Raw genomic sequence first — 72089 nt, forward strand, 5'->3', positions numbered from 1 at the left:
ATGACATATATGGTGAATGATATAGTGATGAAGTTTTGCCACCTTAGGGAAGAAAACCACATGATAAGTCAGAATAGAAAGAAGAGATGAAGAACAGAGACAGAAGAAATAAGAGAATGAAATTTATAGAAAATTGGTGTTTGTGAATCGGGCAGAGTAGAATTGAAAATAGAAATATGATGGCTGCATCTGTATGTTTGTGCAGATGCATGAACACATGTGCACAATATATGCATTTAATCAATCAAAACATGGCTGTACTCTTATATCTGTATGTACAGACAATTTGTTTAAATCTTTCTGAAGCATTAGCTGAACCTATATTAAAACTTAGTGGTTCAGTTCATGCATCAGAGATAAAATGATCATAGTTTATTTCTGTATCAATAGTAAATTGATACAAATGGTAGCTTGCTCTTCCTTACATGCCACGTGTACAGGTAGTCCCCGACTTATGACAATTGCAACTGGGATTGCTATTGTAAATTGATGCAGTTGTAAAGCAAGATGTCATGTGATTACAATTATTTGTAATGGCAATCTCAGGACTCCCCAGTGCAGTTGTTAACCAAGAAATGTGGGTCATCAGCCGAGTAGCTAGCTCAATCCAAGCCATTCTGGGCTTGGTCCATACCAGCCCTAACTCTCAGTAAGTCAAGAGACTGCCTTTAACTACCCCTATATGTCCATAACTCCCCCATCTATAACCTTTTGGCCAGCTTGCATCCTGCCTTGTTTAGCAATAAGCAACCCAACATCTAAGTGGTTCTAGGGCTGCTTGCCATTACCAAAGAAACCTCTGCTGCCTCAGCCCACCCAAGCTGGCATTCATTCACCCAGCTACCTTCTCTCTCTAGGCCCATATACTCCGTAATCTGGCCAGGAAGCACCAGCAGCATTTGTTCACTCCCAATCCACCCCAGCAAACATTTCTTCACCCAGAGCCTTCTCTCCTGGTTCCCTGCATGGATCTTTCACCTTTTGCTGTCTCCGTTTTGGGCCCGAATTCTCCAACAAACCTTTCTTACTTTCCTACTTTGTCCTTCTTCTGAAGGCAGCATGTTTTTGTAAAACTGAGCTATCTTTGGAACACCTTAGGAAAGGCAGTGCAGATTTCTGAAGGATGTGTTGTCTTTGTAAAGCTGCGCTGTCTTTGGAATGCCTTTGGAAAGAGAGTGCAGCTTTATGAAGACAGTGCAGCTTTACAAAGAATCACTGTCTTTGGAATGAAGAGGAAAAAAAAGTAGAAAAGTAGGCAATGTTCCCTCAAGAGGCTGGATCCAAAAAGGAAGCAGCAAAAGGCGAAAGGTTGAAGCGGGAAACTGGAAGAGAAGGCAGTTGGGCAAAATAATTCTTGCTGGTGTTTGCTGGGTTAAGGTGGGGAGTACTTGAGGCTGGGAAGCAAAGACAAGTGGGCAATATAATGAATGCTTTCTGGTGTTTGCTAGAGCAGACTGGGGTGGCTCTGGCTTCCTGAGGTATGGCAAGCAGCCTCAGAGCCATGTCATTCTAAGGCTGCTTGCTGCCTTTCAAAACAGAGTACAAGCCAGCCAAAAGGGCAATGATATGGGGGGGGGGGGAGAGAGAGAGAGAGAGAGAGAGAGAGAGAGAGAGGGAGGGGTGAAGGGGGAGTTGAATTGCCCCTGATGTAAGTATGGTCGGGCTATCACTGGAATTTTCATCACGTAACTGTGGCACAGGTGGTAAGTCCATTTTTTCAGCCCTTTTGTAACTCCAAACAGTCACTGAACAATTGTCCATAAGTCCAAAGCTATCCATATTAACAACTGTGAATTTACTTTGATACCCCATGGGCAGATCTTAAAAGAAGCCAATGTTGCCCAGAAATTGTCAGGAATTCCTTCTGCATCATAGCTGAGCTATGCAGAGGCCAGGAAAACCTGCCAATGCAAGATGAAATTCCAGTCTTCAAGAGGCACAACCTGTCCCTGTGTCCCAGCGCAAAGGCTTAGATGTTCATGTAATAAGCCATCATTTTAAATGCTTATTTAAAAGAGAGCAAGAAGGGAGATTATTTTATAGACTATGGCTGTATTGTCAATGAGGGCAGCAATGTTCAGCTTCTGATGGTATATAGGTTTATATGAAAAACCCTGAAAAAATTACTACAAAGTTCAGTCAACTAGTCACTTTAAACCCCTCAGTGATAAACTCAAATATTCTGTTTCAATACTTGCCTAGACGTGAAGCAGTAACAGTGTATATATAAAAAAGAAACAGCTACACTTGTAGAAGCGATTTGTCTTTGTGCTGCAACATACTGAAAAAGAAATAAAAAGCAAAGTGCTTTTTCAGTCTTTTGTGACAAATGCGTTTTTGAAATTATGAAAATAATTTCAGATGGAGAACAGCCCTTATTTGTAAAGAGCGTTCCACAATTACCTATTTTAAAATACATTTGTATGGAAATAATGTTTTAGAATATAACAATATATAGTGCATGGAGGGAAATGCATTAATTAGACATTAAAACAGAACTGTCAACAACACAGATTTCTAAACTCTCCATTTTGCAATTTTATAATGCTTGCATATTAAGAATGCCCCATTGTGTAGCCATTCCCTAGTAAACCTGTGTAGATTGCAACTTTACAAATCCTAACACAGGTCATGGGGTACATATCTAGAATCTTTCAGGACCAACATTTCCAAAACATATGTTGAAATTGGGGAAATAGTATCCTATCAGACAAGTGACTAAACATTAAATCAAAATACCTTATCTCATTATCATCTTGGTTGATGTTAGATTGTGTAGTCTGGTGAATTTGTAGTATATGCCTGCAGATCCTTTTCTATAGAAAAATAAGAAAACAGGCCTTATAATAATGTAGAAAAAATACAATATAATCAATTGCATTTTTTTAAAAAATGAAATACTAAAAGCATGTTGTCACTCAGTTGAAAGAGGAAAAGAATAGAAGTCAAATCTCCTTTACTTTGCATTGATCCCATCTCTAGGAGATCATATATCACTATCCATGTAGTTTTCTTGACAACCATACAGCATGGAAATTGTTTGCCACTGCTTTTGTACACAAGCGTGACTGTATATACATTTTCTTTCAGCCCACCTTTTTCTTACTATTTATTGATAGCAGAAAGATATGAAGGCAGAATAGCCCTTGTGCTTCTTTGTACTGTGATTATTTAGTTGTTGCAGAAGAGTCACATTATGCCACTCATTGTGATACTATTCTTCATAACTGTAGGCAGCACAATCCCTCGAACTTCAAATCACAGTTGTTTGACCTTGGGAAAAATAATATTATTCTTAGTTAATCCCCACAATTAGGACTATAAATGTTATAGAACATCTATAGTCCTAATTGTGTGGATTAGCTAAGAGTCCTTCCATTCCCCACTATCCTGTCAGAGCTGAAGAAGCTTCTTGGATGAGAAGCGAAACGTCTTCAAAAGAAAAAACAAGAAAGTCCAGTTGCCTCCTGAAAAAAGCACCTTTGGGACAACCATGACCTGGATGGCTGAGAATCTCTACAGACTTTTAGCTATACATTTGGGATGAACAGCCTTTGAATTGTGTGGGAGTAGGAATGGTTTTCCAGAGGAAAAAATGCAGACTATAGGAACCAGGAGCACTACTCAGATGACCCCGAGGACACAGATAAACCTCCAAATGCTTCAACGACCCACTAAAAGGATGAAAATTACCAGCTGTCTGCAAAGAATCCTTCCATTCCCTACTATCCTGTCAGAGTTAAAAAAGCTTCTTGGATGAGAAGTGAAACGTCTTCAAAAGAAAAAACAAGAAAGTCCAGTTAGGGAAAAAGCACCTTTGGTACATTAGCTAAGAGTATGTTTCAGTAGTCTTCTACTGCAATGGCCCCCAATCTTTTGGGCATCAGAGACTGGTTCCATAGAGAAGTTTTTCCATGTACCAGAGGGGGCGTGGTTTCGTGTGCTGCCTGTATCTCGCGGATGGGGCTTCACTTGTCTGTGCGGCCTGGTCCATGGACCGGGGGTTGGGGACCCCTGTTCTACTGGATAATACTCACTACATCAACTGGGCATGGCAATCCTCCAAGCTTTGTGAATTTTGCAGCATTTTAAAAATATTTATCATTGCAAGTCTATGAAATCACACTGCTGTTGCCAATTCCAAACTGGCATTCAATTCTACATCTGTACCTATTCCTCTTTACTAGGGAATCTAATTCCACACTGGAGAACTGTCCTCTGTCAACAAATCGTCTACCTCTAGACAGGATGGAGAGAGGAAAGGAAAGGAAAGTAAAATGACAAAGCTTTCTAGAAACATAGAAAGTTTTTTAAAAAATCCTTTCCTCAAATTCTGTCTGAAAAAGGTTTATTGATATGTTTGCTTAACAGGAAACCAAGGTACTTCACTCAAGGGCATATATGATCTTCAATTTAATATCCTCTTTAATTAATCATATATTTGATATTTCTCACCTTCCAGCATATGGCTCCCAAAACAAAGCCGAAGACAAAAGCCAACAATGATGAAAGTGCTATGCTCAATACTTGATTGCTAGACTTACTGAGGAAGTCCAATTCTGCTTCTGGAATTTTAAAAAAAACGTTTTTGGGATTAATGAAGATAGATTAAAACAAAACAAAATCTCCAGGGTAACAATGTTAAGCTTGTGAGTCATATATTTGGTAATACTTTTCTACTCCTTTACATTGTAAATGATATCTTTAAAGTAGTTTGTGGTTTTATTAGGAAGTGTTTGGCTGCTTGAAATTCACAGCTTTATTTGCACTTCACTCGGGAAAGGCAAACATTCTGGCAACTTTATAATCCCATGTAACCATCTGCAAAGGAACACTTACCAAGTTATCTTCTTGTTTTCTCTTGGCCAGATTTTCTGCTAAAGGTCTCTTCTCCCCATTTAAACTAGACCACATAATTTATCAGAAAAATACGCTTAGAAGTTCACAGATGTGAATTCTCAAGAGGCAGAGCAGCAGGAACTGAAAAATGATAAGGATTTTCCCCGCTCTTCACTGGAGAACAGAGTACTATTAGCAAGAGCAGCCCCACTGGCCTCTGAAATAATAGTTGGGGCACTTTTGCTCATCTGAACATTTGAAAGGCAAGCTATACTAAGACTTAGTCTATAACAGTGTTTCTCAACCTTAGCAACCTCCAGACATGTGGACATCAATTCCCAACATTCTCCAGCCAGCATGCTGATTAAGGGAATGCTGAGAGTTGAAGTCCACATATCTTAAATTTGCTATCTGCTAAGCCATTAAAGAAGTGCTAAAAGAAGCTAAAATGACTAAAAGAAGCAGTAGCCTGCTGTCTATCTGAAATCCATTGTCCCAACCATGATCAACACAGGTTTGAAGCAATGACCTTAAGATAGCAATGAATAAGTTTCTTGTTCTGTCTCTGGCAGTTTTTTTTAATTTGGAATCTTGGTGTTACTCAGCTCCTATATCTATGTATGGTAACTTCCAATATTTTTGTGTTATTCTTATGTAGGACAACCATCATATGCATATATACGCCCATAACAAAATAAGATCTGGTGAGGAGGAGTGAAAGACAGATATGATGGGTCCCCATGAGCTGAGATATAGAGACAATATCTTTGAGTGATTTCTGTAGGTGCTTGTGTTTACATTACCTATCTACTATCTTTGCAAAGAGCACCTGATGGCTTTAGGTTTCTACAATTCATTTAGCAAGAAACTCTAAAGTTAATCCTGAGATGAGAACAGAGTTGCAGATTGAGTTTTATCCACTTTGCCAATAGAAATATCTGGGACAGGAAAAAAATAATCAGTGGCTATCTTTATTTGTCCTTCTCAGTAAGAAACTAGTATGTTGTGATTTCTGCAGCCCATTATACCTGTGTTAATTGCATGGTTGGAATGCATTTGGATTCTTTGTCATCAGTTTAGAGATTCTTTGACTATTCCTCTTATTCATTTTCTTGGACAAGAACTCTAAATCTGGCAAGTATTAACATCTAGTTAACATTTGATCCTAACATGGGAGTAACTATAGTATTTGGGATATGCATACTATTAGGTTTTTGTTGAATTAATGTGCATTTTCTAAAGACGTAATTCTTTAATAATATTCTCTCTCTCTACACACACCCACAAACACACACATCTATCTATCTATCTATCTATCTATCTATCTATCATCTATCTATCTATCTATCTATCTATCTATCTATCTATCTATCTATCTTCTATCTATCATCTATCTATCTATCTATCTATCTATCTATCTATCTATCTATCTATCTATCTATCTATCTATCATCTATCCATTCTGACATACAGTCTATAATTAGCCTCTGCTGTTTGAATAATTCACTTCGTATGCACATTAGCCCTATGCTGTCTCAATACTGCATACAAAGGATACTATTTAATCACCAAAAATTAATATGTATATATATTATTAGAATGGCTTTTTTGGAAGAGAGTGCCAAGGGATATAGTACATAGGACAAAAAGACAAAATAAGTAGGCTACATCACTCATATGGACAGGGCTTGGATTTAGATTTGTTTTAGTAAATTTTGTTGCGAGTCTTTATTTTTCATGTGTTCTAAAGGACCAATTTTGGAGTTCTTAAAAAATTAAAAACAAAGCTCACACATCTAGCTACAGTCTGTCTACTTGACTGTTGTTTTTCAAAGCTGGAGAAGTATGAACCAATCCACCGTCTGCATTCCCCTGTATGAATGGTTCAGTGCACAATTCAGCACCATATCTTTCTGTAAGCACAAATGATATACCCTACTGCAATAGCCATGTTTATAAATGCCCTTGTGAAGATGTTAGTTTATAAAACTGGTACCTTCATTAATTAGCTTCAGAATGCACTCTCCCTTTCAGACTTTTGGGTACCTGCTAAAATTATATCAATTCTCTAACTGTTCAAGTTGTTCTTTTTTAATGATGGACAGACTAAACTTGTGTTGTGCCTTCTAGCTCTGATTAGTTATCTATAGATGAACAATTAAAATTTCAATCTCGCTGAAATGAAATGTAATTCCAGCCAATATTAAATTAGATAAGGAGCCACTAAAAATGCTAAAAGGATACTGCCCCTTTCAATTCATGTTATACACTTTTTCATTCAAAATATCTGCTAATTATAGGATTTTATTGCCCATTTTACTTCAACTAAAAATCCTGCATACTCCTATTTAAGCCAATTATTTAGCTTCACTGTAAATACAGTTTGGCAATTCATGTTTTATAAACTTATCTAACTTTCTAAATCTTGCTTTTATGCAGATTTATCCAACAATGTTTGAACTTTGCTTAGACCCTTCAGGCGTGCTAATGCCAACAGGAAATTTTAATCAAGTAGAACAGATATTTCATGCCTGCATAATTCATAGATGATTATTTTACACCTAGTAAGTCAACTGTAAAATAAAAGGTGAAAATCTTAATATTTGATCATAGTAGGTCTAGAGAACAATGCCTTATACCAAGTTAGATATGATCAATCTAACCAGCATTGTCTACAATGACCAACAAAGGCTTTCCAGAATTGCAGACAGTTATTCCAATTGCTCCCTTTTTTATATGGAGATCAAATTGGAACCATTTAGACCTAAGACCAAATCCATCATGTCTATTTTTATTATGTGTGCCAGGTCTTGGATGTGGAAATCCAGATATCTGCAAGATGGCACCAAAGGCATGCAGAAAACTCACTCTATATGATATGGTAGGGGTCAGATTTGATAACTGTGATTACCTTAATAGTTTTCTTTATGCAGTATTCACGGCTGCATTCTTAGCATTGTGGAAAATAACTTTCTATTCTTATCCTGTTTGACTGGGTATGAATCTGCAAGATGACTTGTCACTTAATTTTATTATTGCTTTGAGTCCATTACAGAGGAAGTGGGTTTTCATCCCAACTACATTCTTATTAACACTGTCATAAGATTTGAAAAATTGGCAAAATACTTTCCTTGCAAAATTCTATTTTCTCTGTAACATTTGTTATTCCCCATCAAAGTTCTTCCGTCAGAAGACCAGATACTCTGGAAGAACTGAAGGGCTGTTCTACATATTTAAAAAATCTAGTTTGTTCATTTTACAGTGCTTTCCCTCAGTGATCAGAAATATAGGCATGTCATTTCTTTGGCTATCCTGTTTATCCTCTAATTTCTTTCTTTAAAGGTGATTTTAGCAGTTAGTATCATAACACATTTTTAAAAATCTCTTTGAAACAGGATATCTGGATCTACTAACTTTCTCATTGTTGTCTGTTAGAATTAAAGTTTCACTTTGTAGCTTGTTAAATAGGTGTTTGTCAAAATCTTTGTGAATACATGTGCACACAGACACGCATACACACACGCACACACACAAATATATATATTTGCTGTGTCCTCATTTCACTTTATTGTTTTCTTTCTCAGTGATATTCCTGCCTGGTTTCTTAATTCTGAAATATTTATAGAAAATATTGAATATTGAATATTGAACTTGAATACCTGACCCTAGCTTTACAAAATACAGTCCTGAGACAGTAAACTGAAGTGGTAGATTTTGGGGCTCACAATATGGCAATGCAAGAAATCGATTCTTATATAGTCCAGAAAATGTTAAAATCACAAAGAAGCTTCTTCATCTTCTCAACTAGTAAGCCTCCTTAATTAAAAAAAAATGGGATGGAGCACTACATTTGTTCTTAGACTCTAGAAAAAAAACATGGTTTTTTATTTCTCTCACAGCTTCATCAAGCTTTAATAATTTAATGCTTCCCAGGTTGAAGCAGAAAAGGAGTGGGGAGGAAGAGGTGGATGAGGAAAAATAACCTCATTCTGGTGCCATTAAATGACATTCAAGAGTTAGGTTATGAAATAATTAAAAGAGGTTTATGTATGTTGTTTCAATTTTACATTTTCTATAAAAGCCCTACAATTCTCATTACCAAAATTTAGCACCAACCAAAGAAAAACCATGTGCTTCTTCTCCAAGGTCTATGTTTCATGCTGAGGAGCCATATTAATGTTGAGTGCTATTAGACATGTTTGCCACTTGCTTCTTTCCTCTGCTGGCAAGGAAGTTTATTTAACCAATGGATCCTGATTCCTGAGGATACAGAACTGATTTGCACAATATGTCTGCTTTTCTTCCCCACCTCCCCAATTAATATGACAATATTGAAAGCAGTTGTTTACACTTACTGTTGCTGTTATTGTCACTGCTATCATTCCTAAGGGAACTGGCCGCAACAGGATGTAATAAAAATGGCTCTGTGACACTGGTGCTTGAATCTGAGACAGAAATAATATGTCAGTTTTTTAATATATATTTTAAGCACATAGGAAGTTGCATAACACAGAATGAAACCCTTGGGTCGTCTAGTTCAGGATTCCTGTACGATTCTTCCCAGCCTGATCTGGGACCACATGTGAGAGTTTCCCATTACAATAAAGCTGGACCCATGGGGGGGGGGACCCTACTTTTTTTTTTACTGCTTTATAACATTTAGACAATTCAGTAAAAAAGGTTTATGTGATCCGAAGTAAATAGCTATAATGGAAACAAAGCAGCTAATTTTTTTATATTCAGAGCCACAGTGTTGCAGTGGTTAGAATGCAGTACTGCAACTGCTGAGTGCAATTTGGCAGTTCAAATCTCACCAGACTCAAGGTTGACTCAGCTTTCCATCCTTCCGAGGTCGGTAAAATGAGGAGCCAGATTGTTGGGGGCAATATGCTGACTCTGTAAACTGCTTAGAGAGGGCTGTAAAGCACCATGAAGCAGTATAAGTCTAAGTGCTATTGCTATTGCTATTCTATGTTCAAAAAAAATTATCATTCTACAAAATCCTGAAGGCTTGCTTTATGTTCCTAAGACAAGTTGTTATGGCATTCTGATGAGGAATATTTTAAATATCAAAGAGTCAGATTGAAAACGCTAACATTGTGTCACCATCAATTTTATTCTAGCCACCTGTGCTTTTGATAAAAAAAAAAACCTATGGGAAAGACTGCTCTTTCAAAATCTTCATGCAGACCCTTCAGGAACCTTCTCAATTGAAGATTGGGATGAAAGTGACATAAAGAGGTAAATAAATTTATTCCACTGTTTATTTTGTTTTAAAAATTGAATAGTCATGAGTTTTAAATATGGATTGTTCTAGAGAATAATGGGCTAAACTGTAGAAAGATTTTGATCCCTTCCCCATTTCTTAGCCAAGGGAGTCAGCGTTGTCCACAGACACTTCCGTGATCATGTGGCTAGCATGCCTATGTGCTGAGGTTCATGGAACACTGTTACCTTCCCACCAAAGTGGTATCTATTTATCTACTTGCATTCACATGCTTTCGAATTGCTAGATGGCAGGAGCTGGGGCAAGTAAGCTGGGAGCTCACTCTGTCGCACAGCACTCTGGTCTCAAACCCAGGCTGTCAGCTTTCCAGCTGACATGCTCAGGGTCTTTAGGACCCTGATAAAGCAGGGTACAGGTCTATAAAGTCAAAGCGCCATTTATTACTGATATTTCTAGATGGCTCTATTCCAAGCAGCATATAACTCTGTTACATTTACCCTGTATAATACAAGCTCATATTGAATTGGCACCAATCCATTAAAGGTGATTCATGACATTTGTGGATATTTCTATATATAAAAAAGCATTTACCATTTGGAGAGGATTCTGTTGTTGAGGGAATAATGCAGTCACTTTGTTCTGGTCCTTTTGAAAAGATTTTGTAGGCCTCAATAATGCTGTAAAAGTGCTTGAAGAACTCTTCTGGAACAAATTTACCTTCTTCATATAGATGATCATGTTGGCTATAATTCTGAGAAAGAGGATAGAATCCCATTTTTTAAAAAATAAGGCCACCTAGTCTATCACTATGCACTTCCTAGGTGAGTACATTGTTTACAAGTGTCAAAACACAGAAGTGAAAACTGTACAACAATCAATCAATCTTTATTTATTGATTAGCCCTTGGGCCATATCAAAATGCAGCACTCCAGAAACAATTATGAAAACTGTACATGCAAATTCATATTCAACTGAAAAGCTTTTTTATATAAATACTAAATACACAATTAAAATACTAAAGCAGGAATTGTTTTGGTTTACTTTGAAAATTGAAGCAGCTAAGTTTAAAGCTGGCTTTAGACATTATAGTTTCTTTATGTTACAACATCATCTTTTATGGTTTAAATCAGAGGTGTATAATGAGGGGAGGATGGCATGTATCTTGGAGAACTCTTATTCCCAAATTTCTGTTTCATCTATTACTATGAAAAGCAAAGTGTTGTTTCCACAGATTTATTAGCAGTGCAAGCAAGCTATGCTTGCTACTCAGAGATTACATTTGAAATAAGTCCTGCTGACACAGCTTCAATGCATCAGATGTATGTACAAAATATTGTGTATATGTTAAATAAACATATTTATTTAAATACAGGGATAGAAGAAATTGAATTGCATGCAATAATTATTTATATATTATCTTTATGTTCCACTACAATCATATAAACACAAGGGAGGGTATAAATATGATACATGCATAGATATATATAAATTGAAATTATATATAATTAAATATATAAATAACTGAAGGAATTACTTATATAAAGTCATGATTTAACAAAACATTATGAATCTTTGGTTTATTATAGTAGCAAAGTAACCTCTGCAAAAACATGTTACAGTCACCCATTCTTTATACATTTTTATTTCAGGATATTATTTAGTAATATAGAAGAAAGTTCAGATTTAGATTATTACCTTATTATATGTGGTAGAAGGTAAGCATGCCATCACATCATTGATGATCCGCCTTAGTTTATTGATAATTGAATAATTACTCAAGACATTTGACATATCTGGAAATTCTTTAAATTTATTGAGAAGATTATTTAGACTGTTTAACAATTCAGGGACCATCAAATGCAACCAACAGTGGTAAGGCTGTCAGAAATGATAACAAAAGGAAAAATATATATTATATTCTGTGCATGCTTTAATAATGTACAATTGTAAAAAAGTAATTCAATACATTGTTACATTCATTCATTCATTTTCTATCTATCCACCTATCAACATTTATCAACATTTATTTCACCTCAATCTGCATTGGAAGCATTATTTTGCACTTTGTTAAACTAATATTCAACTGCCATTAATATGCATGGATCTGTGACTGTCAGCAGATTTCTGCTAATTCTACTTGTTTCTCGTGTCCATTAATTTCACCTCTTTATTCTTTATTGGGATGAACAAGATCTATTTTATCTTGTTCATCCCAACTCAATATGTTTATGAATCTTGACTCCTGGTGATGACATGGAAAGCTCCATACAGTTTTCTTAGCAACATTTTCAGACTACAGGATCCAATATTTATCTGCACTGAATTTGTCCTATATTTTAAAATGAGATGCATTTCATGTTGCATGTCAGGAATACAAATTACATGTCAAAACCACTATTCATTAATAATGTTGCTTCATTTATATATAGATTGGATTCACCTCGACAGTGAACATATTTTACTAACACAAAGTGTGTTCATACATCACAATAAGTCATAATGAGGTTTGTCTGATTTTGACTTACACTATTGTTTGAATCCTGATAGTACCAAAGCCCATTAATATTTCAGGACAAACATTGATTTTCAGTTATGAACATCAAACTCAGTTTGAAAGTACTATTAGATTTAAAAATAATTAGTATTATTAGTATTAAAATATATTATTGAGCATCTACTGAGATCTCTACCCTATAAGGCTTTCCTGCCTAATTTTTTATTTATTTATTTATTTTATTTATTTAATTTGTCGATCATGTACTAGATAACAGATATAAGTATAAACATGGACATGAACAAGGAATGAGTACAAATAAATGGAGACAGTAGGACAGGGATGGTAGGCACGCTGGTGCGTTTATGCACGCCCCCTTTACGGACCTCTTAAGAATGGGGTGAGGTCCACAGTAGACAGTTTAAGGTTGAAGCTGTGGGGGTTAGAGGATGTAACAATGGAGTCAGGTAGAGCATTCCAGGTGTTGACTATTCTGTTGCTGAAGTTGTATTTTCTGCAATTGAGTTTGGAGCGGTTTACTTTGAGTTTGTTTCTATTGTTTGCCTGTGTATTGTTGAGGTTGAAGCTGAAGTAGTCATAGACAGGTAGACAATTTTGTATACTATGCTTAGGTCAGACCGTAGAGGGCATAGTTCCAGGTTGTCCAAGCCCAAATTTTCGAGCCTGGTGGTGTAAGGGATTCTATTGTGAGCAGAGGAGTGGAGTACTCTTCTCCACTGGACCCATTCAATTGTATTAATGTCCGATATATAGTGTGGATTCCAGGCAGATGAGCTGTATTCAGGAATTGGTCTGACAAAGGTTTTGTATGCCCTAGATTGCAGTACAATGTTACCAGAGAAGAAGCTTTGCAAGATTAGGTTAACAACTCTTAATGCCTTTTTGGCAATGCTGTTACAGTGAGCTCTGGAACTTAGATCATTTGAGATGAGTACTCCCAGGTCCTTGACAGAGTGAGGTTCGTTTATGAGGTCCATATGTTTCTGCAGTGTAGGAGTTGTAGATTACAGGACAAATTTAATTGTTATAGTATATGAAGTGTTATAGCAATAGTACTTAGATTTATATAATGTTTCATAGTGTTTTATAGCCCTCTCTTAATGGTTTACAGAGTCACTCTCAACAATCTGAGTTCTCATTTTACCTCGGAAGGATGGAAGGCTGAGTCAACCTTGAGCTGGTCAAAATCAAACTGCTGGCAGTCAGCAGAATTAGCCTGCAATTCTGCATTCTAACCACTCTGCCACCACGGCTCTACCTACATATCTTTTTTTTTTTAATGATTCCTCCAAAGTTGGAACTGGTGGTGCTTCTAAGCCCATAGAATACTGGCAAATAAAACCAAGTGTATTCACAAGATGTTTTTGAGTACTCACTAAAGATGATTATCTTTCTCTCTCACACGCACAAAGTTATTATTCTCTCTGCCAGCAAGCAGATTTAATTAGGCTTTTAATTAGCAGCAAAGAAACAACCTTAAAACATTGCAGTTATATATTTGTTTTTTGGCCAGGAAAAATTAGAGGCTTGGCAGGAAACCATTTATAATGTTATGTTCTTTACAATTTAATTAGATGAACAAAATTGAATTCCTTATTAATACTGTGAGTATGTCAGTAACCACACACCTCCATGTTTGGAATTTAGAGGAGACAGAAGAAATGCAGGCATAAAAATCTTACAATATTCCTGCTGCATAAAATCAAAGATTTCTTGTTCCCATCTACCATGGGAAAATGATTCATTTTATATAACTGAAGATTTAGATAGGTTGAGTCATATGTTGCTTCACTCATCTGATTACTACATATATACAAATAATTAAAATTATATTGCTCCTTTGTGCATATTTATTTCAAGTTATTATTAAATAAAATATATGGGAAAAAACAGTTAAAATGCAGCATGTTAAATTTTAATAGAATTTAAATGGAAACGTTTAATTTACCAACAGGAATGTAATGGTTTCTGGCCAAAATATAATTTTATAAGAAAAACCTTTTGAAAAATAGTTGACTTAAAAAGTTCTATTTGCATTTCCAAAAATTGAAAAGCAAGAAAATTTGATGCTGCATATATTTATATTTTGAAATAATTCAAAAAGCTTTACATACCAGTGTGTCCGTCTTCTGGACATATCTAAGAGCTATCATATAATCATGTGGAAGATTTCCAACCTACAGACAATAAAGAACATGAAAAACAATTTAGCTATTTGATGAAAAAAAAAAGAAAAGAAATAGAGCTAAACATATAAAGTCCGATCATGCTTGTGGCAACTTAACATGTTTACCTGACATGCCACTTGCATGACAGTGTAATGAACATTTTTTAATGCTGACATTTTTTTAACGAATTATGTACCACCCAATTGATTCAGTCCAGATTTACTTTCAAAGATTTTTTTTCCAGTTCCTTGTTGAAGAATTGCCTTTCAGGTATTTTTGACTATACAGTATCTGTTTTAATCATTTGCTATTGTGAATGATAAAGAGCACTAGGTTGACTCCTGGTTTATTGTTTGTCACGGTATCTCTTGTATGTGAAATATCAAACTGAAGTTTGTTCTGCTTTGTTCTCTTGCCTATGAAAGAGAAAGGGGGGAATGATCTAAGTCTCACAATGGCTTGTTTTTCTGTTTTATCTGAATTCTGTAGTGGGTCAGTATATTTTTCCATGGGTCTAGGACAATTCACTGTGGCTATCTCAGCACCACCAGCTCACCATTGCCAAGTCGCCTCTGCCAACTCACTGCCACTAAGTTGCTGCACGAAAATTCCACATAAACAACTCACAGTGGGGACAACTTCTCACAGGTTTCTGGAAAGAGAGCCGGGCAGGTGAGCAAATGAAAGGATGGCAGAGCACAGAGTGGTGGCCAGGGGCTTCTCATTCTCTCCCCTGACACTGCTGCTGCACAAAGCTCTGGGCAAAAGTAGTCAGGAATGGCAGCGGTGAACAGGATGGGCAGCAGGGAAGTGACAGTGGCTAGGGATGTCCCATTTTCACATCATCTGCTGTTGCTGCGCCAAGCTCTGAGCCAAAGATGCTGGGGATGGCGGTGGCAACTGGGATGTGAAAATGGGACACCCCCCCACTGCCACCTCCCTGCCATTATCTTCAACCTCTTCAGCCCGGAACACAGTGCAATTCAACAGCAGTAGCAGCAGCAGCGGCAGCAGTGGGGCTTGTGAAAACGGGATGCCTCAGCCTCTGCCACCTCCCTGCTGCTTGCTCTGCCCACTGCCGTTGTCCCAAGGCTCTAAGGCCTGGAGTTTGGCATGGCAGACCACTCTGTGCTCTACCCACCTACTTGCTCACTCACCCAACTCTTCCTCTGGCCACCTGCAGTGAGTTGTCCCCATGGCAAGTTGGCTGTGTGGTTATCCTGCGGTGGCTTGGCAGCAATGAGTTGGCACAGGTGACCTGGCCGTGCTGATCTGGCTGCGATGAGTTGTCCCATTTTTTCCATAGCCTTTCCTTTTTCCTTGAAAGCCTTTGTATTCTAATTGGAAGGTTGCTATCATAATTTGACTTAGTAATATTTTCTGTAATCTAAACATACACAGATCCTGTAGCCATTCTTCACAGGGCCTGATTTCCATACTCCTCACAAAACTCCCTCTCTAAGTTTTTTTCTAATGTGTCTTGTATTTTTTAAAGTGTGGTGGACACTATTCCAACCAGGTCAGCATAAAATGAAATAACTACTCCCTGTTATCTTGATTCTATCGTCTGTTAATACCCCAAAGATAACATTTATGATTTAGCAGCTCTATTATACTGCTGGTTCATGGTTAATTTGTGGTCATCCAGTATACCCAAATCCTTTTTTTTTTTTTACTGTTGCCAGGACTCTCCCATTTTTGCCTTACATTCTTCCTATTTAGATGCATAAATTTATGTTTCTTTGTTTCCTATTCATTTCTGTCATCTATTCAAGCCTGTCCAGAGCTTTTTGAATTTTCTCCCTTTCGTTAAAAATGTATGAGTCACCTGCAAATGTTATAAATGAGTGAAGAAGTCACCCAAGTCACTGATAAAAATATTCAACAGCACAAGTACCAGGACAGAGACCTGTGGCACTCCACCACATACTTCCTTCCAAGATTAAATGGGGCCAGTGATGAACAGTCTTTGGACGTGATCATTTAGCCAACTGCAAGCCCATCTAACAGAGGTACAGTATCTCATATTTCCTCATTTTATGAAGGGGAATATCACAAGGCACTCTGTCAAAGTGCCTGAAGTCCAGGTGCACTATGTCTCTAGTATTTTCCAACTTTGTCAAAGGAGATAAGGTTAAGTTGGCAAAATTTGTTTGTAACGAATCTAATCCAGGTCCTATTAATTGAGCATTCTTATATAATTGCTTCTCCAAACCACAGATTATTATTTAGTAGGCTTCATCTCTCTGTTTGGACATAAAATGAGCTCATCATATTGATGATTGCACAGAGAGCTGAAAGATCATCATGTAACTCCAGGCAACCACTATGGTGTAATGCCGTGAATTTGATTTTTGGCCAATTATGTGATATGCATATGGTCATTCTAGTTTATTTATGTGTTAGACAGATATTTACATTTCTTTTACCTTCTTTTCATGAGCATGCATAATATTCTCTCCTCCCACATTTTCCTTCCAAATCTCCACCTTGGGAAGTAGGTTGGCTGAGAAAGAATGAATGGCCTCAAGTCCTAATGAACTTTTGTGGCTGTGAGTAGACTTGAACCTAGATTTCTCCAGTCACACTCTAACCACTACACTGCACTGACTCTTCATGTTTTATGGCTTGGTGTATTGTGGGAACCTAGCCACTATGTTTTTTAAAAATAAAAATAAAAACAAATCATGCTTTAGTGCAATAAATCCTAAATTATAACTTCTGCATATAGTTCTAAAACTTACAGCACTTCTACTCTACTAATGAATTTCCCTAGAAGAAGAATGAGCAACATTTTATTTTTATATCCTGCTTAGGGGTTACAAGGGATGAGTACCCAGTGATGTCATGGCGTCACCAGAGTTGGTAAAATCAAACATTCCAGTTTCTTTTTTCTTTAATTTTGAGCTAGAAGAAAGGTTCAATAGGGGTTTGCCTTGAAATTTATTTAATGTAATTTATATTGGGCCTTTCAAAAATGATTTTTTTTTAAAAAGTGATACATTTCTAACTTTTAATCAATCCATTAAAACTCTGCAAAATATAAAACTAAAAATGGGTTTCTTTTTCTTTTTTAAGTGATACAGTTATAACTTTTAAACACTTAAATCCACCAAAATTTTGTAAAGTGAAAAAAATGGGTCTGAAAATGATGGTTATGTTTATTCTGTTATGGCTTTATAGGCCTGTAGGGTTTTGGGGGTTACATGCAGCTTGTAGACTCTGGGCTGCTCATTTGCATTCTAAAATGAATGTCATCTGCCATTTTTTTCAGGCATGATTTTTTTTTTCAGAATAGCTGCTAGAGAAGAGTTTGGCTTCTTGGGTACTACTGCCCAACAGTTTTCAGAAGGAATGAGCCAATTTAAAATGTAATTAAGGATTAGTCAATGCTAATAATAACCCAGTTAATAGGTATGTAAATAGCTAGAGTTCACCTAGTACCTAATCAATTTAAGTTCCAAACTAGATCTACTCTGTACAATGTTGGCTTTTAGATCTTGCATTAATTTTTAATTTTTACATAATTCTGCATTATACCTTTTTGACTCAAGAACAAACTGTATAAAATATAACATAGGGATTGTATAGGTGCTTTTCCTTTCCCTTCTTTTTTACACTAAAGACAAATGATGACTTGATCCAGATTTCACTGCTTTATTTTCTGAAACTCACTCCCCAAATTAGTTCTGGGTCCCATCCACATTTGATTTGCAGCCTCAATAATATCATACAATCATTTGAGAAATCTTACACTAAATATAATTTCTTCTTTTCCCCAAATAAGAAAATTATGGTTCACAGCTCTGGAAGAAGCCAGGATTTTGAGGCAACTTCAAAACCATCTTATAGATTTGGAAGATACCCATCTTCTCATGTAGATTTGAGGAGGGAAGGCAAAAGGGTGGTTGCATGGTCAAAAGAATCATTCAGATTCATCTGAACACAAAAGAGGATTTGGGATCTCTTAGCCAGGTCCAATATCAGCCACACTTTAAGCAAAAGAGAAGTTCCTATTTTCTTTATTCAGTATCCTCAGAGAGATTAGAGGCTTCACAATGTCAGCAACCATGCATTTCTTTAAGGAAGGTCAATGCAAGATTAAATCTGTTCCAGATCGAGAAGCACAACAAGAATTGACATGCATTATGTATACAACCTACTTTACTGGCATCAAAGGCTGTCAAGCTCTTTTCATGCACAGCTTAAAAAAACCTAAGTAGCCAAGATTACAAAGTGAAGGAGTATGAACATTTTAATAACTATTACAGAAGAATGGAGAGGGGGGGGGAGAGAAAGACTGATACATAGCTGGAGCCTTGCAACAAATTTAGATTTTTGAAAAGACATGCTGTCTTATTCAGACAAAAATCCATGAACTTAAAGTTACTTACGTATGTAAATACTGACTGAACTATAGCAGTATATTTGGTGTGACATCAATTTCTATTTCAATTGCAAATTTAGAGTCACCATGCTGGGATTTAATGACAAATTATAGAAATATCATGTCTGAATTTCCTAGTCCCACACTCTCTTTCTAACCCTATCTTTTCACCATTGCAATTTTTAGGTTTAGGTTTTTTAAAAATCTTTCTACCCTACTTATGCTGCATCCTCTGCTTTGAACTCAAAGTGAACTGATTATTTTACTAATGATGACAAAATGTATTTATGCTTCCTTATGTCTTCCAATGCCATAAGATGCCTGACCACTTTTTAGCTTAGATGATAACAAGACTCTAGAAGAGCCTTATGAGATAACATTCCTTGTAATAAGAAGCAGTTGATAGCTAAACTAGCATTATTTTACATGCTACAAAACCCAAAAGGAACTTTTAAAAATTACAATCAATTAATTATTTTCACTTGGTGGATCTTCACATTCATATTACACTTGGAAAAGGGATTGTTCATGCCATAGGAAAACTGATTTATGCTATCTGATGGGAATGTTTTTTCCCAGAGTTATAATTGCACTCAACAATGAACTAAAGGGCCACCATCAGTGAGCTGTTGGACAGCATTACTTGGTCTGCTGTGTGGATGCTTGGGTGGTTTAGGAGTGTGAAATTTTTGGTGGGTGGGGGTGTGTCTGGGAATTGTCATGTGTGTTGGGCTTCGTCTCTAGGTGTTATGTGAATTTTGTCATATGGGTATATTGTGTATATACATACAATGACAATAAACTTTATATATATATATATATATATATATAGATAGATAGATAGATAGATAGATAGATAGATAGATAGGGAGGGAGGGAGGGAGGGAGAGAGAGAGAGAGAGAGAGAGAGAGAGGGAGATTGATTGTTAGGAGTTGTTGAAACTTGGATTTGTGGACTGATTAGAAACTGAAGGGATGAGGAAAAGATATAACAAAAGAAAGGATCAAATCTCTAGCAGGTCACAGCCTAAGATTAGTTGATCTGCTTTGGCTTGTTGGGTCTTGACTGCTGTAGACATGAAACAACTTCTGTAAAAATGTATCACATCTTTGGATGTCTTTTTCTAAGAAGAAAGGGACCATCAGCATGCCAAGAAAAGAAGTAATTGGTTGTGCTTGCATAATGTATGACCTGAGTTAAATAGAGTTTGCAAAAACATAGAAAGTTGCATCAATATTTCATTCAGTCTATACTGCCAGAGTTGAATGATGTTGACTTTCCTTCATATGCTGTTTGCTGAAAGCAGTATTCTGTAACATTGTTCCATTCCCTGCCTTTTCTTAGAGCAACAACTCCCAAGCTAGCATTTAGTAGAAAATTGTAATGACTGCAATATAATCTCCAGCCCCATCTCATCCTAACCACTTATGACCCTTGGAGAAAAGTGGATAATCTTCTATGAAGCCAAGAAATGTTGACATTGCCTATTAGGAATGGCCCAGCAAAAGAGGGAAGCTGAACTACAGAAGACCAGTTCCATGAGGCAAAATATATACTACAGGTAGTCCTCGGTTTACAACTGGTCACTTAACAGTTTAAAATTATGATAGCTTCAGAAAGGGTCTTAAAGCAGTTCTGACAATTGAAAAACATTGCACCACTATCCCTTCATCATGTGGGTGCTTCACAATCAGTAGTGCAGTTTGGGCCGATTTGGGCGAACTGGTAGTTAAATTGTTGGCTGGCTCCTACCCTCCCTGCCCCTTCCAGGAGTCCCCACCCACCCCATTTTGGCTCCCAGGTAAGTGCAGGGAAGCCTAGGCCCAAAACGGGGAGCTGCGGCACCCCCATGCCCCTTTTTCACTCCCAGGAGGCTTCAGGGAGGCCTCCTAGGCCCAAAATGGGGCACAGGGGGCAGGGCAGCCCCCGTGGCATGTTTTCAGTCCCAGGAGGCTTCAGGGAGACCTCCTAGGTCCAAAATGGGCCACGGGGAGGCGTGGCAGCTCCTGCAGCATGTTTTCACTCTCAGGAGACTGCAGAGAGGCCTCTAGGCCGAAAATGGAGTGTAGGTGGGCAGCATGTTTCCCCCCCCCATGCCCTGTTTTTGCTCCAGGGGGTTGCAGGAGGCCGAGTGCTGCCTGTCACACCCCCTGGCCATGCCCACCCAGCCAGTCATTCAGGCAGGGAATCGGTTGTTAAATTATTTGAATCCCACCACTCAATCCATTCACACTTATGACAGGTTCCCAAGTGCCCCACAATCATGTGCTCATCATTTACAATCTTCCATGCTGGCTTCCAAAGAAAGTCAATGTTTTCTGCGGGAAGGATTTTTAGTTCCACACCAGAGAAGCACTTGTGTGCAGCCTGCACTGAGCCTCTCCCACCCACCCCCAAGGCAAGATAAACCCCTTGTTCCTAAGGAGTCTCATGCTTGATTTCAGCAGATGCCTCAGCAGAGAGGCAGAAGTTGTGTAAGGAAGACCTGGCTCAGGCAGTACATAAGCGTCTCTCTGCTTTGGCATTGAAAATCTAACTTGCAGAGGATTTTCAGTGCTAAAGTGGGCCTCCCAGCATCTCCCCCACTCAAGGAATCTAGCACTCCTTACTTGAGACTCTGTCCACTTAATGATGCAAGAAATTGCTTAATGACAGACAGCTGAGATTGCAGTCGTGTGAGTGTCTTGCTTCATGGCTGCTTTGCTCAACAACCCAGATTCTGGTTCCAATTTATGTTCTGAATAGCCTCTAAAGGGCATTCAGAGTCTTGATTGGATGATTTAAATTAGGCACAAACATATATATTTATCCCAGTGGTGGGATTCAAGTAATTTAACAACAGGTTCTCTGCCCTAATGATTTCTTCCAACAACCAGTTTGCCAAACTGCTCAGAAAGTTAACAACCGGTTCTCCCGAAGTGGTGTGAACTGGCTGAATCCCACCACTGATTTACCCCAATGATAAAAAGCATAGAAAATATTCCTTAGAGTTGAAGAGAATTTAGTATAGACCTACCACAGATTTAAGAGGAAAATTTACAGGCAGGCAAAAAAAGGGTCCTTGGGAAACATCATAGTTATTTTATGGCTTGAAACAGACTCATGTATTTTATAGTGATTTGCAGGGTCCTCTCTTCATTTTTTAAAAAATTAAGATAACTTTATTAGATTTTTTTACATGAGAAAAATGAACTGAAACTAATAATTAAGACAAGCAAAAAAGAGCTTCCATGTTTCTGCCAAGCGTATCTCCTTTCATCTCGTGCAGAACAGTGTTTAGTGAGAAATTTGGAAAGAAACCACTTACAAGTACTGTAATTTCATTTACATCATCTGTCACCGGATTCCCACAGGGACTTTGAGCTTTAATAAGAGGATAAAGTAGGAGCAATTGAAGATAAAAGCAAGTGATAATCCAAGTCTGTGAAAAGAGAGAGAGTAAACTGGTAACTTTAGTAAAGACAAATTACATAATAACAACATATAAATATACTTCAGAGACATGTTGTTGTTTTTGGCTCTTTAAATAAAACAATTTTTGTAAATTATAAAACTTGAGACAAGTGTTAAGCAACATGTGGACTTAGATGGCAACAATTTCAGCAACCAAAACAAACTTCCAAAGCAAATGTGGTAACTTTAAAAGCGGTATCTTTAAAACTTTAATCATGTCCTCAATCTATCAAGATTTCATAACCTCAGGAAAAAAAGCAGAAAAATATGGTTTTTTTTTTTTTTTTTACTTTGAAGGAAAAATTCTTATTTTACATAGATTCTGATCGTGATGAATTGGGAAAGACTGGTATAAAACATGCCTTGATTTTTTATTTTTTATTTTTTTTATTTTTTTATTTTTGCTATGGCTGAAATTAAAGTCAAATTCCAAGCAGAGAATTATCAGGAAGTAACCAAGGGACCATTGGAGTAATGCCTATAATTTTGACTACCTTATCACATAAAAACAAATTGCACAATTAGAAAAAAAAAGTTGGTGAAAAAAATAGAAATAATAATTAGCTTCTTTTTCATTTTTGTAATAGTACTCACATAAAAAGTTTGTCAGAACTATAAAGTGTTTGCACTGCTTGCATTATGATGACAGTAGGAATAGATACATAAAAAATCTATAATGCGTTAATTCACCACATAGATGGTTACTTTTTATGCTTACATAATTACCATTCTATAATGGAAATGCACTACAGAGGTTCATCAGTAATTCATAATATAATACAGGATTATCTATTCGATTAATTAAATGGTAGGAGCTATACAACAGGTAAGAACATACACATAGTCATCTGTAATAACTAGTTTTTTTTCATGGGAGGTGCTTTGGGTCAAAATGAACACCTTAAGCTTTTCTGAGTAGGCTGTAGAAAAAAAAACAAATACATAAAGCACCTATTTATTGTTTAAATTTTGTCTAAATCACACACACCAAACCAAGATTTTTTAAAATAAACCCCATTCTGTTGAAATCTAACACCAAGAAATTAAGTTCATTAAGAATAAACAAGTCAAGTAGAAAAGTTAAAACATACAGATGTGCCTAAAACCATGTGCTCTAGAACAGGGGTCTCTGACCTTGGCAACTTTAAGATTTGTGGACTTTAACTCTCAGAATTCCTCAGCCAGCTTTTGAGGAATTCTGAGAGTTAAAGTCCAAAAGTCTTAAAGTTGCCAAGGTTGAAGACTCCTGCTCTAGAATATAAACGAGTGGTATAGGATATCCTATCATTTACCACAAGGCCATTGGAGTAACTCAGTTTTCAAAAGTTTCTGAATGGTTAAAGCCAAACAAGCCAACTAGTTCTCTGCTTGGCAACAATTTCATACTATAGGCATGGCCTCTAAAATAGCAGCAGCTGCAGGGCATCAGGATTTCACAGAAACGGAGAAGCACCAAACATTTTGTTCTCCAGGTTCTGTTTTACAGTTAAGTTGAGAGTCAGCTGAGAACAATCCTAGATTTAACACCTTATCCTAAAACCTAATTGGCTTTTATTCAGCCACAATCAACTATACAACAATGACATTAAAAAATTGAGATCAGTCTCCTCTCCAGCTGTGACACATCCGCCTGTTGATTCAATGTTTCTCAGCCTTGGCAACTTTAAAAGGTGTAAACTTCCATTCCCAGAATTCCCCAGCTACACAATTTAAAAGTTGTCAAGGTTGAGAAACACCGATTTAATTGATACTTTTTTTTTTAATTTTTAAATAATTTTTATTATTAAAATAACATTACAAACAACATATACAATACTTCACCCTGTGCTATACATAAGAAAGGAAGATTTGGTTCTTTGGATATATCCTCATGATCGCCAAAATACACGTTCTCGGGGTACAGGTACCGAAGCATCCAATTTTCCCAGCGCATAGTCCACGAATGGTTTCCAAATTTTCCAGAAAATATCTTCTTTATAGTCACCATTTCTAATTTTAATATCGCATGTCATTTTATCGTTTAAACCTAATTTCCACATTTCACAATACCATTCTTCTATTCTAAAATTCACATCTAATTTCCAATATCTGGCTATTATAATTCTACCCATTATAATCATAATTCTAATCAATTCTTTCTCATATTTTGTTGGTTCTATTTCCTTAATTATCAACAGTAATATAGTTTCTGGTCTCAATATTATTGCTTTTCCCATCATTTCAAATATCATTTTCTCCAATTGTTGCCAAAACTTTTTAACTTTATCACATTTGTACCACATATGTTCATAAGTTCATTAGTAAACAATGTTGGAGATGTGATATGGAATTAGGGACCGATTTAATTGATACTATGATTCCAGCTGAAGCTGAATTTTTAGCCAATGTTATCTTTGAAACAAAGAAAAGTTTGAAAGCCCTATGGCAGGGGTGTGAAACTCGCATTGTCAAGGCGTCGTCACGTTACCTTCACTAAACTGGGTGTGGGAGTCAGCGTGTGACGCATCTTGCCCAAGTTTGACAGCCCTGCTCTATGGAGAACAGTTTTACATGTATCCTATGGAGAATTCATGAGAAGCACCTCTGCATTATCAAGGACTCTGTCTGCAATGTACAACCCATGTGGAACTGTACTCATGAAAACCTCTTCATTACTATTATTCTTTGAGATGGGTGGCATATAAATTTAAGAAATATTCACACTGGATAATATTATGCATGTATTTCTAAGACCACCTTCTTGTTGCATCCATTTATATTTTTAGTTTAGCCTGACTATTCTACTATTTCCACACTGACCTACAATTTTAACAAATGATTCTAGAACTGGTTTTTAAGTAGAATTCTTAAAATGCAACATACATGCTCTTAAACAAATTATTCTTATACTCATGCCGATATTTTTTGCAATTTTGGGAGAAGCACAAAATTCTAAAAAAAACTGTTTTCTAATCAGCAAATTAAAACCAGAAAGTACAGATAAAGTTGGTTCCCGTCAAAATGTGAACAAAAGAAAATTACTGATTGAAATACCCTTTAGAGCAGGTGTGTCCAGGGCCGGATTTAGATGAAAAGAGGCCCTAGGCTATTCCACTTATGAGGCCCTTTCACCTCTAGTGAAAGTGTAATTTTAATTTTGCTAACAATTTGAATGTAGGCCCCTCTTGATCTTGAGGCCCTAGGCTGAAGCCTAGTTAGCCTATAGGAAAATCCGGCCCTGGGTGTGTCAAACTCACATCATCACAGCAGCATCATGTGATGTATCGGGACTTCCCCCCTTCACTAAACTGGGCGTGGGCAGCACATGACACATCTGGTCCTGGGCCAGGAGTTTGACAGCCCTGCTTTAGAGAATGATCAAATTTGCTCAGGTAATGAATATGACTTTCAGAGGATCACCAGTGTAAAACAGATTAAAAAACACCTATCTGGAGAAGATAATATTTAACACATTTTTTTTCTACAAAATTTTCTTCATCAAAACAATCCTTTTCTGCTATATAGAAAGACAAAATGGTCATCTATCAGTCTAATATCAGATACGATTTGGATAGTGAGGTTCACAGGTCAAACTTATATGGTTAGGATCTATTTAAACCCCAATCCATCTCTAATTTTATATATGGAGCTACCAGCAGTATATTTTAATTGGCAATAACTATTTAAGTTTGCTACACAATAATTTTCTCTAATGTCTTTTATTAGAAAGGTAAGGGATAGAACTGGGTTCTTTGGAATGTAAAGCATGCATTTTGCTATTGAAGTATAATCTCCTTTCCTATACTTATAGAAACATAAGAAGGGAGAAGGAGAAGCAACTTAATTCAAGCTGCACTCATTGCTGCCGTTTTAAAAAATGATTCTAGATGACTGTTATCAAGTCTGTGAATCCTGCAGCAGTGGTGGGTTGCTATCCCAGATCAGGCGAACCGGTAGCAGCAGCAGCGGGAGGCTCTGTCCACCTGAACAGTTTTGTACATGTGTAGAAGTGTTGTGCTTGCAAGCGCACCCACGAGCAAACCGGTAGCAACGGATTTTGAAACCCGCCCTTGTTCTGCAGGCAATATATTGTATTCGTTAGGGAAATAGCTTCATAGGAATAAGCTTCATAAAAATATCAGGAAGCACTTGCATACACAAGAAAATGACTTTTGCCCTGGGTGTGACATTAAATGAAAAACACCCAATGCATTGTGGAGCAGAAGAGCGGGGGGGGGGGGGGATCAAATATAGTTCCCTACAGCCCTGCTCTGTGGTGATTCTAAGCATCCTGGATGTAATTTGAGGGAACTCATGAAAATGGTGTGTTGAAAGAAACACACATTTCTGAATGATAACTGATATATCAGAAAAGAAAACACAAGATGTCTTCCATAAATGTAATCCAGTTAAAAGTTCTTTGCTTCTACAGTTGCCAAGAAACTGTGCCAAATTTTACACTGCTAATAGTTTGGAATATGTTTTCAACAAGTATGTGTGAAATTAAGAAGAAACTGTTGTTTTTACTGTGGTGTTATTCTTCCAACATAAATGTTGGAACAGATTACATAGATGCTAAAGCAGCTTAAACTAGCAACTGTTTCATTATCATTATTATCACGGCAATTCTGGTGGGTTATACTGCTATCATTGATAAACAACAGATGTTGTCATTACTATTTGGTGAATAGATAAATAGATGTATACAGATATATAGACATAGTTATAAATATAGATATATAGATATATCACACTTTGTCTCCAACATAATTCTTCTCTTATTTTCTCTCTCCTTAAAACTAAGAAAATGCCCCTATGATAAATGATAGTTACAAATTTTAGAGTTTGTAAAGTTTTACAAATAGTGAAGTGGTGTTTTGCCTGAGAGTATTGCTTTTAGTACTATGGATTTAAATAGTGTCAATAGTGACAGAAATCACATTTCTTCCAGCTGTGTATGCAGAAAAGATCCAAAGAAATGCATATTTTATTAGGACATTGGATGTGAGAATCTCAGAAGAACCCTAACATGCATCTAGTTAGGGTTCGAATTCCAGATTACTACAATAGATCTTTTGTAGGAGAAACTGCATGTTCCCAGCTTTGATCTAAAGGTCTTATTGCAATATCCTCTAAGGATGTCTTCCTTAATTCCCACTTTTTGCCATTAACACATTAATATTCCAATATTATAGTTATCTATTCAGATCTATAGGACATATTAAACTAAGAAAAAGCAAAAAAAATCTCTCTTTAGCAGAACAAAAATAACTGCAACTAAAATGCAGATTTCATAACCAGATCCAGGTTCTATTTTAAGATTTGTTTTTCTACTATTCCTATTTTGGGGGATGGGGAGGGGGAAGGTACATTTTACTTCTGTTAATATGTCATTCTTTAGAAAACTCCAATGCTTTTAGGCCTTGTGGTTGGTTTTAATCAGTGGTGGGATTCAAGTAATTTAACAACCGGTTCTCTGCCCTAATGATTTCTTCCAACAACCAGTTTGCCAAATCGTTCAGAAAGTTAACAACTGGTTCTCCCAAAGTGGTGCAAACTGGCTGAATCCCACCATTGGTTTTAATGTGCTAATGCCCAAGAAAGATCAGGTAAAGAATAAATCATTCCTATCCATGGCAAAAAATCGAAAGGAAGGAAAAGATCATTTTAACGGATTTGGAGAGAAGGGAATTCAGAGATGAGCTCTCATGCTGAAATCAAAACAGTTGTTTTTTTTAGCTCAATTGATCTTCAGTGACAATGAGTATCAATAATGGTCTAAGGTTTCAAATAAAAATCTTTCTCAGCTGTACTTGGAGATGCCAAGGATTGGACCTTTCATCTGCAAAGCCCCTGCTGATCAATGAATTATGATCCTTCGCATTTGCCACCTTGAATTATATACATACATGTGTATGTGTGTGTAATGTATATATCTTCAAGTACAGCTAAGAAAGATTTTATTTGAGAATCTCCTACCAGCTCCATTGTCAACTGGGTCAACAAGGACCACAATAGGTGTTTGAGTTCCTGGATATCTGGTGAAAAATGGGTTACAGGTCCTGTTGGCTGAGCAACCAGGACCAACAGTTGCAGAACTATTGGAAAAAAGGGGTTTACCCATCACAAATATACAGAGATAAAAACCAAAGAAATAATGTTCTGTTATTGTGAATCAAGCCCAACAAGAGAAGGATATTTGAAATGACAATCACCAATTCTGGGAAGAACAATATCCAAAATCAGAAATCACAGAACAGAGGCTAACAAATCAATGGGGATTCATAATACAAAATAAAATATTCACAGAATCAGAATTTGAAAAAAAAAATCAAAAGTCTACCAGGGCAAAGAAATCAAAGCGTCGTCAGAAGCAACTTGGACTGTAGAGGCAAACCAAGGGGATTTGACAGCAGGGGAAGCCAGCACAGCTATATAATTGTTTTCATTTGGAAACCAGACATACTTTCCTTTGCCTCAGGAAGAACAAAACTCTCTAACTAAAGAGGTAGAGTCATGGAGCATCTGGAACAGCACAAAAATTGCTGAGCACATTGTAAGCCGCCCTGAGTCTTCGGAGAAGGGCGGCATATAAATCAAATTAAAAAAAAAAAAAGAGAATAAGATTGCCTATATTGAAGCTTGTTTCAAAAAATGGCCAGCGCAAACATTAAAAATGCCAATACAGTAATATCAAATGAAAGTGCCAGCTCACTGCAAGAAACAAACCAGCTTATCAAGTGCAAGTGCAATTATAACTGAATATCTAGGATGCAAAGGGCATGATTCATTATCATTATTTTCCTGGTCTTCCTATTCAGGATTTTTAGTTCACAAAACCCCAAACTAGCTATTATTAATAAGAAAGACAAAAAAGTCTGGAAGTTACAGTATCTGAGGTGGCAGCCAAAGGGAAGAGAAAGAACTGGACAAAATCACAAAATACAAAGACTTGCAAATAGAATGGCTGTGGCAAAAGAAAACAAAGGTAACACCAATAGTAATTAGATGCCTGGAGTACAATCCCAAAACATCTGGAGCACCACTTGAACACCAATGGCATTGTCAACTTTATCAACAGAAAATTGTAAACAGTAGCATCACAGTTTACATTCTACTTTATGAAACAACATCTGCCTAACCCAGATTCTTGGGAAAGACTTGATAGATGGATGAAAATGCCAAATCCAGTATAAACTTCTGGCTGACTGCACAACAAACCAAAATAATAGTATAACTCTACACTGAATATGCATGTACGCCACCCATTATTTACCTTGGTTCAGAGGTGGGTTTTACATAATTTTACCACTGGTACACCATGCACCAAAAATTTGAGTGCTTACTTTTGCACATGCACACGGCCTTCCGCACATATGCTTTGCTTGCATGTGCAGCTTGCACACATGTGTGTGGCTTAGAAAATATGGCTAAGTAGGACGGCATAGGGTCAAAGCGGGTGGGCAAGCCCACCGCAGGTCACCACTACCGGTTCACCTGAACCGGTTCAAATTGGCTGAATACCACCACTGCCTTGGTTATGAAAGAAAGAATTCTAGCAGATTCAATTTATACTGTGTTTCCCCGAAAATAAGATCCTGTCTTAAATTTTTTGAATCCTGAAATAAGCACTTGGCCTTATTTTCGGGGAGGTCTTATTATTTTCAGATGCATGGAGGAAACCAGAGGAAATGGCAGGGACTGGCTGTGCATGCAATTAAATATGGGGAGGGCTTATTTTCAGGGGAGAGCTTATTTTAGTGCATGCGCTCAAAAGCCTGATGGGGCTTATTATCAGGGGATGTCTTATTTTCAGGGAAACAGGGTAATTATTATTTGATGTCATGCTGGAAACTTGACTGAGTCAATAGTTGATAGATTACAACCAACTTTTATCTACTTAATGAGTAATGTTGGCAATTATTTTGTGCAAATAGATGCCTATAAAGAACTATAAAGTAAATCTATTATGATTCTTTTGTGTCCCACTAGAAATCTTCTAGTTGCAACAATATGAGCTTCTAAGTATTCTTGTGCAAGAGACAGGGTGGGCAATTAAGTATTTATACTCTTCAGTCCCTACCTGGGGGAAGAAGGTTATTATTTCCTTTGTTATTTTTATTCTCTGGTTGTCAATCCTTTTCTCTATGGTTAAAGTTATTTGGTCTTTTCTCATAAAATAATTCAGATTCCTAGTCCAAGATCTAACAATGGAGAACTGTATATGAGCAAATGGGTGAAGAAATATTATCAATAAATACATAAAATGCATAAGTGCACCAGCGTGCATACCCTCCCTGTCCTACTGTCCCCATTTATATGTAATCCTATGTGTTTATGGCTATGTTTTGCCTATTTTTATCCTTTTATTTGTGCCAATTTTTTTCATATGTCCATGTCTATGTTTATACTGTTACTTGTTTCCTTATACTTGTTGATAAATAAATAAATAAATAAATAAATAAATAAATAAATAAATAAATAAATAAATTAGTTACTTTTTCATATATTTAAGCATTCAAATTACATAAATTTCATCATTCTCCTTTCCTTTCGTCTTGGGGGTAAAAATATTTCTGGACTGCTTAACTTTAGCAACGTTCTGATATAAATCATGTAATCTTGCAAACCCAATTGTAGAAGTAGATTAACAGAAGCATGAATTGGGTGATAATGTAAAGATGAAAACATCTTTTTCTGAGATCTTTGCAACTGGAGATGAATTGTACTAATTGCAAAGAACTTCTTTGTCCCCTAAAATATTTACCTAGAAGGACTGTGCTAGGATTCCCTGAAAATACAATAACAAGTGTGATACCAGGATGATAGGTTTAAGCTTACAAGGTGACATTATGATGCACAGCTTCTTCCTCCCACACAGAAACCTGTCAGCTCTATTCACTTCACCTGGGAACTGCAAAAACAATAGAAGTTATTTTTCCTCTTTAAATGTCTGATGACACAACCGAGTTGCGAGTTGAAGGATTTGCATATGTTTAGCCCACAGAAAAGATGACTAAGGGGAAGTATGGTAACAAAATGTCACTCAGAAGAATGACCAGAAGCAATGAAGTAAAACTAAAAGGTAGATGAAGGTCATGATAGATATTGGGAGAAATTTCCTGAATGTATCACTGATGTCCAGTGGTTCATGATGTGGGTGAGTTCTCCGCTAGAGGCCTTCAAACAAAAGTTGGATGGTTATTTATCAGAGTGCTCAGTGGATACTGCATTGAGCTTGGAATTGGATTAGATGACCTTTGTGATCATTTCCAGTTCTATGATCCTATGATGCCATTTTAGTACTGATGCAGAATTTTCAGTTGGTGAAAATTGGCTTAGAGAGTACTTTCTACACTAGAAATGTCAGAGCTGTCCCACACTAATATCACTTTAAATTATAATATAGATACACAACCATTCTGTAGTATAATTTATCACCACTTGAAGAAGAAATGGCTTGGAGTCTCTGGGCAAAGATTTTGGAGACATCTATATGGGATTATATGATAACAAAAAAACTGCAATATGTGAGAATCTTGTTCTAGCGAACAGACTATAACAATCTATGTGAGGAACCTAGATTAATATCAATCCTGTACAATCTCAATCTTGGCTTGCAGACCCTTTATCAGCAGAATGTTAACGTGACACAAGGATAGTATAGGGCAGCGATGGCTAATCTTTTTGCCATCGCGTGCCAAAAGCGGGGGTCGTGCGCGTGCCCACACCCATAATTATATGCGCCCCGCCCCCCGCACATGCACATATGACCTCCCTGCGCTCCCCCCTCTAGGAGCCTGGGGAGGATGAAAACAGCCTTCTCCACCCCACCAGAGGCCCCCCGGAGGCCGGAAACGGTCCGTTTGCCAAATAGGAAGGCTGTTTTCACCCTCCCCAGGCTCCTAGAGAGGCTCTGGAGCCTGAAGAGAGCAAAAAAATGGGCCTTCTGATCCCCCTGGGAATTGGCAAATGGACCGTTTCTGGCCTCCGGAGGTTCTCTGGGGGGGAAGCTGTTTTTGCCCTCCCCAGGAGAGCAAAAAAACAGGCCTTCCCCACCCCCACCACCCCCAGGCCCTCTAGAGGCAGGAAACAGCCTGTTTTCCTACTTCTGGTGGGCCCAGAAGGCATGAAAATCAGCTGGCTCGTGTGCCCACAGATATGGCTCCGCGTGCCACCTGTGGCATGTGTGCCATAGGTTCGCCATCATGGGTATAGGGTCTGGAATAGATCCCGAACCTAGCCCCATAAGCATCAAAATGTATAGTGGCACGTTCTGTGGAAACAACCAGGCTTCTTGTTCTACCTGATTTTTTTATATTTAAAAATATTTTTATTATACAAAAAGGAAGTTTGAATGCTACAAAGCAAAGTGCAAGCTTTCAGCACCATTTTTATTTCTAAGAATGCTTCAGTACTCAAAACCTTTGTTTTGTTTTATTTTTTTGAAAATAAAAATGGTGGACTTTCAAGGAAGAATTGGTGAACTGAAGATGACTCTGCTCTCATGACCATAGTGGAACAAAGAGCCATAGGTGGACCAGCTCTTTAGAATTCTTCTCTCAACAGGGAGAAGATTTGGTATAGCAATAGCCATAGCATTTAGACTTATATACTACTTCACAGTGCTTTACAGCCCTCTCTAAGCGGTTTACAGAGTCAGCATATTGCCCCCAACAATCTGAGTCCTCATTTTACCAACCTCGGAAGGTAAGTCAGCCTTCAGCTGGTTAGGATCGAACTCTTGGCAGTCGGCAGAATTAGCCTGCAAAATTACATTCTCACCACTGTATCACCACAGTTCATCCACAAGTGCTCCTACTCAGTGCTTCTCACAAGGTGAGGATAAAACAGCAATCTCCAACAGGTTTACAGATTTGGGGACCAGGCAATGCCATCTTTGCCCAAACTCCGGTTGGCGCCTTTGTGGATACAGGATTCACCTTTACGCAATAAGGAAATTGCTTATTAACTGCTTCTAATAAGCAATAAGGAAATTGCTTATTAACTGCTTTTCAGCTATTCGGAAAGACAGGTTTTACTGCTCTTGGTAAATTTATTTTAATTCTTAGAAAGGTTTTAAATAGCAGTTTATTGAATTTAAAGAATCTTCTTTTGGAATAAACAACATGGGCACCAGGGGGCTGCTCTTCCAGTTTCCGGAACTCCCGTGCACGTGAAGATCAGCTGGCTGCATGCCGAAACCCAGAAGAGCAACGGGCCCGGAGAGATGGCTCTGCGTGCCACTTCTGGCACGCATGCCATAGGTTCGCCATCATGGTATTATACAGTACATACACTAACCTTTGTATGTATGTGCATTATGTAAGGCTGCCACAGGATATATACAATACAAAACCTCCCACTTCCCTAATCCACATATAAAATAAAAAATATTATTTTTAGATAAAACTATTTATTCCCTTTCCATTCCATACCTCTCCAGTGGAAAGTGTTTTCCTCTTATCAAAATATTTTTCTTCCTCACCAGTAAAAAATACTACAGCTTCTAGTAATACAATACTCAGCAATGTGTGCAAGCATAAGCAATATTCACTTCCCTCTTATAGGAATGCTAACCAGATGTCCAGCAGATTCCTAGTTATTACAGATCCAACTAACAAAATACCTCCATAACTCCTCACAGGCAAGAGAAAGTCATGGACCAAGCCATTATTTCCTTTCTCTTCCCATAAAAGCAGCCTTTTCTTATCTTTAATTACAGACTTTCCCACATGGTAACTTTCAGCAGCCTTTCTCCTGTGTGTAAACTGGCTGGAAAAAGCTTTAAAAACCCCTTTTCTGGATTTGAACCTGCTTCTCCACTCTGGCTATAGTGATTTTTTTTTATTTGCACCACAATTACCAAAGCTCTGCTAGGTAGATTTCCTTCCTTCCTTCCTTCCTTCCTTCCTTCCTTCCTTCCTTCCTTCCTTCCTTCCTTCCTTCCTTCCTTCCTTTCTTTCTTTCTTTCTCAGTTATCTTTGTCATAAGATAACTGATAAAAATATAAACATGATTATGAATACATAAAAAGGATACGAATAAAAAGGGATATTAGGACAGGGATGGTAGGCACGCTGGTGCCCTTATGCATGCCCTTACAGACCTCTTAGGAATGGGGTGAGGTCAACAGTAGACAGTCTAAGGTTAAAGTTATGGGGGTTTGGGGAAGAAACCAATTATCTCTCCTGGATCATTTTTGTTCTTTCTTTTTAAGGACATGTACATATTTTTACTGATCCATCAATAAACTTAATAAATGAAAACAACCAGAGATCACCCTGCATAATAACCTTCCCAGTAAACGGCATATTGGTAGAGAATGACATTATGTGATCCTATCCTCAATAAATGATCAATTAATAAAGAGAGGGTATGCAATCTGCTCAGTCATTCCACCTGGATTACTTATCCAATTCTGTGTGGGAATTTCCACTCAAGTAGGTTTAGAAGCTATGCTTAATGTAGTGTGCATCTGGGCTCACACACTGTGGGAAGAATAAAGTTTTCAATTTGGTTTTTGTTTAACATGCAGAGTGAATTTAGTCACGAAAGTTTCAAAACTGTGCAGACTATTGCATAACCAAACAATTGTGGCTGGGGTTCCCCCCCCCCAATCTATCAAGAACTGGGATGTCCCTAAAAGCTATTTATGATTAACATTTCATATAAAATTAGATGTGTTAATTTATAGTTTGGAAAAATTGCAGGTATGAAAAGTATATAAAAAGCCCTGTTTATTTTTTTTTTTAATGGGCAGTACAGTATTCCCATTCTAAATGTTATTACAGTATATTACTATGGATATTTTGCTATGTTCATATGTATGTTTTCTATGCGGATACATATTTAATCTACTGTCAAAATGTATGATACCCCCTTATTAAGCCCAATTATCTAGTTAACAAGTTGTATTCTTTCTTCTAGAAATAGTTTTCTTTTTGAGTGCTGTTTCTCCTTCATCTTACCAACAGCCTTTTCTTTTATAGACTACAATCAGTGACACAACTGTACAGCTTCTTCATTTATGAATCATGTTTGGAATGTTCATAGACAATATTGGCATTTACATAACTTCGTTCTCAGTATGAAATAATTCCCATAAGTGTCTCATGAAAAGTATCAAGCCTTAACTTAATTAACTCTTTCTGCAGGCTCCCTCTCTAGAAAAGCTTCTGATCATCATGAGCTCAGTCAGTGTGCACACATGGAACCCCGATGTCCAGAACAATAGTTGCAGAATACCGTCATCATGAGGAAAACATACTGGAAACTGTTTGTGTCTAATAGCTTTAACTATGTCTTCTTTGGTTTGTGGCGATTTCCAACGGTAAATATCAAAAGTGTCGCATGGGCTTGTCTGGAAGTAATTTGGACCTGTGGCAAAATTCCCTATTATATAAAATGGCCCAAAACAAGATTCTTAATAGTTGATGTTGCTAAAAGTTGAAATATTATGCAATATGGGAAACAATTAAGCAGAAACATAAGAGAAATGCAATGAAAGAATGAAAGTTGATTATCACAATATGTCATAAGACAATTAGTTTTGCAAGTAGTACCAGAGTAAGCAGAGTCCTATTTATTTATTTATTTATTTATTTTTCATATTTGTATACCGCCCTACTCCCGAAGGACTCAGGGCGGTGAACAGCCATAATAAATACAAATACATATAGAAGTTAAAAACTATTAAGAAACAGATTAAGTAATTTAGGCTCAAAGATTAAAAATCATCCAAATTTATCTAAAGAGGTTTAAAACCCAATTTAAAAGCCAGTTTAAAAGCCAATTTAAAAAGGGAGAGTTAGGCCAGACCAGCTTGTTGGAATAGAAATGTTTTCAGGGCACGGCGGAATATGCGTAAGTCTTGGATGTTTCGTAACTCCGGGGGAAGCCCGTTCCAGATGGTAGGTGCCCCCACAGAAAAGGCTCTCCCCCTGGGGGCCGTCAGTCGACATTGTTTGGCCGACGGCACCCTGAGGAGTCCCTCTCTATGGGAGCGAACTGGTCGGTGAGAGGCTATTGGTGGCAGGAGGCGGTCTCGTAAGTACCCTGGTCCTGAGCCATGGAGCGCTCTAAAGATAGTAACCAAAACCTTGAAGCGCACCCGGAAGACCACTGGGAGCCAGTGCAGCTCGCGCAGGAGGGGGGTTACATGAGAGCGCCACATTGCTCCCATTACCACCTGCGCGGCCGCATTCTGGACCAGTTGGAGCCTTCGGGTGCTTCTCAAGGAGAGCCCCATGTAGAGAGCATTACAATAATCCAGGCGTGAGGTGACAAGGGCGTGAGTGACCGTGCGTAACGAGTCCCGATCCAGAAAGGGATGCAACTGGCGAATCAGGCGAACCTGATAAAAAGTCCTCCTGGCTACGGCCGTCATATGCTCTTCAAAAGACAGCCGTGAGTCCAGGAGGATGCCCAAGTTGCGAACCCCATCTATGGGGGCCAACGACTCACCCCCAATAGTCAGAGATGGCGCCAACTGACTATATCGGGACGACGGAAACCACAGCCACTCGGTCTTGGATGGGTTGAGTCTGAGTTTGTTCCTCCCCATTTGATGACTGTGCTGTATTTTAAGATTTTCACATCATATCATATCTCTGTTCCTGAGGTATGTAAAGACTCTCGATATTTCTTTGAATTTACTGCTGCTATACATAAAACCGCAGAGAAACTGACTTTTATACTTCAAAGTGGCCTGTGCTTGGGAAAAAGTCTCCTTACTAATAGCCATCTTTTAAAAAGAAGCCCTGCAAAAGGCTGACACTTTCCTTAGTTCCCATGTATATCAGTACAGAAAAAGTATGTTGCAGTATAAAAAAATCAAGAAAAGCCCCACCAAGACATGTTGAATACATGACTGTAATGGGCGTCTCCACTACATATGCTTTAATAACACCAGGCCTTTTGGAGAGGGATTGCGGACAAGAGGCTAGTCTCCTTTTACTTTCAATTATTGCAGTGTTTTTCAAATTTTCTTAGCTATAAGAAATAATGTTGGCTTCAGTTGCTTTTTCCATCTGCTTCGTTGGAACCTAAAATAAATTAAAATCGCTAAGAATTATGGTTGGGCGGGGGGAACCCAGGCTCCCAGGTCTTGTTTACCACATTGGATTCCAGATTTAATTTAATATCATGATGTAAGAAAATACAATAAAATGAATTTTGTTTATCTCACTGGATGGTGCCATAGTAGAGAAAGAGAATGATAATAAAAAGGAAAAGCAAGTTTACTGTACTCATGATTTGGAACAGGTTATTAATAACAGGACACATTCATAAAAATATCTGGAGACAGTGGGTGATATTTTTAGTTTTAGTCTGCTCTCTTTCCAATTCCTGTCAATTATGGAAAGACCTCTGAAATAAAGATACGAGTTTTGCAGAGTTAAAGACAGGAAATTCAAAAGTGCCCTTTGAAATTAATAAGATAGGCCATGTCCCATTTCTAAAGCCATCTTCCATATAGCTCATATGCTACCCAAACCTTTTAAAGTTTGCAGTGGTACCTGAATACTCATTATTAATTGGTTTTGGGAGGCATTATGAGTACCAAACAATTTTTTCCCATAAGGAATAATATAGTGAATCACAAGGCAGCCACCACTGATAAGCTATAACTTGTGTATTGAGTAACCAACAACCAATGAGTACTGGAACAAAATCTTGACATCAAAATGCGTTGAGTACCAAATCTGATGAGTTTCAAAGCAGTAGACTATCAAGGTACCACTGTGTTTTTAAGCGCACAGTTTACATTATATTATCTTGAAAGTTCTTGGAAATGTCACTTTTCTGAAGCAGCTCATGTGCTGTGGGATAATACATGCTCCCTTCAAAATCCACAGGGCCTGGTTTTGCTGTCATTTAGGAAAACTCTTAAAATGAGCCTTTAGAGCAGGGCAACTTGTGATCCCAGTTTAATATCAAGATATTATGCTTTGGGTTTTGGTGGGTGTGGGTGTGGGTGTGTTGGGTGGGGGGAGAGGTGTGGCAAGGCCTGGGGAGGAGTCAAAAGAGGAATCAGTCTAGAGCAGTGATGGCGAACCTTTTCGGCACCGCGGGCCGAAAAAGGAGAGTGTGCATGCGTGCAAGGCACCAAGGCCGAAAAGGGAGCACTTTGTACGCAGGCACTCACTCATCAGGGCCACAACCAGGAGGAGGAGCTGCCCAGGGGGCATGTGCACTCCAGATAAGGTACTTATCCTAGCTAAGGCAAGCAAGTCTTCTGGTTACTGCCATACATGTGCACGCACCGATCAGCTGGCCGGCGCACATGCTGATGCCAGAAAATGGAAGACCAGCTCTTCCAGTTTCTGGCACTGCCGCACGCATAAAGGCCAACTGATTGTCACATGCGCATGCGCACCAGAACCCCGGAAGGGGAACGGGCAATGCTGCACGTGCCGGGCGACATGGCTACATGTGCCATTTCAGGCAGACGTGCCATAGGTTCGCCATCAGAGGCAATGTAGAGTTTCTACATTGCCACAAGTCCAACCCCTCTTGAATTCTGTTAACCCTTATCTACTGTCAAAATAGTGCTGTTAGTTGACTAACTGTACATTGGCATGAATAACAAATCAGTTTAATTGGAACTTAAAGTGTAGCCTTGGTCTTTTGCTGCTGAAGCACATATACACACAGAAAGAGAGACGTATATACTCAAAGACACACATAATACACTTTAATATTTTAGAAACAATGTGTTGAGACAGAATGGATGTCCTTGAAATCACCAGGGGTAAAGTCAATTCAGAAGAGTAATAGTAGGCAACATATAGTCAGTAGAATTACAGGGAAAGGTTGCAATTCAGCAGCTGAGCACAATACAAAATTATCACTCTTTGTGGCTCTCCTTGGAGATGCAGGAAGGGGCAGAAGGATGAACTAAAATCAAGTTGGCATTCTTCCTTTATTAATATGTAGAACTACATTTATTTTAAAATAAACTGACTGAAGTCTAGAACTGCAGCAGCAGATTTATTTATTAAGAAAATTTATATAGCTGCCCCCAACTCATTCATGGAGATTCCAATCAACTTACAGAAATAAAACCCATATACAAAGCCCAATACCACCACCACCATCCCTTGACAACAATCAAATAAACCAATTGATGGGCTCTGTATCAGCCTGATGCCCACAGGCCCACCAGCAAAACCATGTCTTCAGGGCCTTTCAGAAGAGTATCAAGGAGGCCAATCTTATCTCTGTGGGGATGATATTCCACAGGAATAATGGAAAAGGCTTCTTGGTCCCACTAGATGGACCTCATTAATAGAGGGGACCCATAATGTAACATAACATACTTCCTTACTCTGGTGGATTGGGTACAGGATTGGGTACAGGAGAAATCCAGCAGGTTCTAACAGGTTTTGGAGAACTGATAGCGGAAATTTTGAGCAGTTCGGAGAAATGACAACTACCACCTCTGGCTGGCTTCAGAGTGGGGTGGGAATGGGGATTTTGCAGTATCCTTCCCCTGGAGTGGGATGTGACTAGAGATTTTGCAGTATCCTTCCCCTGCCATGTTTACCAAGCCACGCCCACCAAGCCACGCCCATAGGCACAGTAGTAAAAAAAATTGGATTTCACCACTGATTGGGTAGATATAATTGGGGAAAATAATCCTCCAACTAATCCGGCCCCAAGTCATGCAGGATGTTAAAGCTAGCAACCAATAGCTTAAATTGGACCCAGAAGCAAATTGGCAACCAATGCAGCTCCTGCAAGTGAAGTAGCACATGTGCAAATCTAGACTTGCACAAAACCACATAGGCTGTCACACATTGAACTAATTGAAACTTCCAAATACTTTTCAAGGGCAGCCCCATGTACAGCACATTGCAGTAGTCAAGTTGAGAGATGACTAGGGCATGGATGATTGTGAGGAGGGCTTTTTTGGTCCTGGAAAGGGTGTAGCTAATTCATATCCACAGTTGCACAAAGGCCCTCCTGGCCACAAGTGCCACCTGCTCCTTCAGCAGGAGTTACAAGTCCAAGGGAACCCATGAATTACACATGAGTCCATCTGGAGCAATGCAACCCATCCAGGGCCAAAGATGGCAAATATCCTTGGACCAAAAACCTCTAATCCAGACCCATTCCATTTTACCAGAGACCAGTTTCAGCCCATTGCTCTCAATCAGCCCTTAACAGTCTCCAAGCACTACAAGAAGGAGGATTGGACATTGTTTAACTTACTGTAGGCTGAGACATACAGCTGAAAATCTGCAAGCCCAAAATCAAGAAGGACACTTGGTGATTCTTCCAAGCTGAGTTCTTTATAGTTTCACCCCTATAGACAACATCTTGTCAACTGTTGACATCTACAATATACTCTGTAAACTATTAGGGAGGAGCTGTTTTCACTTGCTTTCTTTCACATGTGTCCTTCTACCGCCTTACTATATTCCATCATGATATCATCAGCATACTGATGATATCTCAGCAAATGATGACAATTTCACTCAGTGGTTTCATGTAGATGTTACACAGGAGCAGAGAAAGTACCTAACCTAAGGGGGGACTTCTCACTTCCTATCAACACTGAATGAGAATGGCCAAAGGAAGGAAGTGAACCAAGAGAACAGTGTTCCTCATTCCCACCCCTGCAGCTACTTCAGAAAGATATGAATGATATTGAAGACCACCAGGATGTCAAATAGAACAAGGATGGACACACTACCCCATCCCACTTCCACTAGGGATAATCAAAAAGCAGAACCAATGACATTTCCATGCCATAACCAGGCCTGAATGCCAACTTAAAAGACTCTTAATCAGAGTTGAAGAAGCTTCTTGGATGAGAAGCAAAACATCTTCAAAGAAAAACCAGAAAGGCCAGTTGCCTCTTGAAAAACAATCTTGGGATGTTTAAATAATCTGTTTCATCCAGGAACCTCTGGAGCTACAACACAACCACTTTCTCAACAACCTTCTTCAAAAAGGAAAGGTTGGAAATAGGACAAAAATTATCGAATAAGATGAGTCTAGCTATTGCCTCTTAAGAAGAGGGCAGACCACAGCTTCATAAAAGGCTGGGGCACAACCCCTTCCTGCAGAGAAGCATTAATCACTGCCAGAATCCACTCACATGTCACCTCCCAGGAAACTTTCACAAGGCAGGAGGGACACAGATCTAAGACAGATGGTTGCAGTCATATTTTCTAGGGTCCTGTCCACTTCTTCAAGTGTAATACAGTTATACCATTCCCAGACAGCTGGGCAAGAATCTGCAACAGACATCTCCACCAGACCAGCAGCCACACCAACATCTAACTGGAAATTAATCCAAGCAACTTTGTCTTCCAGAAACTAGGCAAATGCCTCTGTATGCCCCTGCAGGTAGATTTGCCTTCTCCAGAAGGTAATGAGTTATCTTAGAGAGGGTCACCTGGTGATTATCTGCAGATGCAATTAGTGTGGATAAGTATTTACACTTTGCTGCACAGATCACCTTGAGGTAGGCTATAATACCAGCTCTTACTGTGTTCGGTTGAGTTCATTCTTTGTCTTCTACCAGTGGTACTCTAGTTATTTCTTAATTGCTTTCATCTCTGAATTCTGACATATACCAGGGGAGGGGCATATCCACAGTTCAGGACAGGTCACAGGAACGTAATCAAAGCCTGTCACCTTTCTATTCCAAGCAGCAACTAGGAATTGGCAGAATTAAAGAGCAGATCCTAGTTATAACCTGCAGTTCCTTCTGAAAATCAGTCACTGGGGTGGACCAATCTGCTTCCCTATAGAGCAGTGATGGCGAACCTATGGCACACAGAGCCATCTCTCAGGGCATGCCAACAGTCGCCCGTTGCTCTTCCAGGTTCTGGTGTGCACATGTGCGCCGGCCAGCTGGTTTTCATGTGTATGTGCATGCCGGAAGCCAGAAGAGCAGCTTCTTGGCACGCATGTGCATGCCAGGAAGCTGAGTTTCCAGTTTCCAGCACATGCATGCGCACCAGCCAGCTGGTCTTCACATGCAAAACCAGCTTGGCACATTTCTAAGACAGGAACCCCACCAACTGCACCTAGCTAGGTCTTCGTGATATAAGTCAGATCAATCTTCTCTACAAGAATCAGCTTAAAACTCAGGTATCCACAGATTTGCTGACTAGGTAAATGGGTTGAATGCAAGGACTAGACAAAAGACCAGTACTAAATACTGAGGATGTGTTCCCCACAAGGGACATGACCCTTGTCTCCTGCCATATTTCCCACTATCTGACACCCCAAAATACATTGCTGTACCTTGCCTTCCTTACCAGCTATTCTCCATCCCCAAAACTCTTTTATTGATCTGAAAGGGGACCCCACCCCCTTCAACTAATGTACAACCAGGGATAAGGTGAGCCTGACAGGTGCTACAGCATTCATTCTCAGTACCCTTAAACCACTACCATTTCTTTACCGCAACAGAGTTGTCACATCAAACACCTCCTCATCCTCCTCTACGTTCACCCTACATCCATATAACCCTCAAACACCACCCTCCCTGGTCTTTCTCACCCACCAGGCAGCAAGACATTTACACACACACACACACACACACACACACCAGCGCTCACCCAGGGGAGAAGGACAAACACAGTCAGTCTGATTCTGCCCAATCTTCTCCACAACTCCAAGTTCTCTTGAACAACCTTCCAAAGTCAGATCGTAAATAAAACCAGAGATCAACCTCAAAGATAATCAGACCCAAAACATACCACAATGCACCAAGCTCTACACCCATGATGGCGAACATATGGCACGCGTGCCTCAGGTGGCACACATAGCCATATGACTCCTAGAGAGGCTCTGGAGGCTGAGGACAGCAAAAAATGTTACTTCCTGTCTAACTGGAAGTTGGGAAATGGGGCGTTTCTGGCCTCCAGAGGGCCTCCGAGGTGGTGAGGAAGGCTGTTTTCACCCTCCCTAGACTCATACAGACGATCTGGAGCCAGGTGAGAAAGAAAAACGAGCCTATAGGGCCATCATGTGCCAGGAGGGGGAGGGGGTCATGTGCGCAGGCACAGCGGTGGGGCGCATAGAATTATGGGTGTGGGCATATGTGCATGTGAACCTTCCCCACCCCCCCTCCTGGCATGCAATGGCATAAAGGTTAGCCACACTGCTCTACACCAATACAAGTCCAAACTCCTAAAATACAGTCAACCAAAAATCCAGCCAACAGCCTATTACACTCCACAAAACAAGCATTATTGTGAGTAGGTCTGTCTATGGGCCAGGGGAGCCCAATAGTCCAGTAGGGTAAGTTTGGTGGTTTAAATATGAAGAAACATTAAAAAATTCTATTATGAGGCCCTCTGATGCAATAAGCTGATAACACATAGTTTTCCAGCTGAAATCTTTTTCTTAGTATACTAAAAAGAAAAAATAATGTTAGCATTGCTTCACTAATCTATACTCTTTTGAAGTCAAAAGCAAATTAAAAGTTTCAGGCCTAGAAATGCAAATGGATTTAATTAAATTAGCTTGCAGTAATTCATAACTTGTGGTTAAAGAAAAGAAGAAGAATTTTTTTGCAGTTTCCTCCCTCCCTGCTATTCAGTGTGGTTCATGATTATACTGTATATGAATTTATGCAATTCTGAATTTCTGCTTGCAGAAACCAAATACAGTACACTCAGTAGTTATGCTGCTTTATGGCTTTTTGTTAAGATTGCAACATTATTAACTTTTATTCCTAGTTGCTCCTGAATGAAAGCTATGGCACTCTAATTGAGCTGCCTCGTTTTCTATTTTCTGGGTGTCGATCTTGTTCTATTTAAAACATGCATGCACATATAAATCACAGCTTTATATAGCAGAATTTTAAAATTATGAGTAAAAATATATTTCTGCTTGTAACATTACTTGTAAAATTAATTAATGTAATTATTTTAACAAGTCATCAGCATTAATTACAGTTATAATAATTAGACAGTTTAATACAATCATAAAATAATAGTAACCCTGTCAACATGTCACTGCCAAACAACAAATAACAACCATACATTTTAAAAAAAGAGATAGGAATATATACCTATACATTATTAGATGCAGCCATCTTGCTAATCTCAGAAAAATTAACATCACTAAAGCTTAGATGGGAGACTATCTGGAAAACTTAGTTGTAGTCTGGGCTATGAGACTGAAAAACCACTATGGAAGAAGGCAATGTCAAAAGATTTGCCTCTAAAGTGAAAGGAGACCCCTTTGAGAAGGACAAGATTATTTTTCTTTTTTTCTCTGAAGCTTAGACAGTGGCCAGGCAATTTGGCTGAAAGAGAAATCCCCTTTCTCCCTAAATATGAATGTTGCTCAAGGAAAAGGAAGTTGCCTTCTACTGACTTTAACTCTGAGAATGTATCATGTTTCTTTGGATCAAAATATGCGTGCAGGAGGTTGTGAGTATAAACAGTTTAGAGAAATGAATGGTATTTTACTCTACAATGATTCTTAATTAGAATCTCACTACTAACTAACTAGAATCTCACTGTCCAGAGATCTCCAAGTTCCAACTATTTGTCAATTCAAGGCCTGTGCAGCCACCTCACTCCTTTTTCATGCCATTTTAAGTTTACTAGAAATATAATAGCTATTTTTATCTCACTGTGTTTCCATGAACAGATCACAGAGGGCAAACATTTACACAGAAGGCAAAGAAGGTAGTGGGATCCACATGGGAATAAAAGAAAGTGTAGAACTATGGTAGCTAACGTATAGCTCACAAACATTATATGAAGAATAAGCCTGAAGGGAGTATCGCAATAGGAAAATTACTCAAATAACTAGCATTAAAAGGAAAATTACATTGAAAGGAAAACAAACAGAAGTATAGATAGACATTGCAATGATATTAACAAAAGCTTCCAAATAATCATTGGTAGTGTATAAGATAATTATTGTGGCGAGAGCTGCTATGAGCCATTTTGCTATTCTTCAAGAAAAAGGATACAGATATGATGAATATGCTTAAATAATTGCTGATACATACCAAATGTCAAGACAGAAATAACATATTAACAGATCTTAAAAGATTTTCTCTTGGGAAAAGAAACAGTACAGAAGGAAGCTTGCATTCTGAACACCCTTCCATATTCTCAGTAGATGTTTCTTTTACACAATCCTATAATTATTTTCGTTTCAACCTTGTTTACTTATTGTGCTTCCTTTAAATTCTCTTGAACTCCATTTGATAAATTGGACCATATCTTTACTATACTCAGTTCCCTTCCCTATACTTCAAAATCAAACCTTAACACCACAAGAAATTGCTGTTTTCACACTATGTAATGCAATTTACAATTCCTAATACATTCTAGATAGCACAAAAAGGTCAGAGATATTCAGGGATTTTTAAAGCATAAGCTCCTAAGCAATTCTTAGGAGGTACCATAGTATTATTTACATTGCAAGAAGCAGCTTAGCAGCTTAAACTGCGAGGAAAGATTTTGATAAAAGAAAGCAAAGTATTTACTTTCTTTCTTGAGATTAGCTATAGATAGATGATAAATAGATAGATAACAAAATCTGTACCAGTGGTGAAATGTAAAAAAATCTGTACCAGTGGTGAAATGTAAAATTTGTTACTGTGGGCGTGGCTTGGTGGGGGGGGTAATGTTACTGGGTGGGCGTGGCCAACTTTTTTTTTTTAACTTTTAAAAGCATTTTTTCTAAACCTCTTCAGCTGAAGAGGTTGCAGAAAAAAATGCTTTTAAAAGCCTCTGACGATCCCAGCTGAGCCGCGTGATGATCAGAGGCTTTTTTTTTTAACTTTTAAAAGCATTTTTTCGGCAGAAGAGGTTGTAGAAAAAATGCTTTTAAAAGTAAAAACAAAAAAGCCTCTGATGATCGCGGGGCTCAGCTGGGCATGGGGGGAGGGCGCAGGGATTTTCGCTACCGGTTCTCCGAACCATCCGCCACCATCGCTACCAGATCAGGCGATCTGGTCCGAACCGGGAGCATTTCAGCCCTGAACTGTACCATTAAAAAATTACAATGAACAAACATTTGTCTGCTTGGCAATTCATTACCAATATTGCAATCAACATGTTTAAGAAAACAGATGATCAGAAAATCTTATATGTTAGTCTTTTTTTTAAAAAAAAGGCTTAATTTGCAGAAACAGTAAATAGATTTATTAATTTCTTAATCCTACTTTCTGATATTTCAATATGCTTTTAATATGCAGTGTACTGTATCTTGGCTAAACTATCTTCTCTGTCTGCACCTTCATAGTTTATATATATACAGTATTATGTACTTTGTACTGAAGCATGAATCTGTCAAAAGGGCAGCAGTTGCTTCTGAAACCAACTGCCTCTGCATACTTTCTTCTGTGATCACTGTATGAATTTTGCAAGTCTGGCAATCAAGCCTCTACCGATATACTTAAAGTTTTGTCTTCCTTCATTGACCAATGCAGCAGGTTGTGGAGTGTGATCACATATCAGTATCTATAAGTTCACAAATGCATAAATGCTCAAATCTGCTTCTATAATTAAAGTTTTTTTGATAATATTCAGGACTGGAAAGCAATCAGAAAATCTTTTTGCCCCTGTACATCCAGTACAGACTGTGAGCAATTAATCAAGATGATGCCTTGGAAATATAGCCTTGGAAACAAAACACAGTGTATATAGTCACTTTTGTGTGGTTATTCAATAGTTCTTCAAAAATCTGTAAGTTATATTTCTCTGACTAGCTATTTCAGTTTTCAGATCTAATCGCCAAGGAAACAAGAGAGAAGAACTCAACCAGTGTATTCCATCTACTCTCTCTATTTCTTATTCTTCTGTACAAACTCTATCTACAAAAAAATATAAATATAAACTCTGGAAAAGGATATCCTTACAATTAGATGAACAGATGATACATTGCACGCACATCTATATTCATGTAGACTCAGAAAAATTACTAATGCATATCTGGAAGCTCAAAGGAAAATCTGCTGCCCAAAAGATTTAAATCTGTATTGTTGTTAAACACCTAGAATTATTCACTTAAGTTGGGTAGCTGTATACATTTTCTAAACAAACAAACAAACAAACAAACAAACAATAAAGAAATGTTCTTCAAGGATGCTGAAATTGCTAAATATTAAAACAAAGAAGCATTTTCTCACAAATTTCTAGAAATTCCTATGAATATTATACTTTATACCTTGTCTTTGTTATTGCTTATATATAGGGAGTCTTCAACGTATGACCTGTCACTTAATAACCATTTGACCCAATTCTGAAGTCTGCCCCCTCCACATAGTCACATGACCACATTTTGAGTGCTTGATAACTGGTCTTTAGACAAGCACAATTAGCAACTTTTTTGCTGTGTTTATTTCTGGTTTTCTGCAAAAACAGCCCATAGTGAATAAAGAATTTGCTTAATTGGTTGCGGCTTAAATTTGCTTTATGGTAAGAATGGAGATTTTGCAATATCCTTCCCCCAGGAGTGGGAGGGAATGGGGCTTTTGCTGCAAAAAAGGTCATAAAAATGGGTCTTGTAACACGGTGGTCCATTTTACAACTGACATAACTTGCAACTATGTACATGGGCAGGCTCTATATTACATTGTAAGTCAAGAGCTACCTATAATGCCTATCTCAATAGTTCCATCTACATTCTTCTGTTTGTATTTCAAATATTTACCTAAGTAAAGTGAAAAACCATATTAGATCAGAAAAAGACCTATCTAATCTACCATCCAGGGATTAGCAGTAACTGAAATGCTTTTTCATTAAGTTCCCCTGGAACTTAAGGCAAAACTTAAGGGCAAAATGTGCATGTCTAGCTCATCAACCCTATGGTTGCACAATGGTCAGCACTGAAGATAAGTAGAGAATGGTATTGTTTTGTGGGTTTTTTGGGGAGTGGAGGTGTCTCCTTTGTCTCCACTTAATATACTACATAATACAAAGTGTGTACTAATAAGCCTCTCTCCCACTATTTTCCTAGAGTTTCCTCCTTCTATTGTTTCCCACTGCATGGCATTTCAAGGTATAATATCAAACTATCCTCTGCAGGGGTGTAATCCAGCAGGTTCTGACAGGTTCTGGAGAACCGGTAGCAGAAACTTTGAGTAGTTCCGAGAACCAGCAAATGCCACCTCTGGCTGGCCCCAGAGTGGGGTAAGAATGGAGATTTTGCAATATCCTTCCCCCAGGAGTGGGAGGGAATGGGGCTTTTGCAGTATCCTTCCCCTGGAGTGGGGTGGGAATGGAGATTTTGCAGTATCCTTCCCCTGGAGTGGGGTGGGAATGGAGATTTTGCAGTATCCTTCCCCTGCCATGCCCACCAAGCCACGCCCACCAAGCCACACCACGCCCACCAAGCCACGCCCACAAAACTGGTAGTAAAAAAAACTTTGAATTTCACCCTGATCCTCTGCCTGGATTTCCTGAGCATTTGCCAGCTTCAGAATCAATACCAGATCAATACCAGATCAATACAGAAATACAGACAAATTCTTCAACAGAAGTTAAAAGCAAATTATTTGTAAATTAATGTTCAAGCATTAAGTATTTTCTGAGTAACTACAAATATTGCAAGTCACAGTGCATTTTATTGATTGGTATTAATGCCATAAGAAACTAGAAATTCATTTTTTTATCTACATATTTAAGCAACTCAGACTACAGATCTCAAATAATTTTTACAAGCAGATCCGATAACCTCCAAGGTTCCATGCCAGAACAAGTAATTTGAGGATGGAAGCCTGTGGATGCTTGTAGTTTTCGAATGATATAGTCAGGGAAGAACTCCTGCCCATCACTACCCCTCGTCCAGCAACTCTTGGGTTCATTTTCATTTTTTAATCTAAACATATTAATAATTACACTTTTTAACAAGCTTTAAATGGGCAATGAAAAGATTTTTGGGATAAATGTTCCCAGGAAAAGCTATATTTATTTATTTATTTATTATTTGTATTTCTATGCCGCCCACTCTCTGAGGACTCTGGGCAGCTTACACCAAAGACAGTATACTAAATAGCATATTGCCCCCAACAATCTGGGTCCTCATTTTACCCACCTTGGAAGGGTGGAAGGCTGAGTCAACCTTGAGCCGGTGAGATTTGATCCGCTGATCTGCTGAACTAGCAGTCAGCTGAAGTAGTTGCAGTACTGCACTCTAACCACTGCGCCACCTCGGCTCTTTTTTTATTAAAATAGATTATCCTTAGTATCATTAGACTAATAAATAAAGGATATGCTGAATTCAAGGAAGAAAAGTGTGGGAATAAAACTGCCTATTAAAATAATCTTTATTCCATCTCTCATTGTTGTTGTTGTTGTTGTTGTTGTTAGTAGTTGCGAAGTCCTGTCTGACCCATCGCAACCCCATGGGCAATGTTCCTCCAGGTCTTCCTGTCCTCTACCATCCTCTGGAGTCCATTTAAGCTCACGCCAACTGCTTCAGTGACTCCATCCAGTCATCTCATTCTCTATCATCCCTTTCTTTTTTTGCCCTCAATCTTTCCCAGCATTAGGCTCTTCTCCAGTGGGTCCTTCCTTCTTATTAGGTGGCCAAAGTATTTGAGTTTCATCTTCAGGATCTGGCCTTCTAAAGAGCAGTCAGGGTTGATCTCCTCTAGGACTGACCGGTTTTATCACCTTGCAGTCCAAGGGACTCGCAGGAGTTTTCTCCAGCACCATAGTTCAAAGGCTTCAATTCTTTGGCGCTCAGCCTTTCTTATGGTCCAGCTTTCACAGCCATACATTGCAACTGGGAAAACCATAGCCTTGACCATACACACTTTTGTTGGCAGGGTGATATCTCTGCTTTTTAGTATGCTGTCTAGATTTGCCATACCTTTCCTCCCAAGGAGCAAGATGACCCCATCTGCGTGATCTTGGAGCCCAAGAAAATAAAATCTGTCACTACCTCCATTTCTTCCCCATCTATTTGCCAGGAAATGAGAGGGCCAGATGCCATGATCTTAGTTTTCTTAATGTTGAGTTTCAAGCCAACTTTGCACTCTCCTTCTTCACCCACATCAAGAGCTCTTTAGTTCCTCTTCACTTTCTGCCATTAGAGTGGTATCATCTGCATATGAGGTTGTTGATATTTCTTCCAGAAATCTTAATTCCAATTTTTGATTCATCTAGCCCCGCCTTTCTCATGATGTGCTCTGCATATAAATTAAAAGGGCAGGGTGACAGTATAGAGCCTTGCCAGACTCCTTTCCCAATTTTGAACCAATCAGTGGTTCTGTGTTCAATTCTCATTGTTACTTCTTGACCCGCATATAGGTTTCTCAAGAGACAAATAAGATGGTCTAGTACTCCCATCTCTTTAAGAACTTGCCACGATTTGTTGTGATCCACACAATCAAAGGCTTTAGCATAGTCAATGAAGCAGAAGTAGATATTTTTCTGGAACTCCCTAGTTTTCTCCATGATCCAGTGTTTGTTGGCAATTTGATCTTTAGTTCCTTTGCCTCTTCGAAATCCTGCCTGTACTTCTCGTAGTTCTCGGTCCACATACTGCTGGAGCCTAACTTGTAGGATTTTAAGCATAACCTTACTAGCATGTGAAATGAGTGCAATGGTGTGATAATTTGAACATTCTTTGGCATTGCCTTTCTTTGGAATTGGAATGTAAACTGTCCTTTTCCAATCCTGTGGCCACTGTTGAGTTTTCCAAATTTGTTGGCAAATTGAGTGTAGCACTTTTACTGCATCGTCTTTCAAGATTTTGAATAGCTTAGCTGAAAGACTGTCACCTCCACTAGCTTTGTTGTTGCTCAGATTTCCTAAGGCCCATTTGACTTCACATTCCAGGATGTCTGGTTTGAGGTCAGTGACCACCCTATCATGATTATCAGGGACTTTAAGCTCGTTCTTGTATAGTTCTTCTGTGTAATTTTGCCACCTCTTCTTAATCTCTTCTGCTTCTGTTAGGTCCCTGCCATTTTAGTCCTTTATCATGCCCATCTTTGCATGAAACGTTCCCTTCGTATCTCCAATTTTCTTGAAGAGATTTCTGGTCCTCCCTATTCTATTGTTTTCTTCTATTTCTTTGCACTGTTCATTTGAGAATGCATTCTTATCTCTTCTAGCTATTCTCTGGAATTCTGCATTCAACTAGGTGTATCTTTCTCTTTCTGCCTTGCCTTTCGCTTCCCTTCTTTCCTCAGCTATTTGCAAAGCTTCCTCAAACAACCATTTTGCTTTCTTCATTTCTTTTTCTTTGGAATGGTTTTAGTTGCTACCTCTTGTACAATGTTGCGAACCTCAGTCCATAGTTCTTCAGGCACTCTGTCTATCAGATCTAATTCCTTAAATCTATTGGTCACTTCTACTGTATATTCAGGGATATTATTTAGTTCATACCTGAGTGGCCTAGTGCTTTTCCCTAATTTCTTCAATTTAAGCCTAAATTTTGCAACAAGAAGCTCATGATCTGAGCCACAGTCAGCTCCTGGTCTTGTTTTTACTAACTGTATATAGACCTTCTCCATGTTTGCCTGCAGAGCACATAGTCAATCTGATTTCTGTGTTGACTGTCTGGTGATGTCCATGTGTAGAGTCTTCTCTTGGGTTGTTGGAAAAGAGTGTTTGCTATGACCATCGTATTATCTTGACAGAATTCTATCAGCCTGTGCCCTGCTTCATTTTGTACTGCAAGGCCAAATTTACCTCATATTCCGGTTATCTTTTGGCTTCCTACTTTAGCATTCCAATCCCCCATGATGATAAGGACATCATGTTTTTGGTGTTAATTCTATAAGGTGCTGTACGGCATCATAGAACCGGTCAATTTCATCCTCTTCAGCATCAGTGGTTGGGGCATAGACTTGGATTACTGTGATATTGAATGGTTTGCCTTGAATTCGAACTGAGATCATTCTGTCATTTTGGGGATTGTATTCCAGTATTGCTTTTCCTACTCTTTTATTGATTATGAAGGCTACTCCATTTCCTCTGAGGGATTCTTGCCTGCAGTAGTATACCTGATGGTCATTTGAATTAAATTCACCCATTTTAGTTTGCTTGTTCCTAAGATGTCAATGTTCATTCTTGTCATCTCTTGTTTGACCACATCCAGCTTGCCTTGATTCATGGATCTTACATTCCAGGTTCCTATGAAGAAAAAATCTTTACAGCATGGACTTTCCTTTCACCACCAGATGCATCCACAGCTGAGCGTCCTTTCAGCTTTGGCCCAGTCACTTCACTCTTTCTGGCGCTACTAGTACTAGCCCTCTGCTCTTCCCCAGTGGCATATTGGACACCTTCCAACCTGAGGGGCTCATCTTCCCTGTCATATCTTTTTTCGTTTTGGTATTGTCTATGGGGTTTTCATGGCAAAGAGACTTGAATGGGTTGCCATTTCCTTCTCCAGAGGATCAGTTTTGTCAGAACTCTCTGCCATGACCTGTCCATCTTGGGTGGCCCTGCATGGCATAGCTCAAAGCTTCATTGAACTACGCAAGCCCCTTTGCCATGACAAGGCAGTAATCCATGAAGGGTCCATCTCTCATTAGGTTCCTTTAAATTTATTGATTTGGCATTTCGCAAATTGCAGAACACCCATTAGCAATATGGAACCTCCCAACAAAACACAACTGAAGATAGGTGAAGTGAATTGATATGCTTTATTTGAAGTGGCTGTCATTTTTAAATCTTGACTTCACTACATGTTATCCCAGGTTATTCAACTTCAACTAACAAATAACCTGCTTGAACTATAGAAATATAACTTCATTGTTGAATCATGTACATGCCAGTTAACGTAGGAGGCTGAAATCTTTCAGCAACCCAAACAGTTGATATTTGTTTTAAACACTAAGAGTAGTGTGCCAAAGTACCAAACTAAGTACTCTCAATGTTATCAAAGATACAGTCCATGCAAATAGTCTCGGTTTTGAAACAAAGCAATGTGTAAAGCAAGTGCCAATTTATACGGAATCCCTTCTTCAATCCCCACTCTTACAAAAGTCTAGTTAAGATCCATTTTTCCCAAGTTAACTTCACTTTACATATATCAGTACTAAGAGCCAGTTTGGTTAACTGCACCAGGCTAGAAAGTGGAAGACCTTCAGTTCTAATCCTGCCTTAGTCATGAAAGCCATCTGGTAACCTTGGGCCAGTCACTTTCTCTCAGCCCAATTCACTTCACAAGGTTGTTGTTGTGAGGAAAATAGGAGGAAGAAAGTAGTATAAGATATGTCCATTGCCCTGAATTGTTTAGAAAAAATAATAAAGGTGGGAAATAAATAAATAAATAATACTATGCTGCATGCCCTACAGTTAAGTACTTATAGCAGCAACAGTACTTATCTGAATTGAGTTCTGCAAACACATCCAGATATAAAACTATTAACAAGACTTGGCTGCAAACAACAGTTCTAAGCCATGGTTTATGAAATTTAAGAGAAGGATGATTTCTCTTACATCAGCTTCAGACCAAAATGAAACTAAAAATTCTTTATATTTTCAATTTAGCCCATCCCTTTTGATTTCTAAAGCAACTTTTTCCAGTCCTTCACCTGAGTCTTTCTTTGTATGTATTCATTTTACTTTCTATACTCTCTTAGCAACACTGATTAGTAGATTTGATTGTTGTGTTTGCTGTTTCTAACAAATGAGGGTTATGCTTAATTATAAACCTGTGAATTGACATTTATATAGGCTTATCAGTCACGCATATCAACCTTAGAGTTGCATAGGAACATAGTTCTTTTCAACAGAATAACTTCATATACATCTACTTCACAAAAGCCTACTTTGAGTGGCTTTAAGTCTAAGCTAAATGGATACCGGCCCTTTGCAACATATGTTTTCAGAATAGGATACAATTATGCCTCCATAAATTGCTGGCTTCCCCCAGGATTTTGTGCACCATCTATTTCATTATTTCCAAAAGCCTCTTCCAACAACAAAAATGCTGTACTACTCGGACTGTCCTCCCAGAGAAGCCCTGAAGGTCATATAACTGCTGGCAATGAATGTACCCATTCAGCAAAAGAAAGCTGTATTCTTTCTGCCTCTAGCTCTTTTCCACTGTTAAGGTCTCCTAAAGTTTGCATGTCTAGCCAGCAGGTCAAATTTCTGAGTCTGCCTGGTGATCTCCAAACTTGTTGCGATCAACCCCATGCTCTAAAAAGTACTTCTCCCAATATATTATGAAATATTGCCTTTAAGTCTATCAATCAGGTTGCTTTTTTTAAAAAAAATAATAAATGCATGTTTACAGAAATTATTACTTTGAAATACTTCTCTGGTACAATTACACAGATTTGTTTCTTATATTAGTATTCATTTACAGTTGCATATAACTGTGCAAATCCTCTCATCAGAACAATCCTTCAACAAGAGTACATCATCACAATCATCCCAAGTGAGAATGGGCACGATCAAATTCTAAATGGCCAAAATAAAAGAACACAGAATCTTATATCTTCATGTATAGTTGATAATTATATAATCTTTAATTGCATTCAAATATCCAGTTGAAAATACATTTACATATATAAGTATTTTTCTATCAGGTCATCTATCTAATGCATTGCTAATGATTAAATCTAAGGATTAACACATAGTAAGTATGCATAGTAAGTATAGTATGCTACTATAGCATAGATATAGATGGACTTGCTTCTGAGTAAATACACCAAATCTCCAGAAGAAAAAAAAATCTGAATTCCAATATCTAATACCAATTTTAATGAAAAATTCCTGCACCAGAAAAGATTCAAGTAGCATTTTCCCCCTCCCTTCCACCCTTACTGCCCTCCCCCAGAGCTTTCAGCAGTACAGAAGCCTGAACAATGGAGCAGATTGAAAGGTACAAAACAATGGCTAAGGTAGCATGGAACAGTGACTAATTCCCTGAGGCTGAAGAGGCCCTGAAATCAGCCAGCGCAGTTACAACCTGATGACAACCTAAATCCCGCACTGCACGATCTGCAGGAAAGCTTCCTTAATCCCAGCTCACAGTGTATCATAGGAAAAGAACACGGAGAAATACAATGCACTGTTGACAGGATTCTTCTCCACTTGTCTTAAATGTGAAACGTTACCTTGTTATAAACCATTATCTTGGTTTCTTTTAACTTCTGAAACCGGACATTTTTTCCCCACCTAAACCTCTGACCCTTTTCCCCATCAGCTAACACTATACAGAAAGATAAGAGAAATTTGTCTGCAACTATCTATCTTTCTTTCCTAAAAAATGTTCTCTGTTCAATTATACCTCTGAATTCTGACTAGGAAGAAAGCTGAAGGTGATTCATAAGCCACAGAAAAGAACTCTTGAACCCACCATAGACTACTGCATCAGTTTTTAGCGTAAAATCAGTATCTCAGCTTCAGTGTGCAACTGGTAACTTTCAAAGTCATATTTACATGTGCAAAATGGAACTGTAGGGTGAAACTCAACAGCTTGCAAACTGAACTCTACTTGCCTTCCTTTTTAAGTAACACTTTTGCCTTTTTACTCCATCATACAGAGTACAGAGTACAGAGTTCAGAATTTTCTCCAATCCAGCTCATACTTTCCATTCTGAGCAGACATTAGCATACACAAACTAAACAAAATTAAATAGCAACTGCCACTACTATAATTTGAATGAAATATATATTGACTGCACAAAGAGTTTTCTCCCCTCAGGATTCTGATGTGATGTTTTTCAATCTACCTATCACATCTTAACATTCCAAATGTAGCAAGATCTAAAAATTATAAGAAAGATATATTAATACTTCTGTACACCTCACTGATCCCAAAATATAGGATCTTTCTGCTTCCCAACTTTTCCAATTAAACAATCTAATTTCATTGTTTCTGTTTGAATGACACCGAATAAATGTTGCAGATCCCACCCAAGTCTCCTTGCTTGAATCCCTTCATTTCATTCCTTACATGTGGAAGACCCAAAATGGCACATGAGCCAAGACAGCAGGAGATACCAAAGAAAGTAGCTAGGAAAACATTGGGATTAAAGGGTGGGGTGAAGAAGGCACTGCTGTGTAAAAACTGGCAAGGCAACAATACTGGGAGATTCCATCTATCTATTATCTATCTTTTTTATCATCTATCTATTGCAAGGGAGTTCCAAACACATTTAGTTCATTCTTGTCAGCAATTCCTTGTCATTCTGGGCAATCTTCTTTCAATTCCTACTCCTCTCCTCCTCTACAGCCAGTCCCCTTGCCGAAATAAATTATGACACAAAATGCACCTTGTACAGAAAGGAGCATGTTCAGATATGGAATGGAAAAAAAAAGGAGGGATGTCAATGAAAGATAAAAGCAAAGAGGAAAGGGTACCCCAAACAGGCACTCTTTGTATGATTATTAAAGAAGCAATACTTCTACCCCTTAGTTCTAGCTGGTATTGAGCCATTTCAGTTTACTTATTGATCCAGTATTTGCACGATTCATCCTATCTGTAAAGAATTATTTGGTCGGAATCCTGCCTGGTGGAAACGACCAGGTAGTCACAGGGTAGGAAAGGAGGGATTTGACAAATGATCACCAGCCCCAATGGCCTTAAGAATGCTTCCCCCCCCCGCCATAGAGTGAGCCATCGTCATCAGAATGCCCCCTCCTCCACCTACCTGCCCCCTAATCAGAAAGATCCCGTTGAATAGAAGCGCGAGGTTGGTTCAAGGCGGCTTACAATGCTCTGCCACGCAAATCCACGCGCAAGAGTGGTGGGGGGGAAGAAAGTTAGCGGCGCTTCTGCAAGCAACTCGGCAGCCTCGTTGCTGAAAGGCAACCCAACAGCCAGAAGGTAATCTCTCGTCCGGTTTTTATGGAAGGCAACCCCCTCTTTTCTCCCCGCCAAACTTCCACTTGCCTGGACACCAGACGCCTTCATCCTTCCCCGCGGAGCGCACATCCCACCCGCCCTGTATAAGTCTGTCCAGATCCCATCACCACCATCAGCACCAAGTGCCCGGCGGGACGCAAAACTTCTTCACTGGATACTCACTTGTGTCTTCTTCATAAGGAAAGAGAGCGCTGCAATCCAGCTCCGACAGCGGTGTGCAAAGTCCTTTTAGCTGATCTGTAGTTCCAGCATGTTGCAAAGGCAGCTAGACCGCGCATTGAGGCTTGCCTAGCGCCCTCTATGGCTTTGCCGTGCCCTGGCCTTCAATTCGCCCCCAGGCACGCGGGCGGCGCTCCCGCTGCTCTATTCGGCACCGGCTCCAAGTCCTTCGGAGGAAAGCAGAGGCGGGAAATGCAGCTCAAGCCGGCACCCGATCACTTCTTTTATAGCTTTAAGCTGCCTTCCGCAGCGGCAGCAACCGCCCCGAGAGGACACGCCTTCTATGTGAGTCCTTGTCAGGGGACGGGGAAAGTGGAGCGGTGGAGGAGCCCGGAGAAAGGGGAGAAGGGAATCAAGCAGGACCAGACAGACAATTGCAGTATATAAACGCCGACGGGGAGAGCGAAAGGGGGGGGGGAGGAAAAAAAAAAAAGAGTCCCAGCCTTTCTCCACTGCCTGGGTTGAACTGCTATCCACACACCACTGAGTAGGCAGAAAACTATGCCGCATGCAGTTTGCTGTCCCCACCCTCTTCTGCCCCTGTTCCCAGTCACTTGAGTCACCTGATCTTCCTCCAAGCATTTTACACACCTTAAGGCAAACTTTGGACACTGTTCAACGGAAAATGCAAATGTGCACTGGTATAGTGAAGGATACCTTAAAGTGTGTCACCTATAGACCAATGAGATGAAGCCAACATCGGGGCAGAGTTCTGTCATGCTTATAGAAAGATAGGGAAAAGCCCACAATGCATTTAGCTAATCTTGGAAGCTAAGCAAAGTTACCCATAGTGTATTGGGATGGAGTCTTACCTAGGAATTTCAGGAATGTTGACTGTATTAGGACATTGAAACATATCCAAGAAGAAAACAGTGGCAAACGATACATCAAGAAAAGGTGGGATGGGTTCATGAAGTGCCACTGGCACTTGAGATGGACTTGAGGAAGATTTTACTTTATTTTATTACAGAAATAAATTTAGCTAGCAATAGAATGGATTTGAAATTCCATTGCCATTGGCTTGGCTTCTTTGTTGTGGCAACATTCTTGATCCTTTTGGAACAGCTCCATACCATATTCTTGTTTTACTAATTAAGGATCCGATAGAAGTTTCATAACCCAAATGGATCATTTATCCCTCTGAAGATTATGCTAGTGGAATTGCTTGAGAGACCATGTGAATGGAACTGTTCTACCAGGGAATATATGTCCAAAGAGGATAGAGCCATCTGAATGCATACAGGAATATCACATGAGAATACAGGCAATTCTTGACTTATGACCATTCACTTAGCCACAGTTCAAAGTAATTACAACACAGTTCCAAAATACCAAACAGCTCCTCCCCCAGTTGTCATCTGACCACATGTCGGACACTTGACACTGGCTTGCATTTACAGCTATTTGCAATGATCCCCCAGTCACATGGCATGCTTACAATGGTATTGCCAAAAACAGGCATTTCCTTACACCCTTTGGGAAACTGTTGGTTTGCTTAACTACGGTGACATTCACTTCATGACCTCTGCAAAAAAGGTCATAAAATAGGGTCAGTCATGTAGGTGACATGATTTACCACTATCATGACTTATGACCATGATAGGCAGCTTCCATTATGGTCATAAATCAAGGATTATCTGTATATTTTTTAAAAAATTATTGTATTTAGTAAGAAAAAAATTATATGGCCGACCAACTCACAGTGATTCTAAGTAGCTTACAAAGTAAAACTCTAAATACATATCCATCAAACCCTGTCCCTCTGGTGACATCAATCAAACAAACTACTTAACGGGCTTTGTATCACCCTGGCGTCTCCAGGCTCTCTGGCAAAACTATGTCTTCAGGGCCTTTCAAAAAAGTATTACAGTGGGAATCAAACTTATCTTTATGGGGATGATGTTCTACTGGGAGGGAACCAACATGGAGAGGGCCCATTTTCTTGGTCCCAGTAGATGGATTTCCTTAATAGAGGGAATCCGTAACATACTCTGCCCTCCTATTCTGTTGGGTCAGGTGGATGTCAGTGGTAATTAATTATAATTTTCCCCACATTCAAGTTATGTCCATGCCATGCACAGCTTTATACCAATCCTGGATCTAGTATAGGAACAGACAATTAAAAATAGACCCTTCCATTTCAGTGATTCTCTCATGTTATCAGGAAAAAACATGAATGTAAATTCTGTATTATCATAAAACTGATAACTCTTATCAGCACAATTCCAAACTCATGATTCTTTTCCTAGGGCCTCTTTTTGTTCTTTTCCCTAACTTTCTTACTTCTCCCTAACTTCTCTTTCTGTATGGAGAGATATTCAGAAATGAAGCACAGTGAAACTTCAGAAGTGAAGCACATTATTTCAATACCACAAATGATGTTTCTTATACTGATAAGATTCCTTAATGTTTGTTTACTAGATAAAATGAATGAATGAATGTTAGATAAACATTTTGTCATTCATCAGACACAATTTAATTGTCAAACATACTGCAATGGTAATTTCACATATTAAAGGTAGCTACATGGTTGCCTCCCTTTTTAAATCTTCCTTGTAAAAGCACAATAGTCCTGGAAAAATGCAGCTTAATTTTTTTAGGACGACAATTTTTTTTCTTTGTCACTGATGTATGAGATGGAGCTTTCTTCCATCTACTCAGGACTTACAGAACAGCAAATGTGTAAGGAACCAAATTACACAGAATAAAACCAGCAAGACCTACAAGATTAAACAATGACTGGGCAAGTTGGTGGCATGAAAAATGTTATGAGCTGGTGAGGGGACAAAGAAAGACCTTAACTGAGATAGAAAATGAGCTGTACGAAATAAAAGTCACAGAAATAAGTATCTCACAGACATTTTATGTTGTTTATTCTGAGACTTATGGGAGACTGGGATAGCACTATTTCAGTTTTTTTTTTTACCTCTTCAGCCAGACACACCCATATTTTATGACTCCTCCCTGTAAAGGTCAAATATTTATTCCTTTTAATTCATAGGTATAAATGTGTGATATTTTTGTAATCAGGGTATATATATATAGCCAGTTCCTAATACTTGTTGAGTCACTCTCTCTAATGAACTGGCTAACTGCACTTACTTACTGGTAAAGGAAATACTGTATATAGTCATAGTTCCAAAGAACAAGAATTAAGTATAGCTACTTGTATTGTCAGAAATGAATATTTTAGTACAGTTTCAGAGTACTAACTATTAACATGGGTATTTCCAAAACATAATTGCAGGTAGAATTTACTTTTTTTGTTTGTAGAACTCAATCAGCAGCTCTTTGGGGAATTATTGAGTCTGTCATCTGCACTTCCATAACTGTCTGGTTTGGCTCTGCACCAAATAAGACAAACACAGACTTCAGAGGATAATTAGAACTGCAGAAAAAACAATTGCTACCAACCTGCCTTCCATTGAGGACCTGTTTACTGCATGAGTCAAAAAGAGGGCTGTGAAAATATCTACAGATCCCTCACATCCTCAACATAAATTGTTTCAACTTCGATCCTCAAAATGACGCTATAGGGCACTGCACACCAGAACAACTAGACACAAGGACGTTTTTTTCCCCGAATGCCATCACTCTGCTTAACAACTAATTTCCACAACGTTGTCAAATAATTTACTAAGACTGCATTATTATTATTATTCTCTTCCTTCCTATTATCTATCTCTTTCCACTTATAACCATGTTGCTTGTATCATTCAATTTATTTTGTTTTTATTTGTTAATATTTTGTTTGATAACGCAAACAAAATATGTAATGGAATTTTTATCTGCATTTTATATAAAATTTCTATTTACCTGGAGGCTATTTGGAAGTATGACTCTGTTTTGAAATATGATTGTATATTCCTGACTGTGGGCAGGTTGAATCTTGAACCAATCATTAGCATATTCAACATGTCTCCAATTTCCTAAATTATTAAGCAATATTTAAATATATTTTTTCACAGAAAGAATGAACCTATTGTGTATCTAGTATCATTGTCTATGGATTGCTGGTACTAATAGTCCTTTGGCCATGGAATCAATCTTGTTAGTACACATAGATTTTTATGTAACATATTTATCTGGGACTAACAGTTGTGGATCATGGTGCTGCATTCTGGAATCATTGCCTCGTGACTTCTAGTATTAGCCAAAAGAATATTAAATGCCAACAATCCAATGGATATCCATATGATAATCCCATAGTAAAGATGTTCAAAAAGAATAAATCTTCACAAAAATATGATGCGAGTTTTGATAGAAATTAATATACTTGCAAACATGGACACCTATAAACATACCTATGATGCTTTGCCTTTGGGGACTATGCAGCAATAAACATGGTGCATATTCTCATGCTCAATCTCTCAGGGGTCTGTGGAAGACCAAAAATCTGGCCTGCATATTCCTTCCTGGAATACAGTGGCACTGCATTTTTAAAATTGTGTTCGGTATCATCTCTTGAATGCTTTCAATCAGAAATTTACACACCAGCTTCCAGACATGTGAAATAAATCCCTGTAGCTTAGTCATTCGTTCTGGCTATTGTTCCATTTGTATGGAGAACAGTGATGATACTTTTATTGAGCAGAGATTTTATCTTCACTTATTGAAAGCTATAAATCATAGAATTTTTATTCTAATATTTCTCTTGTTATATCACCTACATTACTAGCCCTAAATAACATGTTTGTTTTGAATGAAGGCGAATATACATGTTCCAGGATAATGTTGCAGGATCCAATCTGAATCAGTCACCGGGACCAGAAGTGAACCATGGGCTCCAGCACGAGTCTGAAAGCTTGGAAGACTAAACTTCTGGTCCTGGTGACCGACCCAGATTGGATCCTGCAAACATATCTGTTTGTTTACTTCACAGTTATAGAGCAAAGCTCCATAAAATAATCAATATAGTAAAACTGATACTGTTCAAATTGTAAAATAGTGAATAGCCTCTTAATATGAAAACAATCTATCAGATTCAGTTTAAATCCCAAATTTGAAAAATTGACTATTTTTTTTCAACCTTTATGATGAAGATTAAAGTATATTTTAGCATATGCTGTATTGTATACTATTTATCTATCCATACTGTAGAGATTTTCAGTTATTACAATGTTATGTGTACTGTAAATATATAGTATATGTGTGGAGCTGGATGACTAAAGCTTCATAAAGGCATTCATAATAAATAAAATACAAATTTAATTAGAAAGAGCCTTAACATTGTTTAACAGTTTTATGTTCTCATAATATTTTACCCCTTTTATCATTTTTTCCTGGATACTAGCATTCTTAGTATTTTTTTCAATTCTATTCTGACATATCACTACAATTCCAATACAAATATCTAAAATGCTTCTTCCAGTATTCACTCCCCTAAGATTTATTTCAAACCATTTCAACTATTTTCAATTCCATTTACTCTGCTGGATGCTTCTTGTTTAGTGCTTGAAAATAAAACGTAAAATTATTTTTACATTTGAGTCATATTTTTTTAGTTACACCTGATTCAGGCTGCATTTTTTCTCCTTTAAATTTTAACTGCCCTTCGTTGATCTGTTTACAGTCTTTGCATTTTTTTCTGATTCTCATAATACATAGAATCTTTCTCTCATTCTCATTTTTTCAATAATCATTCTTTGTATGCATCCATTCTCATTTTCCTCTTCATCATTCCATAAAGCATTTTTTTCCACAATTCCCATATTGTAAGTGCAATTCCACAAAAGCATGTTCTGTAACATTCATTTCATCCTGTTCCTCTTTCCTTATATTCACTTTCCATTCAATTTGTTGGGAGAATAATCTCCCTTCTAATATTTTTTCAGGCAAAATTCAAGGTTTTTTGCAAGAAATTTTACTTTCAATATACTTTCTTTCACTTCTTTCCTTCCCCCACCCTTGCCCATTTTCCTAAAGGTCCACTCTTGAAATTATTCCCAAAATAATATGTCCCTCATTTAGAATCTCTTATCATGCTTGTAATATTCATTCTTAGAGTCTTTTATAAGTCTAAATTTACAGTAATTCTTACGCCATGTGTATGCATGGATACACTTATGTTTAAATATTCATCATATTTAATTCAGAATTGACATTTTTCTGAACAGATACTGACCCCTTACCAGTCTCATTCATTCTTCAGTCTCTGAATGTCATGATTACTTTTTCTGTATTCTTACATTTGATTCCCATTTATGTGACCTTGCAAATTCATTTTCTCCTCAAATCACATTATTTCAAAATGTGACCCAGTTCCACCCTTGAACTCCTTTCTGATCCTTCCATTATCACCATTCACTGGCGTGTAACATGCAACTATCACCAACCTGTTTCCTACCTTCATGCAAACCCACAACTATCTAGATGACATCACTTTATACTTTCTGACATACCAACCAGTAGTGGATTTCAAATCCCGTCGCTACCAGTTTGCTCCTGGGCTAACGCACGCTTGCGCACTTGCAATACTTCTGCGGATGCACAGGAGTGTCCGGGCGGGTGATTGGAGCCTCCCGCCGCCACCGCTACCAGTTTGCCTGATCCTGGGTGAACCAGTAGCAACCCACCACTGATACCAACATGTTGTCTTTTTCATTCATACCTAAATTAAAGGGTTCACTTCCCTGCGTGTCTTCTCAATTCCATTCCTCACTTGGACTACTTTTGTTCAAACCTCTTACATATTTTCCCTTTGGGTTAGTTTCACAGACATACAGCATTGCTATTTTTCTTTCATTTCTTTCATTCGTTCACTTCCTTTATCATTTATTTCACTTACAATTCAAGTTGCAATCTTCCACTTGTCATGTTCACTAAAATGGGCCTGTACCAGGGGTGAAATGCTCCCGGTTTGGACCGGATCGCCTGATCCAGTAGCGATGGCAGCGGGTGGTTCGGAGAACCGGTAGCAAAAATCCCTCCCCCCCCCGCATGCCCAGCTGAGCCGCATGATCATCAGAGGCTTTTTTTTTTAACTTTTAAAAGCATTTTTTCTACAACCTCTTCCAACGAAAAAATGCTTTTAAAAGTTAAAAAAAAAGCCTCTGATGATCGTGAGGCTCAGCTGGGATCATCAGAAGCTTTTCAAAGCATTTTTTTCTGCAACCTCTTGGCTGAAGATGTGGTTAAAAAAATGCTTTGAAAAGTCTCTGACTATCCCAGCTGAGTTGCCTGATTGGCAGAGGCTTTTCAAAGCATTAGAAAAAATGCTTTGAAAAGTTTTTTTTTTTTAAAGTTGGCCACCCCCAGTCACATTACCCCCCCCCCCCACCAAGCCACGTGCACAGAACTGGTAGTAACAAATTTTACATTTCACCCCTGGCCTGCACTACCCATTATGTGGCCCATTGGTATTTCATCATAAATACAACCAATCTCAGTGTTACCCTAGGTATATTTACACATACTGCTTGCCTTCAGAATAGCTTGCCTTTAGAAGTTGTGGGTGTGCTTCCACTGGAGGCTTTTTAAGAAGAGACTGGACAGCCACTTGTCTGGAATGGCATGAGTTTGGATTAGAAGACCCCCAAGTCCCTCCGACTCTGTTATTCTGTTACACTATTCTGTGCAAGCTGGACCATTAATCTAGAGACTATTTTGGGATAGAAATTACAAACTGACAATGGCTACTGCATATAAGGAAAATCTTTATAAAATGTTTTACAGGTGGCATTTGCCATCAGAAAGAGTAGCAAAAATGTTTAACAACATTTCTGCCAAATCAGATTTTTATTTTTTTATTTTTATTTTATTTTGAATTTGTATACCGCCCTTCTCCCTGAGGACTCAGGACGGTGAACAGCCAAGTAAAAACATCAAGTACAAATATTAAAATACAGTTAAAATATACATATATAAATTTGGCCCCATTAATTAAAAACAATAAACAAAACACTTAAAAACACTTAAAAAATTAGGCCAGCCCGGCTTGCTGGAAAAGGAAGGTTTTAAGGGCACGGTGGAAGGCACCGAGGTCTTGGATTCTCCTTATCTCTGGAGGCAATTGATTCCAGAGGGTAGGTGCCCCCACAGAGAAGGCCCTCCCCCTGGGGGTCACCAGCCTGCACTGTTTGGCTGATGGCACCCCGAGGAGGCCCCCTCTGTGGGAGCGCACGGGTCGATGGGAGATTGTCGGTGGCAGCAGGCGGTCTCGAAGATAGCTAGGCCCTATGCCATGGAGCGCTTTAAAGGTGATAACCAACACCTTGAAGCGCACCCGGAAGACCACTGGGAGCCAGTGCAGCTCGCGCAGGAGCGGTGTTACATGGGAGCGCCAGGCTGCTCCCGTCACTACCCGCGCTGCTGCATTCTGGACCAGTTGGAGCCTCCGGGTGCTCCTCAAGGGGAGCCCCATGTAGAGAGCGTTGCAGTAGTCAAGGCGAGAGGTGACGAGGGCATGAGTGACTGTGCACAGGGAATCCCGATCAAGAAAGGGCCGCAACTGGCGGATCAGGCGAACCTGACAAAAGGTCCCCCTGGTTACAGCCGTCAGATGTTCCTCCAAGGACAGCTGCCTATCCAGGAGGACTCCCAGATTGCGAGCCCTCTCTGTGGGGGCCAACGACTCGCCCCCAATAGTCAGTGATGGAGTCAACTGACTATATCGGGATGCCGGGAGCCACAGCCACTCAGTCTTGGAAGGGTTGAGCCTGAGCCTGTTCCTCCCCATCCAGATCCGCACAGCCTCCAGGCACTGGGACATCACTTCAAGGGCATCGTTGGGGTGGCCTGGGGTGGAGATGTACAGCTGGGTGTCATCAGCGTACTGGTGGTATCTCACCCCAAAGCCACGGATGATCTCGCCCAGCGGCTTCACATAAATGTTGAACAGGAGGGGCGAGAGGACCGACCCCTGAGGCACTCCACATATAAGAGGCCTTGAGGTCGACCTCTGCCCACCTGCCAACACGGATTGCGACCGGTCAGAGAGGTAGGAGGAGAACCACCGTAATACGGTGCCCCCCATCCCCAACTCTTCCAGCCGGTGCAGCATGATACCATGGTCAATGGTATCAAAAGCCGCTGAGAGGTCTAACAGGACCAGAACAGAGGAACAACCCCTGTCCCGAGCCCTCCAGAGATCATCAACCAACGCGACCAATGCCGTTTCCGTGCTGTGTCCAGGCCTGAAACCCGACTGGAACGGATCTAGATAGGATGTTTCCTCCAAGAATTGTGGAAACTGTCGCGCGACCACACTCTCAACAACCTTCGCCAGGAAGCGAAGGTTGGAGACAGGACGATAGTTGGCCAATATTGCCGGATCCAGGGACGGCTTCTTGAGGAGAGGCCTCACCACCGCTTCTTTCAAGGCGGCGGGGAAGTAACCTCACTCAACGAAGCGTTGACAACACCCTGGAGCCAGCCTCGTGTAACCTCCCGGGAGGCCAGTACCAACCAGGAGGGACACGGGTCCAGTAAACATGTGGCCGCACTAAGTCTCCCCAAAATCCTGTCCACATCATCTGGAGTCACAGCATCAAACTCCTCCCAGGTAACATTCTCAAGACTATTCCTCGTCACCCTGCCCTGATCTACCCAGTCAGAGTCCAAATCCCCCCGGATCTGAGCGATTTTGTCATACAGGTATTGTCCGAAATCTTCCGCCCTGCCTTCCAAGGGATCCTCCCGCGCTCCCGGATGGAGCAGGGAGCGGGTTACCCTGAACAGGGCGGCCGGACGATTCCCTGATGACGCAATAGAGGCGGAAAAGTAGTTAAACTTTGCCGTCTTTATCGCCACTAGGTAGGTCTTAATATGCGACCTTACCAGTGTTCGGTCAGATTCAGCGAGACTGGCCCTCCAACCACTCTCTAGGCGTCTTTTCCGGCGTTTCATCTCCCTCAGCTCCTCGGTGAACCAAGGAGCCGCGAGGGATCGACACCGGGTCAGAGGCCGCAAAGGCACGACTCGATCCAAGGCCCCACCAGCCGCCCGATCCCAGGCAGCTACCAGGTCCTCGGCCGAGTCGTGTGCCAGATCTTCAGGAATTGGCCCAAGCTCCGTCTGGAACCTATCAGGATCCATCAGGCGCCTGGGGCGGATCCATCTAATTGGGTCCGCCTCCCTGCGGCGGGGTGTAGCGGTTCGAAGGTCCAGACAAAGGAGTGAGTGATCTGACCATGACAAGGGTTTCATGTCTATATCCCCTATAATAAGACCACTCAACCACTGGCCAGAGACAAAAATCAGGTCCAGCGTGTGTCCCCCCCTGTGAGTGGGGCCATGAACTAACTGGGTCAGGTCCATGGCCGTCATGGAAGCCATGAACTCCCGAGCCATCTCTGACGTTTCACCAACGGACGGCAGATTGAAATCACCCATGACCATAAGCCTGGGTGTATCAACTGCCACCGTGGCTATCACGTCGAGTAGCTCGGGCAGGGCCGTTGCCACGCGGCAGGGAGCCAGGTACGTAAGCAGCAAGCCCATCTGAACCCCATGACCCCATCTCACAAAGAGGGACTCACACCCGGCAATCTGTGGCACAGTGGTCTCCCTCGGACCCAGACCTTCGTTAATAATAACCGCCACCCCCCCCGCCCCTCCCCTGGGCCCTCGGCTGATGGAATGCTCTGAAGCCTGGTGGACACATCTCAACCAGAGGGACCCCTCCCTCCGGGCCCAACCAGGTCTCCGTAATACCCGCCAGGTCCGCTCCCCCCTCTTGAATAAGATCGTAAATGAGGGGGCCCTTATTTACCACGGACCTGGCGTTGCACAGCATCAGCCGGAGGCCCAGGTCCTGAGTATCTGAGCCACCTAGTATCCGAGGGGAGCCTTGAGGACCGGGGCGTGCAATCGCTCTCAAGTAGCGAGTGCGCACCCCCGGCACAAGATAAAGTCCTCTGCTCCCGCCATATCTGCCCCTCCCATCCACCGTGCTGATGACATCCCCAATCCCTCGTCCTGCGCCCTCCAGACCGTTACCCTGTGCCAGGCTGGGCCCTGACCTAGGTGGATTACCCCCCCCATCCCCTTTGGTCGCCCTCCCAGTTCCCCTTAAAAGATTATTAAAAACCCTAATTAAAAAACCCCTCAATCCCCGCTTTAAAACATGCCACCTCTCGGGGCTCCAAAGCCCGTCCTTAAGGTAGGCCTTCGATAGAGTGGAAGGCCATCGCCGCGAGAGGGGGGCATCTTGCAGCGCAAGCAAATCTGCCGAGGTATAAGCCATACAAGTATGATGAGATGGAAAAGGGGAACCTTGGATGTCAGCGAAATTTAAAGATAGTCATTGAGGTGAGAGATGGCAAAAGAGGCTGGCCAGGATGAAGCTGGGGCCCCTTCACTCTCTCACAGTGATGGGGCGACCAGATCAGATGGTTGCAGTGCAGGCGGATGGCCACAGCCGTTCTCTCACCGTGGCTGGATGTAAAAGGCCAACAATAGTCACTTTCTCCCTGCAGATGGAGCAGCAGTCCTTGACCTGGACTCTCAGCTTCTCCCTCCAGCCTGCAATCTCTCCTCCCCCGAGCCAAGGCCTAAAGGTGGAAATCGGGCGGCAGGAATAAACTAGCCAGCAGCAGAAGGAGATAGAGAACAAACATAAAAATCCAGGAGGGTGATAATAAAGTCCCAGAGTCAGTAGTGATGGAAAAATGGGCCGACCTAATAGAGAGTCCAGGTAGCAACGGGGGGGAGGCCATTTTCATAGGGGGGGGGCGAATCCAAGGGGGAAACCTGAAACCAGATTTCAGGTACCTATTATCATATGTGGTGGACATGTATGAAAGCAAGAAAATATTGGACGAAAATACACACATGGCTGGAAAAGATGACCAAGCAGCATATATTTAAAGACAGAAATATTTTTGTTAGGCATAATACCAGAAAATTATGATAAAGGGACTATATATTTAATGCTACATGTATTGATAGCAGGAAGAATTGTATTTGCACAATATTGGAAAAATGAGAACACCCCACCAGATGAAAATATAATTTGGAAAATATTGGACTGTGCAGAGATGGTTAGATTGACATTGAAAATAAAAGATAAAGGAGATAGACTATTATTCAACGTGGAATAGATTTTATCAATGGTTAGAGATAAGAGGTAGAAATTAGATGAAGAAAGATTATTGTTTTGTGTAAGTAAAATATGAATGTTGTTTATAACTATAATTATGCTAGTATAATTAATATGATCATAAATACGTGAGTATAATTATGGTTATAATTATTACATGCATTATCATTATCGCTATCAGTGTATCTGTTACTTTTTTTTCCCTCTGTAAAACAAAATGCCAGGACAATACTCTATCTATCTATCTATCTATCTATCTATCTATCTATCTATCATCTATCTATCTATAAATAAAAAATGATTTAAAACAAAAAATCTAGAAACTATTTTGTATGGTAAAATGCTGTTGTTAAATATCCTGTCTGCCTGCTTTGATACTATTAATCAAGATACTGGCTGCCATTTTATTATCTTATGATTCTTTAAGTTTAAATATAAATGTAATATTGGGGAAATTTATTCTCTTGGGTTTCCACCTTCAGAGAATCTGCAGAGACTGAAAATACCATCTTATTTAGATTACAGGTTCTCAACATGAACATGAGTGGAACTAGATAAACTGATACACTCAATCTCAATCTCACACTTTTGAATCTAAGATTTAGAAGACTTATTGGAGCAACTGTATTTGATATCTGTTTTTGTTTTTTCTGTACTTCAGTTGGCCCACTGATACAGGCTACTCAGCATATTCTCAATTCAGTTTCCTAGAAATGACTTAATTCTATGAATTTCTTTAGAAAATCTGACTTGCTTCCATTTTTCCATTTTTATTCTCTTTCATAGCACCTGTCTCAGGAATAAAAGTCATAGAGCTAATATTAATGCATGCAATGCAGAATAGCGCATGCATTTTTAAAATATCCTTAAACTCTGTATATTTATAATTTTAAGGCAGTAAGCAACCCTAAACATGCACATATAGAAAATAGAATCTTCTTGTATTTCTCAGCCTAACAAACCAAATCAAGCAAGTATTGTTTGACAAATTGCTTGAAGGCATGTTTGGGCAAAAGCTAGAGATCTGGGAACTCCGAAGAGTTTATAGTCCACCCTGCCAATTTTGAAGAGAATAGAGATTCTTTCCTAGCAAGTGACTGATAACTATTTTTGGAAAGGAATAAGTAACTAAGCTTCTATTTATTGCAATAAACCAACTTCCTCAACTTTAACTATGGAATAATCTAACCTAGCAGCAAAAATAAACTGAGACAGTATGAACAGTCAATATCATGCCAACTTGCTTTTGGTCTAGAATAAACCCTCAAAGAACTTAACCTTAGGTATGGGACTTAGACATTCAAGTAGACAGAACCAAACTTTCCCATATGTCATACAGAGAAATTGCTCTCTGCCCATGGAGACTCTTCAATCATTCTGATATATTTCTGTATCCCTTACATAGAAAGTTCTTCTCTCTAGCTTGGATCGTTCTCCATACTAGGGTGATAGCTACCTGATATGTCAATCTTCCATTTGAATGGAATGAATTCATGAATATGTATCCGCTCAGGTATAGAGATAGTCTTTTTCACACATCCTTTTAAAGTGCCCTCTGTAGTTGTATTGGTGATTGTAGCTAATATACCTGCTGTTGAGTCTGATATACTCTGTTCACGATAAGGAGATTGAAGTATTCTTACTGAATGATCAGTAACCAGGTGCTTCAAAGGAACTATCAAAAATTTTAATTGTAGCCTTAAGCTTAGACAAACCATTTTGCACTGTGTGTGAATTGTTAACTTTATAGGGTTTTTTTCCTTTTAAATAAGTATGTGCTGTTATTTATGCAAGTATTAATGGTGTCCTATATGTTTAAATTCTCTGACTTGGTCTTGGATAATAGATAAATGATAGACAGATATAGATAGATGATAGATAGATGACAGATAGATGACAGATAGATAAATAGATAGATAGATAGATAGATAGATAGATAGATAGATAGATAGATAGATAGATGGATAGACAGACAGACAGACAGACAGACAGACAGACAGACAGACAGACAGACATAGATAGATGATAGATAGATGATAGATCGATAGATGATAGATAGATGATAGATGATAGATAGATGACAGACAGATAGATAGATGATAGATCAATAGGTGATAGATAGATGATAGATAGATGATAGATGATAGATAGATGATAGACAGACAGACATTGACTAAAGTGACGAGGACTCAAATGAGCCCTCTACCCTTGAGTATCACTGAGTTTTTAAAAAGGCTCTGCTAATGTCCCTTTTTATAATCAATATGTTTATCATAACATTAATATAATTCCATTTATTTGACATTATAAATACAACAATAAATATTTTCTCATAGTAGTTTTTTTATAATTAATGTGCTATTGTGGCCTGGAGGGCTGATAAGGATCAGGATCACATTTTGTGAAAAAGAATAGTCAACCTTTTACCTGACAGTGAAAGTTAACTCATCTTAAAAAAATAAACAAAACCCTGCTG

At 39.1% G+C, this 72089-nt stretch overlaps 1 protein-coding gene across 1 annotated transcript; it reads right to left on the reverse strand.

Annotated features, from left to right (window-relative positions):
* Positions 1–2241: 2241 nt before the first annotated feature.
* KITLG (KIT ligand) lies at positions 2242–57563 on the reverse strand. The gene is made up of 9 exons (XM_070947526.1): positions 57517–57563; positions 22445–22558; positions 14696–14758; positions 11762–11944; positions 10658–10817; positions 9195–9284; positions 4456–4565; positions 2740–2816; positions 2242–2281 (listed from the first exon to the last, which is right to left on the reverse strand). The coding sequence occupies exons 1-9, from the start codon at positions 57529–57531 to the stop codon at positions 2242–2244; spliced, it is 852 nt and encodes a 283-aa protein (XP_070803627.1). The 5' UTR covers positions 57532–57563.
* Between the last annotated feature and the right edge of the window lie 14526 nt (positions 57564–72089).

Source organism: Pituophis catenifer, unplaced genomic scaffold (genome assembly GCF_029215685.1).
Source record: "Pituophis catenifer annectens isolate HBS135680 unplaced genomic scaffold, rPitCat1.0.hap2 SCAF_7, whole genome shotgun sequence".
NCBI lineage: Eukaryota > Metazoa > Chordata > Lepidosauria > Squamata > Colubridae > Pituophis > Pituophis catenifer.

Coding starts and splice junctions, on each gene's coding strand:
- KITLG (XM_070947526.1), bottom strand. Junction 14,759..22,444: donor TAAATGAAATTACAGTACTT/GTAAGTGGTTTC, acceptor TATTGTCTGTAG/GTTGGAAATCTTCCACATGA. Junction 2,817..4,455: donor TGGGAGCCATATGCTGGAAG/GTGAGAAATATC, acceptor ATTTTTCTATAG/AAAAGGATCTGCAGGCATAT.